The following is a 72,089-nucleotide window of genomic DNA, read 5'->3' as shown; positions in this document are numbered from 1 at the left end:
CAGTTGTGCGAATGGATGCATGATTTATTATCAGAAAGTCCATAGTTCGTAGCAACTGTCGGAAACTTACCGAGTAACAGAAGTGATATCTGGCATTCCCCGGTGCAGTGTCATAGCTTCTTTGCTGTTCCTAATTTAAACGATTAGGAAACAATCTGAGCGGCAGTCTTCGATTTTTTTCAGTATCTGCTGTCACTTAAGCACTTGCAAAGTCTTCGGAAAATCAAATTCAACCACAAAATGACTATATATAAATAGGATGTCCCACATAACTCCACCATCTCATATGTTTCAGAAACGGAACAAAATTTGAAAAGTAAAGTTGGCTACATTGTCAGAGGTGCACAGAAAGGGCAGAAAGGCACAATCCATAAATGTGAACAAACATCACTTCCGACAAAAGAAACGTGATTTTAATTGGCATGTATATGTGTTTCCTACGGACATGAAAATTGGAGGCACATTTAGTGACGAAAGACCTTATTTCACTGTTCTGAACCTCATACCGTTTGAAATATGCGTACTTGAAAGGATGGCAACAGCGCTACAGTTTCTGCCGTAATGCGCAGAGCAAGTGTTGCCTGCAACTGGCTTCAGGGCAGTGTTGGCAACCCGCGTTACAACATTACAGTGAAAACTGTGGATTCGTTTCCATTTGAAGTCGAAACCATTCCAAAAGTTTTTTACATTTACACCAGGGAAGCGAAGTTTACCATCACTAATTGTAACTCCGTTTTTCATTTCGGTATAAAAAATATACCTGTACCATTTAAAGAAATGTAGTTTTGTGTTGAAAGTGACGTTTCATTAATTGCTGTGACTGTGAATTCCTCCCCATTGTGTGAGCCGCTGACGTAGGTACAATCCTGCTCAGCTGCATTTGTCCTATCTTGTATCATATCGGAAATATATGAGGTGGCAGGGATAGGTGGGACATGATGCGGATAGTGGCACTTGAACCCAAATAATTAAAAGGAATCCATTACATTTCGGTTACACGATAAATCACGCAAATCTAAAAGCTGTCAGATCAAGTAAATACTTAAGAAATACAATTAAGGATACCTTAAATCTGAACGATCACACAGATAACGTTGTGAGGAAAGTGAGAAAACTTAGAAGCTACAGCAGGTGTACTAAAGAGACTGCTTACGCTACGGTTGTGTGTCATTTCTGAAGTATTTCTGTGCGGTGTGGAATCCGTATGGGATAGGACTGAAGGACGTCGAAATAGTTAAAAAAAGGCTGTTGCAAGTGACGTCTAGTGGCAATCATTAAAATAAAGGCGCTTTTCGTTGCAGTTTTTTCGTTAAATTTCAGCATTTACCAGTAGAATTACTAACTTTTTCATTCAAATGCGAGAATATTTCGTCGGCGCCCACGTTCAGAGGGCGAAATTGACGTCGCTGCAAGAGAAATAAGAGCTCGCATGCAAAGATTTATGTGTCTGTTTCTCCCATACGTGGCTCGAGAGTAAAGCGGTAGAGAGAGAGGCTGAAGGTGGTTCGATGCACGCTATGCCAGGTACTTGAGCTCGAACTGCAAAGTAATCACGTGGATGTAGATTGTTAGTAGTCAGCCGTTCGCTATCAGAACTGCTATTAATTCGAGTGGTTATTTCGTCACAATTTCTCCAGTGATGCTTAACGTCGGGTACATATGCCGAATAGGATAGTAAAAGTGCACTTTGCCCGTGCTTGAAATTTAGTTTTTGGCTTGAGAATCTTACATCCGGTAGAGATGCCTCGGCAGGCCCGTCTAATATAACCGCCTTTTCGGCTGCAGCGTTGTCTTGCTGACACAGTACAGGTGAAACCCGAAAGTGTTGCTACAGAAGAAAAATCGTTGGATTGTGTAACATTGTTCTGTAAATGAAAACGTTCACTTTAACAACCATCAAATCTACTGCAGTTAGTAAAACTAGAACAAGCTGCTACAAAGTTGTTACACAATATTCACCGAATTTCACGGTCGCCACAACGCACTCGCATGCACATGAGATCCATATTCGCCTGCTTTACGTCACGTGCCGTAATTCATATCACCATAAATCGTACGACAACATATGAAATAAATGCGTAGTGTCCACCACTAATGATAATTACCGTTGCACGTTATTACTAGTGACTCCTGGGAAGCCTTATAATCGAAAAAACTCTGTCTTCTCGGGGTTCACAAACTTTTTCTCTGACGGAACACTGAGAAACCTCGTAATTTGATGGAATAAATTTTTTATTTTGAAGATTAATAAATACCTTTAAAATGAAAAAAACATGTTTTATTCGGTCGTTACCTCAGTAAAAAATCATAAGTAGTAATAATATAACAAATCTAAAAAGAAATAATTTAATCTCATCAAAATGTCAACAAAACGCCACATTATAGTTTTCCTCGGAGCACTTGCTCACTTCCCAAGGAACACCAGTGTTCCGCAGGACACAGTTGGGAAACCGTGCCCCAGACGGACTGAGATCTATTGTACTGTCGCAGGTACACCATTCTCCCGTCGGTGTTTCATTATTCCACGACAAGCAGTCACATTCCGTTGAGCAGACAAGGCGAAGAGCTTACCTCGATCCGTCAGTCACAATGTCTCATTGACAAACATCACTGTCCTTGTCACTGCAGTTACTTTGAGCTTCAGTATAACACTCAGACCGCTCAGACCGTACTGAGATCTAGTACTACAATAATCAGTTTGCCCAAGAAAAAGGTGCATTCGTATGTAGGTGTTTAATGTTACCTGCCAGTTAGGGACCGATGACGTCAGCAGGTTGGTCCCTTAGGAATTCACACACACACACACACACACACACACACGTCAGTGTTTGTACTATTCCCTTGGAAAAAATTCTTCTAGCATTACTAGAGCAGAAGAGTATCCGCATGTCGTACTGAACCGGGAAACAAAAATAAATAATACAGTATGTTGATTCTGCCTATTTATGGTTTCGTCGAGCAAAGAGCTGTTACCCTTCCCTGCGACATCAGGTATTTAAGTCCATAGGAAAGATGTGCAAATAAAGTGGAACAGCAATTAAAACAAGAGTATACGAAAATCTTGCGAAGGAAGAGTGATGTTGAGTGTCTCAGTTAATTACGTATCATGCTGGAACTGAAAAGTGGTATGATATCGTGTTACAATTCTGTAAGGAGTATCAGAGGGCTATAAATATCACACTGGCGTTCATCTCTACTTTCACCGGGACGGGGAAAGTAACCAGGAATGTCTTTCAACCAAGTACTATCAAGGATTTGCCACGTAAATTGAATGCCTCACTGTCGAACTGGGCAATGCCACGTGTGGTATATGCAGACGGCAGCATTCCTTATTTTTCGTAGTCAGGATAATGTCGGGTAATATCTCTGAGATATAAGGGGAGATTTTCAGTTGGAAGATATAGCCTCGACAGGGGTAAGTTATGGAAATATATGTACTGAAATATACAGGGTGTTTCCATAAGGGCGTGCAGAAATGTAACAGGACATAGAGAATGCACCACTGAACAATTTGAGATAGGGAACCTGGGGTCGAAGAAGACACCTAAAGGAGATATGGAAGTAAATTTGTCTATCTCTTTATGTAGCATTACTGTTTTCCAGCTTATTTACAACAAACATGCGTACAACTTTACACATACTATGCTTTTTATTTACATGTGCATTCTTTATTTACTGCAAGGAAACAAGGAGGACGAGCCTGATAACAGAAAATCATGAAGCAGTTTTGGTTTTCTTTATTCGTCGACAAGGTGCGTCTGTTGAATCGTATTTACATTGTCCCATGAGAGAATGTGCTATGAATCAACGTTAGACGCATTCATTACTCAGTGCTATTCAGAGACGTACAGCACAATGCGATGGAGCAGTACCGGTATTGTTACTGGTACTGGTACAGTACCGATACAGTACTGGTCACTGGATTGGAAGAGGAGGTCCTATTCCATGGCCCGCGAGATCATCTGCCCTGGATATCCTTGACTATCCCTGAGGGGATATCTAAAATCACTTGTGTATGAGAACACATTGGATTACACGGAATTAGTTGCCACAATTGTAGCTGCCTATGACGTGATTCGAAATACACCATTGATATTTATCAGGGTGGGTCAGAATATTGTTCGTCGATGTCATGCTTGAATTTAGGTTGATGGCCGTCAGTTTCAGCACATTTTGTAAGATATAGTGCTACTGGTACGTTTATTGTGTCAATGATGGTATTTGCAGTTAAATGTAACTAATGCAAATGAAAACGTGCACAGTAACGTTACTTTATTCTTATTATCTCCTTAAGCTGGTTTCTACTACCCCATGTTCCTTACCTCAAATTGTTCAGTGCAGCATCGTCTACCTCCTGTTACATTTTCGCTCTCTCTTACGGGAACACCCTATATACACTTCATCTCTTTCCCCTAGACGACCATTTCTCTTCATAAATGACTTTAAGGATCTCCATAAACGTTCAGTGTTTTTGCCTGTAGACAGATGAAACGTAGGATGAAACGAACTCTCCAGAGTGGTTGTCGTATTCAACACCTTCTTCTCGCAAATTGCGATAACACTTACACCCATCTAATACGACTCCCGTGCCAGGTAAAATAAAATGTTTTATCACAGGTGCAAAAGTTACCTCACCAGGAGAGTACACACGAAGGACAGGGCACCTCGTCGATACTCTCTCTATCCCATCAAATACCCAAACGAGTTCGATTTCGTTTTTCGGGAGACGTCGTATGCAATACTCGCAGTCGCGAGTGGCAACTCGTCAGTTCCTACGTTGTTGTTGTGACCACCGGTGAGGTCATTTCCCGTTGGTAACAGTGACATAATACACTTCTCTGTACAGTATTCGCACACAGCCGTGATGAATACTTCACTTTCAGAAGCACTGGCTTCTAATGTACAGCTTCTCTCCCAGCGGGTAACAGTAAAACAGCTACTCATAGCTCAATTTTGACGTATCAAACCGAGTATTCATCCTTATTCACTTCCTTTCTTTAGATTTTGTACAACACAGCTCGAGGGGAACACGTCATGGCTTTTCTTATAAAGTTTAATACATGTCTGACCATGAAGTTATTATTTCGCATTTGGCTGCAAGCTCTACTTCCAACAAAACTTCAAGCACTTTTCTACTGTACGTACTCGAGTAATTAATTTTCGCTACGAAAGTGTGCTTTCCCTAGATGTTACGACAGATACTGTTTACACCATTACTGGGTAATTCCAGTCAACATTCAAATTCTCCACCTCGACATTCGATATATGTATCCCTCGTGTTGCACACGCGACTACGAGACACAAGACTTCTTCCAAAGTACAGTCCACTTACACCAGGATGGGGAACCTAATTAAATATGTTCTTCAACCAAGTAGTATCACGGCATCTGCCATACCTGATTTAAGGAAATCACTAAAAACGTGAGTCTGAGAGACTTTAAGGGTTGTTGGAGTGCAACCCTCTCGGATGAAAGTCCATTGCGTTACCCACACTGAAATTCCGCTCAGATTGTGTTCAAAGATTAGCTTCGATTCAGAATATCAGATTAAAATGTTCAACTTAGTCAGAGAAGACGGAATAGTTATCAATAGGATTGACTTACTACATACATGTATCCACCTTTTTTTGACAGCCTGTGATGAAATATGTTCCAGATCCTCGACTAATCTGTCCAAGTGAAAGGTAGCAGGTGTGCAGGTGCAAGATGAGCGCCACTCATGTCATATAAACTTTCAAACACATACATCGCCCTCATTGCTGAAATACCATCCCGTTGAAGGATTTTACAGTATCTTCGAATAGGCTAAGTCTTGGGACACACATAATGATGATTTCAGGTTTTATGATCACGTTACACATGTTCTTAAGTGAGGTATAGCAGTTAATTGAAAGTAGATTTTTCATTGTGAGAATAGGACTAACTACGCACAAGACGTGCGAGACAAAGAATAGTCTACACTTGCAATAAAAGTGTAGTACCTGAAACTTTTCATTTACCTTAGAGATGCCATCGCTATCAAAAATTCGACGGTAAATATTCAGAGAGGATAAATTACTCTCTCAGCTATTTTCCACGTGTGAAAAATTACTAAAGATTTTATTACAACCTGGCGCATCTTGTGAAAGACTCTAGAAATTTAATGGCCTGAGCAGACGTTGACAAAACCTGGTAGGGAGCTAAAAGCATGAGGTATTTTTGTGGATCTTAGCTCGGGATGTTGGGAGTTGCAAGCAATTGGCAGTGTGTCCTTCCCTCAGTAAATCTTGCTGGACACGCCCACAGCAGTACAGGGCTGACAGGGCAGCCCCTTGTCGAGACAGTTCTCCAACAGAACAATGCCGAGCTACCTGCCATAGTGGCAGCAGAAGGCTGGGCTGGGGGTGACAGTCTGAAGGAATGTGTCTACACACTGGAGTCATAAGCCAGGCATTGTGTGCAGACCCACATTTAATAAAAATTCACCTGCTTTCGTCTTCGCCGATAGTGCAAGTAGGGCAGCGACCACTTCCCCAGCTGTCTCGGTTGTATACGAAAAATCCGGCGTCTGAGAAACATTTGGAGACAGAATCTTTATTACACTTCATAGCTAGGATTAACAAACTTCAAGGCATATGTGTTTTAGATAAAGATCTTTAAGATTGTATCTGTTCGCTTGTTGCCATGGGAAGTGACACGACTTTGGAGAAAATCATCTTCCCCCTCCGTGAAACTTAAGAAAGCCAGTAATTGACGGTTTTATTTTTTCCCAGAGATGCAGGTTTCTTAACTCTTGCCCTGGTTTGACAGGAGTTCGTGCTATCATGTGGGAGGGGAAATTTAGCGCCTCTAGATCTCTATGATAGGCTCAAGATTGTGTGAAGGCAGTGTCATCCATGCTCTTTGTGGGAAATCGGATTTTATTCTGAGGAGGTACGAAGCACTTGCGTACAGAACTTTGGTAAGCGCTTGTGGCTGATGCTCTGGCATGTGTGGTTGCTACTTTGGACCTGTCCTCATACTGACTTCACTTGCGAGTAGGTTAGACTGGGGAGCCTGTGGTGAAGTTCTTACTGTACCGATAGTGTGACTTCAAACGTCTCAGACCACTTGTTTGCCGAGAGGACACTTATTCGTTTTTGGTTTAGCAGTCCTGAAGTTTGGTATCCTTGTGCACTCTGTCGTATAAGTGAGCCAGATTGGTTCTTGGTATGACCAGCGAACAGGTGTGTCACACACTGAAATCTATGTTGATTTCGGGGCTCTGGTAGAGAGTAAATTGCGATCCATCTGCCTGATCTGTAGACAGTGAGATTCTTACATTTCTTTCGTGGCCGCGACCGATTCACAGGTGCCGCTTCACACCTCGCCTCCATCGCACACATCTCGCCATCTGCAAGTTACATCGCTGCACGAAGAAAACAAGGTAATTTACTGCCGCTCCGACACTGTCAGGGCGCACAGATCTCAATCGCCACTTGCTCTCAGCTGCACCTATGTAGTGAAAGTACAGTGGAGTTGATCAGTCAAAGTCTGCTCAGTGTCAGATCAATTAAGATTGCATTATTCACATTTTTAGGGCCAGCGTACTTCACTCACTTCTGCCACCCAGGATCCTTGTGCATCGTGGTTTAAACCACCTGTTAGTTGTTTATGGTATTCAATCAATAACTTTTTTAGCGTAGTTCATGTCTAGTTTAATAAATTTTACTTCACTCTCAATCATTTTATGTAGCCCCCCCCCCCCCGGCCGCGGTGGCCGAGCGGTTCTAGGCGTTTCAGTTCGGAACCGTGCGGCTGCTACGGTCGCAGGTTCGAATCCTGCCTCGGGCATGGATGTGTGTGATGTCCTTAGGTTAGTTAGATTTAAGTAGTTCTAAGTTTAGGAGACTGATGACCTCACATGTTAAGTCCCATAGTGCTTAGAGCCATTTGAACCATGTAGCCTCATAGGGTTAACTTTCAATAAAAAAATAAATAAAAAAATATTGCCAGACCATGATTCGAACCAAATTATGATGCTTCTAAAGAGCTGAACTCTTAAGAGTTACGCTCTCTCCAAGTTTTACGGTCACTAATGGTTCCACATTTTTCTCAGAAATTATCCTCTAATTGTTTTGATGCATCTCACACCAAGTGTCTCACATGTGCCAACCTCTTCATCTCAGAGTAGCAGTTACATGGAATGCACTCAATAATAGTTTGGTTGTATTCCAATATCTGTCGTCCCTTACAGTTTTTGCTTCTACAGCTCCGTCTAAAGCCATGGAACTTACTTCCTAGATCCTTAACATATTTCCTGTCATTCTGTCCTTTCTTCATGTTAATTTTTTTTCTAAATGGGATGGGTGTAAAAAGCAGCAACCGTGGAACACATGTGAAGGATTGTGGCTTCCTAAGTCACAGTGGAGATGTATTACACGAATAAAATTGATATAAATTTTAGTGTATGTAATTGAACTGAAAAAAAGTGGCATTACAAGCAATATTTGATACACTTTATTGTGAAATAGTAGCACAGAAAGCATCCACTATCAGTATAACTGTTGTGGTACGTCACACGGTCTTGTATACAGTACATGGACACAAACTAAAATGATCGCACTTAATGTTTGTATTTCAACTTGTAGTCCTGGAATAAATTCGTATTTAGAATCAAGTTTCAAACCACATTAGAAAGACAGAAGTTACTTCTCCCCCAAGTTACATAATGAGCCGTGGAGGCTCATTCCACTTTCCGACTTCAGTGCGGGCAGTTTACGTGCAGTCTTCGCACAGTGTGGAATTGGAGCCAGCGGCACTGCTTGGAGCAGCGGACACTGGGTGCGGATCGACACGACGTCGTTTCCGGGTCGTCGTTCACTCTTCTTCGCCATGACTCGGTAGAAGGCAAAGAGTATGGTTGGCCTGTACCATGCGTATCTGTTTGTTCAGATCTGTGCAACGTTTTGTCGCTCTGCAAGCTGTTTGAGTAGATGTTCACGGTTATATTCATTGACTCGTCATTCACGCCTATGTCATTTGAATGTGGATTTGGTTCTAGGAAAATCTTATGTCCTGTCTACTCTGTGTGTTTCTGAAGTGATTTGTGTCTGGCCAGTATTAGAGTTTACTGTGGTTAATATTGTTATGGGGATTTTTGTCACTATGTGACGTGTGTAGCTCTTTCGCATAGTTATTTTGGAGCGTATGAGTTATCTAGTTGTTTTATGGCAGAGAAGAAACTGAATTTTGATATTTGTTTTTACTGTGTTTTAGAAGCTGATGTGCTCTCTCATATTATTACTATCCGGTCCTTTAATTTGAGTGTGTTATGGCCTCCAGTCAAGACCTTAGCGAGTTGTTATTTATATTTCGTCTCGGAAGAATTTACGGATCTCTTTGACTAGTTCTCTTTCACGCAATACATTTTTAACAAGGCTTAATTCCTAGGTCGTATAACCTTACTGGAAAGGTTCTTTAAGTCTAGTGGTGGTGAAACGATAACTTTCAGTTGTAGTGTAATCAGTAAGACACTTACGTTCGGTGTTTGTTGACAGCACCAGATAAGCTACCGGTAGAGCATTCCGTGTCGGCTGCTTCTTGCTTGGGCCTGAATCACTTGCGGCTACGTGGACGGCTCTCGAGTATTTCCTAACGCGACTTGCTATTTGTTTGCAGTCGCGTGTCAAGAGTGTCTGTGCTCAAATTGAGTACCTTATGTTATCTGACTCGCACAGTGTGGAACTGGAGCCAGCGGCACTGCTTGGAGCAGCGGACACTGGGTGCGGATCGACACGACGTCGTTTCCGGGTCGTCGTTCACTCTTCTTCGCCATGACTCGGTAGAAGGCAAAGAGTATGGTTGGCCTGTACCATGCGTATCTGTTTGTTCAGATCTGTGCAACGTTTTGTCGCTCTGCAAGCTGTTTGAGTAGATGTTCACGGTTATATTCATTGACTCGTCATTCACGCCTATGTCATTTGAATGTGGATTTGGTTCTAGGAAAATCTTATGTCCTGTCTACTCTGTGTGTTTCTGAAGTGATTTGTGTCTGGCCAGTATTAGAGTTTACTGTGGTTAATATTGTTATGGCCTCCAGTCAAGACCTTAGCGAGTTGTTATTTATATTTCGTCTGGCCATTAAAATTGCTACACCAAGAAGAACTGCAGATGATAAGCGGGTATACATTGGACAAATATATTATACTAGAACTGACATGTGATTACATTTTCACGCAATTTGGATGCATAAATCCTGAGAAATTAGTTCCCAGAACAACCACCTCTGACCGTAATAACGGCCTTGATACGTCTGGGCATTGAGTCAATCAGAGCTTGGATGGCGTGTACAGGTACAGCTGCCAATGCAGCTTCAACACGATACCACAATTAATCAAGAGTAGTGACTGGCGTATTATGACGAGCCAGTTGCTCGACTACCATTGAACAGATGTTTCCAATTGGTGAGAGATCTGGAGAATGTGCTGGGTAGGGTAGCAGTCGAACAGTTTCTGTATCTAGAAAGGCCCGTTCAGGACTGCAACATGCAGTCGTGCATTATCCTGCTGAAATGTAGGGTTTCGCAGGGATCGAATGAAGGGTAGAGCCACGGGTCGTAACACATCTGCAATGTAACGTCCACTGTTCAAAGTGCCGTCAATGCGAACAAGAGGTGATCGAGGCGTGTAACCAATGGCACCCCATACCATCACGCCGGGTGATACGCCAGTATGGTGATGACGAATACACGTTTCCAATGTGTGTTCAACGCGATGTCGCCAAACACGGATGCGACCCTCAAGATGCTGTAAACAGAACCTGGACTCATCCGAAGAAATGACGTTATCTCATTCGTGCACCCAGGTTCGTCGTTGAGTACACCATCGCAGGCGCTCCCATATTCTGCTAACAGTCATTAGATCTCGACGAACACCAGCAGCAATGTCGCGATGCGATAAAGCCTAATCGCGATGGGCAACAATCCGACCTTTATCAAAGTCGGAAACGTGATGGTACGCATTTCTCCTCCTTACACGAGGCATCACAGCGACGTTTCACCAGGCAACGCCGGTCAACTGCTGTTTGTGTATGAGAAATCGGTTGGAAAATTTCCTGATGTCAGCACGTTGGAGGTGTCGCCACCGGCGCCAACCTTGTGTGGATGCTCTGAGAAGCTAATCATTTGCATATCACAGCATCTTCTTCCTGTCGGTTAAATTTCGCGTCTGTAGCACGTCTTCTTCGTGGTGTAGCAATTCTAATGGCCAGTAGTGTAAATATAATTTTGCCGGTGGTCAAGATACCTTTATTCGATCAATCTGTCTTCTCACAGCAAATTTTCCCCTTAATGTTGTTGTTCTGTTTAATACATATTGTAACCTTGTTCTAAACTTCGTTTTAAATTAATTAATGTAAAACCTTTGGGTAAGCCTTAAAGGCGCACTGTTATGTTCTGTTAACTAATTGATATTTATGTTTTGGGAGTCAGCTTGATGTTTCTGTTCTGAACTCCCTTGCAAAAAATTATCTAGAACTCAGTTTTAACTGTTTGCTGGTTTATTTAAATTTTTTAAATTTGAAGTTTTTTAAACCCAGTATTATTAAAGTAAAAGCCGTAAATTCGACTAAATACCTAGGTATTACAATTACGAACAATTTAAATTGCAAGGAACACACAGAAAATATTGTGGGGAAGGCTAACCTAAGACTGTTTTATTGGCAGGACACTTAGAAAATGTAACAGACCTACTAAGGAGACTGCCTACACTCCGCTTGTTCGTCCTCTGTTAAAATACTGTTGCGCGGTAAGGGATCCTTACCAGATAGGACTGACTGAGTACATCGAAAAAGTTCGAAGAGAGGCACCACGTTTTTTACTATCGCAAAATATGGGAAAGAGTGTCACAGAAATGATACAGGATTTGGGATGGACAGCATTAAGACAAAGGCGTTTTTCGTTGCGACGGAATCTTCTCACAAAATTCCAATCACCAGCTTTCTCCTCCGAATGCGAAAATATTTTGTTGACACCGACTTATATAGGGAGGAACGGTCACCAAGATAAAGTAAGCGAAATCAGAGCTCGTACCGAAAGATATAGGTGTCCATTATTCCCGCGCTATACGAGATTGCAATAATAGAGAATTGTGAAGGTGATTCGATGAACCCTCTGCCAGGCACTTAAATGTGATTTTCAGAGTATCCATGTAGATGTAGCTGTACATGTAGAAAGTGATATATTCTTGCATCTTGTTTATGGCCATTAAAAGAGTAACTGTGTTATTTTACCATTTTGAACGCTTTTCAGGTGTTTAAATTTAACATGGCAAAATAGCTTGGAATAGACCTGTCTGCTTTTTCTAAAGGTGACAATTTGTTGGTTAGAAAAATAAGTGTTTCTTATCAAATGCGTAAGTGGTGTTAGTTAAAGGGGCATAGTCCTTTCATGTCATTTCCTTGATCCCGTCAATTACCGTTTACCCTTAAGCTAAGTAGTTGCTTCGTTCGTAATTGAGGGAGGCGAATGCTTGCACCACAACCGTCCAAAGGACATCGAGCTCACTTAAGAATGGCTTCAAAGTGAACTGAATGCTGAGTTCTCTATTTCACGAACGTTACTGCTTTCGCATTTAGAATGAATCTCATAAACAAAACTGTAAATGACGGAATGTGTTCCGGAACAATTTTCGAGTACCTAGTATGTGTAGTTTTGGATGGATGGCATATCAATGTGTTTCTGGCAGGCGTACCTATTGGATCGAAATCGAACTAGTACAAGCTCTTTTTGCTATGCGGTTAAGTGAACATTAAATTTGTTCTAAGATTTATTTCACGTTCAAAGGCTTTCGAGGCAGCCAAAGTATGATAATGAACACAACTTTATTTATGTTACATTCCATGAATTAGCACTTGTTAATATCGTAATATTAGTCTTCCACAATTCTAAGTAGTGATTGTTGTCATGGACAGAGTGTTTGTAACAGAAAGAGACGAGATCGACAGAAAACATTGTACGATTCCCAATCGTAACGTACTACGGGATAGGAACAGGAAGTTTAAGAAACTTAAGCTGTTTCTCAGAAGTTCTGAGACATGGCACCTACTCAGACATACTTTATTTGTAAATACCTTGATCGCTTATAACTCGTTAGTCACAATAGCTTATTCACAATGGACAGCTTCGGTTCACTACCACCATCAGATCTGTTCTAAAAATAGAAAAAACACTTATGTGGCAATAATGCAGTTCATTATATACGGCGCCTAAGAACTTATAAAAATATGAAATTAATAACACGTAAAAAAGGATAACTTTCCACTAAAAGTATTGTGGTGAGTTTGTTTTAATTAATGATTGTGAGTATTTTAATCTATTAAATTTATGATGCTGATTACTTATGTGCCTCAGAATTAGCTTCCTCTGCTGATTAGAGTTCCCAATCGTAACGTACTACGGGATAGGAACAGGAAGTTTAAGAAACTTAAGCTGTTTCTCAGAAGTTCTGAGAAATATAGGACGCTGTCAGGCCATCACTAGCACTTAACATTGATGCTTGTATCTAAAGACTTTCAATGGCACGTTATCCTTTCTTATGCATTCTATATGCTCTTACACATTTCTTTTTTACAGACACTTATATTTTCTGTAAATTAGGTTTCAATCTGTTTGAACTTATTATTGTCACTTTAGTATCTTTCCCTAATTTTCGTAACAGATCTGATGATGGCAACAAGCAGGAACCGATCACTATTAATTATTTGTACTGTTATATGCAATCAAGAGGCAAATTTATGAATGAAGTGTCAGATATAAATGTGGACCCTTTTACAGACAGACGAAGTGGCTTGTCACGAACTTTTAACTTTCAGAAAAATTCATGCAGCGATATCGTCTTTCAGTTTGTCACACTACGTCAGAGACGATGACAATTGAAGAAGATTTTAAGGTGGAAATATCTCACTGAGACATTATTCATAAAGCTATCTTTGACGTGTGATATTAGAGCTCGAGGAACTACGTCGTATAGCTGCCGAAAAGACAACCATTGTTATTGGACACACATTGGGAAATATTTGAGGATAAATCTGTTGACTCCACACACGGTGAGGATAATACTTGACATCGTTACCAAATGGATTCGTTTTGGAACCATAGAAATTTATATTCTGTCAGTTTTCGTGACATGATCACAAGGTTGCCTATTCAAACAGTGAGTAGAGCCTACGAATTTATCTCTACTGTGCCTTCGCCTGATCGCATCTCCTTCCAGGATTTGTGTCAGTCTCATAACATCTGCAGGAAGCCTTCATTTGTACAAGTGTTCTTTACACACTATCTCAGAAGGACAGAAGATGCGTTTTCGGCATGTGGTACGTCGTATATTGGTAAGAACTGCTGGGTCCTCTAGCGGCCGATGAGCGACAGTTTGGCTTTGGGGCTGAGGAGGACTTGCTTCTCCAGCTTGGGCGGCTCCACCGTCTCGTCGACGGCCTCCAGCTTGGACTGGTAGCCGTCCTTGTCGGCGACGTAGTTGACGGAGTACTTCTGGCCGCTGGGCGACTTCCATAAGTAGCTCCCGACCGTCTTCAGGAAGCCGTCCACTATCCCACCAACCTCCTGTCGCTGGCTGCCGTCACTCGACTTGTAGCTGCAAGAGAAGATCTTGAATGAGAATTGTATGTTAGGTACGTGTCTGGAAGCTCCTCCCTTATCATCTACTCGTTCAGATGAAATTCTAATCCTCCTAACGTGCGAGGTAACAATCTTTAATTGATGGTACATTCCTGTAATGGAAGGTTTAGGACAAGGCTGTAACGGTGACGGGTTAACACAGAAATGGAGAACAAAGACTATGTTTCTCATCTCATTTACCCCAAACATCCAATTTGAAAGTTATTTATATCTTTAAAGACTACGTGCCACAAACATACTAACAACCGTACGCTTAATACAAATCAAACTACAACAGTGGTTTTCAGACTTTTTTGGTCCACGCCGCTCTTTATCCAAACGTTAATGTTCACTGCTCCTTTTTAATAAGAATCAGACTCGAAAAGTAGGATAAATAGACGAAAGTTTACAAAAATTTAATAAGAATAGCAGCTTCTTCATTAACGCCGAACATTTTAATGAACTTTTAATGTTAATGTACCTTATTCGTGCATCGAACTATTTCTTCATCACAAATTCATCAAATCAAGGCACGAGATTGGAAACTGTGACGCTTTGTCCACACTCATTCCTGAACTACATATCGCGTTTTTGGCTTGAAATTCTGAAAAATCCGCCTTAGATAACGAGATTATTACAAAAAGTATCAAAACTCCTTTCACTCTGTTGTTAGATAGGGCGATTTAAAAGTTTCCTCTCGGATGCCGCCGATACAGAATTTTTTTGCCTGCAAAATTAACGTATTCACTGTGGCCATCTCCTCGTCCGATAGTAATGTTCGATGCTTAGAGGCCTATTTTTCAGGCACTGAAGACCTGGTAATTGCTGGGTTCAAATGGTTCAAATGGCTCTGAGCACTATGGGACTTAACATCTGAGGTCATCAGTCCCCTAGAACTTAGAACTACTTAAACCTAACTAAACTAAGGACATCACACACATCCATGCCCGAGGCAGGATTCGAACCTGCGACCGCAGCGGTCGCGCGGTTCGTAATGGCAGGGGAAGAGGACTGTAGGGCGAGTGCTATATCTCATTTGAGTTGACGTAACTTAAGCGTTACCACAGTTGCGATAGGACGAGGTGCGTTCGAACAATTGGCGCACCATTCCACAACAGTTTTCGAAAGATATCCTTCCCCATACACATACTTCATTCACTGATAAATTCTGCCGGTATCTGTTCTTCCACAGGCAAAGAAAGAATGAAAACACCGTGGTCCTATTTGGATGCATTTGGTAATAACGTAGCCACAATATACGTTAGCGCATTCAAAGTCGCAGGTCGGAAAGACAAGAACGCCACACTTATCTCTGACCTCCATATCGCTGCTTATATACGCGCTTCGGAGTCGCGCTACGTTGCAGGATCATGGAACTATGTTTCAAAAGGATTTGAAGATGACTGGCGATGACCGAAATCGTTAATATCTTATTGAAAGCGTATTTGATCGTGTCGGAAAACGAACGAATTTGAAAATAAGTATTTGAACAGTCACTGACGTCCACAATATGACGCAAAAGTCGTTATAGCCGAAATCAAATAACCATATGGTTCCATTTTTTTACTGAAGTCGGATTACTCACTTACAGTCTCTAAAATCCTCAAAATTTTGACTCAAAACACTCCAGATTTTGAGAAAAATCTGTATCGCTGTCTTAGGTCAGTCAGTCGTAATGGACAGTTGTAATTACACACCGTCAACTCACATTAATACGAGGGAGGACCGGGAAATAACGCACAATAATTTTTCCCTTTGTATTGTAGCTGGAGTGTTCAAATTTCACGACGATGCAGTTTTAAGCTGGCGCTGCAGAGGTTATTTTGTTTTCATGTACAGTTCTACTCAGAGAAGCCTGAACTACGAAACGAATAAGGTGCGCATGTTACTATCGTCAACTTGTGATGAGCAGCGAAGTTTAGTTCGACATTTGTGAGCCAAAGCGCATAAACCCAGCGAAATTCATGGGAACATGCTTGGTGTGTATGGAGACGACTGTATGGACCGTAGCGATCTCTCCAAGTGACTTGCATTCCTCTAAGAGGGCCGTCTGAACCGTAGTGATTCGTCATGCTTCGGACGGTCGGATACAGCTGGAACCCCGCAGACTACCGTATCCATTGAGGCAGCATTAACGACTGCAGTGAGCTACTGCGAACAGTATTCAACGTTTCGTATAGTGCGGCGTACGTTTGTTAATCATACGTTGACATTTCGTAAAGTTAATGTTCGCAGGGTGCCTAAGAACCTGACAGAGAATCACAAGGGTCAGCGAATGATGACAAACTTGAATCACTTAACGCACCACGCCGCAGAAAAAGGTATGACCTTCTGAACGGAATTGCCACTGGTGATGAGTCGTGGGAGTACCACAACACGCCTGACACCATGCAGGCCTCTATGAAGTGAAAACACGCTGATTCCCCGCTAGGAAAAAAATTCAAAGTTAGTCAGTCTGCTAGTAAAGTGCTTGTGAATGTCTTCTTTGATATGAGTGGTGTATTATTGGTGGACTTTATTGAAAACGGGACCACTGTAAATGCTGCAGCCTACATTAAAACTGCTGTTCAGTTCCGTCGTGTCCTTCGTGTCAAACATAAATGCTGACGGTGTCAAAGGTTTTCATGACGATGCTCATACACATGTCGCTGCTCTTGTTCGTGAGAAAATTTGGATAGGAGATGCTTCAGCATCCACCATCCTGCCGGTACCACGCACCGTCGGACTTTCATCTGTTTGGTCCCATGAAGAAATTCCTGGCCGGCCAACGCTTTGCGGCAGGTATGGAAGTGAAATCAACAGTCGACAGGTGACTGCAGCTAAACGGACTTCTACGAGCAGGGAACATTGAAAGTGTCTTGAGAACGTTGGTAACTATGTAGAAGGGTAGATGAAAGATGTAAGTACGTTAGTGATTTTTTTGTGTTTTGATGCCTGTTAAACTTTTTGGTAAGAAAAGTATTGTGTGTCACTTTTCGATTATTAATGTGATCGTCTGTAGAAAGCCTGAATAACCACATTTTGCAGAGTGGAATGCTTCGAGACGTGCGGGAAGAGTCAATGAGTTTCTGAACAGTACCGACAGGGATGCTGAGCCATGCCAACTCCACTGCCGTAGCAAGCTGTGCTAGGTTTCTCGGTTGAGGATCTATGGCGTGAACAGCCCGATCCAGGTGGTCCCGTATATTCTGGATTGGGTTTGAAATCTGCTAGTTTGTTGACTAGGGTAATACGGTCATCTCATCCCGGTGCTCTTCGAACCACACATTTTCTCCACCAATTGTGTGACAAATTCCATTTTCCTCCTGATAGAGGCCATCGTGCCGAGGATACATGGACTGCAGGAAAGAATGAACGTGGTCCCTAATGACAGACACACTACATCCCCTGGACTTCTCCCTTCCGATGATTAGTGCAGGGTGTTTGCTTTTAGTCGTTTGATGCCGTACACGCCAGCTGCTATTCGGTCACCTCAAAACTCCACCTGTCGCTATTCAGTGGACTTCCAACTGCGATATCTACATTCAAATTCCAGCCTCCGTCGCCAATGAGCAGCAGTCAGCATGGTTGCATTAAAAAGGCGCCTGCTGTGGATGCCCATACGCAACAGCTTCCGCTCTGCAGCCGTTGAGGAGAAAGTGTTGCTAGCCCCTTGTATCACTGGGCGGTCAGTTGCTCAACAGTTGCTCGTTTACTTGCCCGTACTTATCGCCGCAGCCGTTGTTCACCGCTGTCATCTAAGGCTTCTGGTATACCGCAGTTGCCTGGGCGCCAGTTTTGATTAGCGTCATTTTGCCATGCACGGTTCACTTTAACCACGGAGGCTCGGTAACAGCTTACAATCTTAGCAGTTGCTTCCACCCTTGTCATGAAAGCTAATAATCATGCCATTTTGGACGTCAGTTAAATCTATCTGCTTCCTAACGGCGACTGCACCGTGCGGACGCGTTTTATAGCTCTTCCTCTTCTACGGCATGCTGATGTGACTGGGCAGTGCAGCTCCCTCCCTGAATGGTGAAAACATTTGTCTTTTACTGACTTTTTTGTATCTCAGTACTCTCCTTGGTTGTTTTTATCAGCATACAAACCCCCGGTGTAATATATACCCCGTCAGCTCATTCTGAAAGAACAAAAAGTAGTGCTACCATATTGGAAATACACACACCATACAAACTCGGACCATTCCTACGTACACCTAAGTCGGCGACCCCACCGTTACAGGCAATGGATATTGCGTTCCTACGTGGCCAGCCACCGCAGCTCTCAGCAGACCCATCGGATCTACATCTACATTTATACTCCGCAAGCCACCCAACGGTGTGTGGCGTCACATAACACATAACTGTAAACGGTAATGTACGAGGGTCATTCAATAATTAAAAAGAAACTGGTCAGCAGAAAAAACGTTTATTTTTACAAAACAGTACTTTCTCTACTTTTCAACATAATTCCCTGGACATTTAAGCACTTGTTCCAAGGGGCTACAAGCTTTTTATTCCGCCTACAAAGAACTCATTATATTGATGTTTGAACCAATTTCCCACAAACTTTCATGTCCTCGTTGTCTTGGAACCTCTTCCCACGTAATGCCTCCTTCAGTGCACCAAACAAATGGAAATCACTGAGTGCTAAATCAGGACTGTAAGGGGGATGAGGCAGTACTTCCAAGCCCATTTTGTCGATGTTTTCACGGGTTTCATCAGCAATATGAGGACGTGAGTTGTTTTGCTAGAGAATCACACCTTTCGTCTGCGATGCATGACGTCCTCCTCTCATGGTTGGCTTCACCATGTTTAAAAGCAAAGCCGAGCAGTATTGGCTGTTCACTGTACGCTGCCCTTCGAGGTAATCACAAAAAACTGGACCTTCAGCATCCCAACACACATTCAACATGACTTTTCCTGCTGATGCTTGGGTTTTGAAATTTTTCTTGACAGGTGAGTTGGTGTACTTCCATTCCATGCTTTGTCATTTTAATTGTGGCTCACAATAGTGAACCCAAGTTTCATCACATGTTAAAATTTTGTTGAGGAAGTGCCCACCTTCTCTTTCATATAGTTCCTTTAGCTCTATGCACACTCTCAAAGTTGTTTCCTTGTGTAGCCGCGTAAACTCCTTTCGGACCTATCTTGCACAGGTTTTGGGGTACTTCAGCTTGTTACAGATAATGTAATGAACTGTACCAGTACTAACTTGGACCTTATAAACTATCATTTCCACAGTCACACGGCGGTCCGCATGAATAGTGTCATCAGTCCGACTTTCAAGTGAGGGAGTTGAAACCGCAACTGGTCGGCCAGAACGGTGTTCGTCAGTCACTGAGCAGCGACCATTTTTTAACATCTCTACCCAATTGGAAAAATTTTCACGGCTCATACAACCTTCACCATAAACTTTAGACATCCTGCAATATATATTCACTTGTTCCTCGCCTTCAGCAAGTAAAAAGCGAATAACAGAACTTTGTTGAACTAATGTGGACGTTTCAAGCGGGCTCGCCATCTTGAAATGTATTTTTGAGATTATAAACAAAAAAATGTTGATACATCAGCTGATCAGGGCTCATCCGAGCTATGCGAGCTTAAAGCCATGAAAGTACCAAATTGGCCCTACTAACAGCTTTATCCCCAGACCAATTTGTCTCTTTAATTATTGGATGACCCTCATAAATAGATGAAATGTTGACAATGAAATTGATAACGAGACTAAAATTTAGTAGTCTGGAGAACAATTAGAAATGTTTCACTTAAAAAAAGCGAGAAAGAGACACAATCAGGTGGTCAAAAATATGGTAACACCAAACGCACTTCACATCATAGTGCCTAATACGCTATTGGCACTCTCAAAACAACTTCCAGTCGTCTCGGAATGGATAAATATATGTCTTTTGTCGTTTTCAAGAAGCTCTTATACCGTTCTTCCTGCAAAACAGTAGGAAATTCATTTAAGGAGTCGACATAAAAGTTTTCTGGGTTTGGTACCGCGTCATAGTGTAAAAAACTACTGCTGCTATAGAAAAGTTTTTTACATTATGACGCGGTACCAAACCCAGAAAACTTTTATGTCGACTGACTCTGGCCGCGGAAGCCTACGCAATTATATTCATTTAAGGAGGTTGGGGTTGGATAGTGATCACGCACCCTTGTCTCCAAACTGGACAAGAAAGTCTCAACTGTACTGAGATCTGAATAACTCTCACGGTCGAGGTTCAGCAGTCACGAAGAATATTTTTAGAGGAATAGCGAATTGTTGTAGTTGTGGTCTTCAGTCGTGAGACTGGTTTGATGCAGCTCTCCATGCTACTCTATCCTGTGCAAGCTTCTTCATCTCCCAGTACCTACTGCAACCTACATCCTTCTGAATCTGTTTAGTGTATTCATCTCTTGATCTCCCTCTACGATTTTTACCCTCCACGCTGCCCTCCAATACTATATTGGTGATCCCTTGATGCCTCAGAACATGTCCTACCAACCGATCCCTTCTTCTAGTCAAGTTGTGCCACAAACTCCTCTTCTCCAAAATCCTATTCAATACCTCCTCATTAGTTATATGATCTACCCATGTAATCTTCAGCATTCTTCTGTAGCATCACATTTCGAAAGCTCCTATTCTCTTCTTGTCGAAACTAGTTATCGTCCATGTTTCACTTCCATACATGGCTACGCTCCATACAAATACTTTCAGAAACGACTTCCTGACACTTATATCTATACTCGATGTTAACAAATATCTCTTCTTCAGAAACGCTTTCCTTGCCATTGCCAGTCTACATTTTATATCCTCTCTACCTCGACCATCATCAGTTATTTTGCTCCCCAAATAGCAAAACTCCTTTACTACTTTAAGTGTCTCATTTCCTACTCTAATTCCCTCCGCATCACCCGAATAGCGAATAAGAGATTCATTAAAAAAATATTCAGATATGGGGACCGTTGTGGCCAAGGAGATGTGACAATTATTCCCCGTGCTCTTAAAACCAGACCTGGATGTTGCGAGCTTTGCGAACAGGGTCTCAGTCACCTAACAACAGCATCGCTACTGTATAATGGAATGGATCTCATCATCAAAAATGGTCACATGTTTCCTTGGCAGTAAAGCGACCTTGCAGAGTAACGACAGGGCACACGATAAGGTTGCCCAAAGCATCACTGAATCCCCACCGTGTTTCACTCGTGGGACATAAACTCGGCCAGAAGTTGGATAAATCTGAAGTAACGTTCGTCTGACCATATGAATTTCTTACGTTGCGACATGGCCCAATTGTCATAATGATCTTACCACTGCAGTTTCGTTTAACGCGGATTTATACGACTAAAGAGTGGTTTTGTAATTCCAGATCGCTCTTACGGAACCCGCTTCGCATTCTGTTGGCGCTGACAGGGTTCGCGCGTGCGACATTCAGTTCTGCAATGACTCGTAAATGTCTTCCTCTTATTTTTCTGCACAATCTTTTTCAATGGTACGATAACTCATAGCATACTTCCCACCTCATTGTGACTTAGCGGAAATGTTTTTGCGTTTTCCCTGATGAGGTACGAACGTACAGCTCGTTGCCTTTTGAAACACCCAACACTTCAGCTACCTTGTTTACGGAAGATCCCACCATTTGAGCACCAACAATTTTCACACGTTCCAGTTCACTTAGCTTCGACGTAATGCACTCAGAACTGCACAGAACACTGTTCTGGTCACGACTAACATTTGCCTGAGGACAAGGCGCAGGTGCCGTTTATTGTCACACGCGCAGAGGAACCAGCAGGTTTCTCTAGCTTATATGTTCATACATGAATTTCTCGCGGTGTTTCCAAACTTTTATCCAACCGATGGATATTACTGATTAAAACCTTGCAGGTTTCCAGCGGTGTGGCACTGTCAAGACACCGCGACATCTCGACGGAATACTTAACAAATAACATGTTGGTATACGTTCATAACAACGATAATCCTGAAAAACCGACGAAAAAGTTCTACGAAAGTTAACACTGCGTATATGTTACTCAGAACATGGAACAATGCTTTAGTAATGTTGCTGTCAAAACGAAGACGACGATAACAGTTTTGAAAATAACCCTTTTTTTCTTGGGTCATCAGTCCTTTGACTGATGCGGAGCGCCACGAACTGCTTTCCTGTGCCAACCTGTTCATTTCAGAGAAGCAATTGCAATCAATGTCTTCAATTATTTCCTGGACGTATTCCAAATGTTCAAATATGTGTGAATTCCTAATAGACCAAACAGCTGAGGTCATCGGTCCCTAGACTTACGCAATACTTAAAGTGACTTATGCTAAGAACAACACACCCATACCCGAGGGAGGACTCTAAACCCCGGCGGGAGGGGCCAGGCAATCCAAGACATGGCGCCTCAAACCACGCGGCCATTCCGCGCGGCGGATGTATTCCAATCTCTGTCTTCCTCCATAGTTTTTGACAGCTACAGCTCCCTCTAGTACGATGGGAGTTATTCCCTGCTGTCTTAACAGATGTCCTATTATCCTGTCCATTTACCTTTCAGTGTTTTCACATATTCATTTCCTTTACGATTCTGGGCAGAACTTCTTCATTCCTTACCTCACCAGTCCATATAATTTTCAACATCCGCTTCTGTTCCGGTTTCCCCACAGTCCATGTTTCTCTACCATACAATGCTGTGCTCCAAATGTACATTCTCAGAAATTTCTTCCTCAGTTCAATATCTCCTCCTTGCTCCGTCCATCATAGGTTATTTTCCTGCGTACGTAGCAGAATTTCTTAACTTCATCTACTTACGGACCACCAATTAAGTTTCTCGTTGTTCTCATACATGCTGTTGCTCATTAGTATCGTCTTTATTCGATGTACTCTCAATCCATAATCTATACACATTAGATTGTTCATTCCATTCTGCGTATCATGTAATTCTTCTTCACTTTCACTCAGGATAGCAATGTCATCATTGCTTCTTCGATGTACAGATTCAACAGTAGGGAGGAAAGACTACATCCCAGTCTTACACCCCTTTCAATCCGAACTCTTCGTTCTTGTTTGGCCACTCTTATTATTCCCCCTAGGCTCTTGCGCCTATTGTATATTACCCGTCTGTCCCTATAACTTACCCTTATTATTCTCAGAATTTCGAACATGTAATTTTACATTGTCTAACGCTTTTTTCAGGTCCACAAACCCTATGAACTAGTCTTGATTTCTCTTTATTCTTGCTTCCATTATCAACTGCAACGTCAGAATTGCCTCTCTGACGCCTTTACCTTTCCTAAAGCCAAACTGGTTGCCATCCAACACATCCTCAATTTCCTTTTCAGTTCTTCCGTATACTACTCATGTCAGCAATTTGGATGCATCAGCTGTTAGACTGATTCTGCGATAAGTCTCGCATTTGTCATCTCTAACTGGCTTCGGAACTGTGCGGATAGTATTTTTCCGAAAGTCAGACTGTATGTCGCTCGACTCATACATTCTGCACACCGATGTGAATAGTCGTTTTAATCCCACTTCTCCCACTGATTTTAGAAATTCTGATGAAACATTGTCTATCCCTTGTCCCTCATTTGATCTTAAATCCTCCAAAGCTTTCTTAAACAGAGTCCCCTAGCTCTTCTAAATCGACTCCTGCATCTTCTTCTATTACGTCAGACAAATCTTCTCCCTCGTAGAGACCTTCAGTGTACCGTTCCATCTATCCGCGCTCTCTGCATCTAACAGTGGAATTTCCATTGCACTCTTAATGTTAGCACTCTTGCTCTTAATGTCGCCGAAAGCTGTTTTGACTTTCCTGTATGCTCAGACAGTCCTTCTGACAATCATCTCTATTTCGATTCCTCCACATTTTTCATGCAGCCATATCGTCTAAGCTTCCCTGCACTTGCCATTTATTCCATCCCTCTGTGACTTGTATTTTTGTATTTCATTGAACATTTTTGTGCTTCCTACTTTCATCGATCAACTGAATTATTTCTTCTGTTAACCATAGTTTCTTCACAGTTACCTTCTTTTTAACTATGCTTTTCCTTCCAAATTCGGTGATTCCCGTTTTTAGAGATGTCCATTCCTCTTCAACTGTGCTGCCTATTAAGCTATTCCTTATTGAAGTATCTATACCCATAGAGACCTTGAAGCGTATTTCGTCATCCCTTAGTACTTCTGTGTCCCATTTCGTTTCTTATTGGTTCGTCCTGATTAATTTCTTGCACTTCAGCCTCCTGTTCATCAATACTACATTGTGATCTGATTATATATGTACTCCTGGGTACGCCTTTAAATTCATATATGATTTTGAAATCTCTGTCTGACCACGATGTGATATAACTTAAATATTCCCATATCACCCAACCTTTTGCAAATATATCTCCACCTCTTGTGATTCTTGAACAGAGTATTCGCTATTACTAGCTGAAATTTAATAGAACTCAATTAGTCTTTCTCCTCTTTCATTCCTTGTCCCAAGCCCGTACTCTACTGTAACCATTTCTTCTACTTCTTCCCCTACAACTGCATTCCACTCTCCATGACTATTAGATTTTCATCTCTCTTTATCTACTCTATTAGCCTTTCAAATTCCTCATATACTTTTTCTATATCTTCATCTTCAGCTTGCGATGTCAGCATGTTCGCCTAAACCACCGTTGTTGGTGTTGGTCTGCTGTCGATTCCAACAAGAACAACCCTATTACTGAATTGTTCTCTGTAACACACCCTTTGCCCTAGCTTTCTACTCATAACGAATCCAACTCCCAGTATACCATTTTCTGCTACTGTTGATATTACCCTATACTCATCTGAAGAGAAATCCTCAACTTATCTTCAATTTCCATGGAAATTGTGCCTTCAAAAGGAGGTGTTCCTGTCGAAATATTGGCTGTTGTCGTGGTGAGTGTGCGTGTGTGTGTGTGTGTGTGTGTGTGTGTGTTGGGGGGGGGGGGGTATTCTCAATACTCTCTGGTTTCCTCACTCCACCGCCTTGGTCGGCTGTTTCGTGAAAAATTATTAAATTAATGTTTCCCGTAAGGCTAATGGAAGAAAAACTTTTGTAAACGGTATGCAAAAAATAATTACGTTGATAATTCAGTCTGAACTTAATCTTTGGAAGCACGGTAGTTTCGTAGCAAGAAGGCCAAGAAAGCCAAAAGTTTGTTTTATATTTGGATGCTGTCAAAATTGACGATATTTTGGGGAAAAATTTGCACAGACGTTAATTTTGCATTTCGCAAGTGCAAGAACATGTGGTTTTCCATACTTAAGGATGATTTTAGCCAAAACCGCTAGTGACGCACATGTGCCGTAGCTTAGGTGAATTTTGTAGGACAATTTTTAGATTGTTTCCCGGTTTGATAGATCAGAAGTATCCTACATCATTCTGATAGTGTTCACTTCCCCTACGTCACTACGATATGTGGTAAACTGTTATCGTATACACACTGTATACCACTCTACAAAAACTGCAGTTATTTATCTCCTGTATTGAAGCAGAATACACGATGGTGTTTTTGGTTTTTGTAGAAGAAGCATAACTTTAACGTAGTTGTGTAATTGATGTTGGTGCAATATTGATACTAAATAACGACCCAGTGTAGGTAAATTGAAGGGGGTTCCCTGCTATCAGCTACAGCGGGGCATCAAACGGAACCTGCGGCGACGAGTGAAAATGTGTACGAGACCGGGATTCGAATGCGGGATCTGCTGCTTACTATACAGTTGCGGTAACCACTGCACCAACCGGGACACAGTATATTCGCCACTGCACGGATTATCTCAGTGTGCCTCATTGCTGATTCACACTCCAGTCGAGCGGAACCTGTACTGTCTACTACCATCAAGTGTTGCAAAAGATTTGGAGATCTTGTTGCCCTTATAACAATGTTCAGGGTCGTTCAAATGCTCCTACTTATGGGCTTTATGCTACCCACAACACCTTCATCTTTGTATCTCGCTTGCTGCATCAGTAGTGCAGAATAAATGAACCTTTTTGTAGGAAATTTAATGTAGCTAAATTTTGAACTGGGATACATTTTCGCTAGAGGCCATTGTTTTCAAATTAATCAATAAAAACGTACTACAGTGACCTTCTGACGCATTTTTCTTGAATAACTCGAAAACTGCGGCCTCCAGTCAGAACACATTCCAGTCCAAAATTTAACTACATTAAATTTGCTGCAAAAAGGTTCTACTCACTTTTCTGAAGCACTAATATTTGCGTGTAGTGAGGGAAAGAATATGGAAATCTCCAACATTGTTTTTGAAGGTGTTTCAGGTTGCATAAAACCTATATTAGGGGCAGCTTAGTCATCCTAATTGTACACAGTGTCCCAAAAACTTTGTGATAAACTTTGAGGGTTTGTAGAGTATGTCCTTAGGAACAAATCGAGGACAGGAACCCAAGACTGGACACGTCACTCAGTGGCGCTACAGAGCTTTACAGGTGCCAGCGCCTGCCACGAAGCCACTCCTTCGACAGTAAACGTGACTTTGCACGCGGATGGATCGTAGGAGGAGCAACCAGCAACGTTGTTTATTATTTCAGTGATCGTGAGTGTCACGATCGAAAGTGAAGGAGCTAGCTGCTGTGTAGACACACCTGGTCTCCTATGAAAGCGACGTTCTACTGCGTTGGTGGATAATGGGGTCGGACAAGAGGTTTCCATCTGCAGTTCCCTTTCTCTCTGTAAACTAAAAACAAAGAAAATTTTAGAGGCTTCCGAGAAAACCACAAGCAGTCGATGGAAACCCGTACAAAGCTGTAATCCACCAAGGCGCCAGAACATCACAATCACAGGAGACCAGGCCTTTTTATGCAGCAGGTAGCTCCATCGTCACGAATAGTGACAGTGGCAATCAGACTCGATCACTGAATAACAAACAACTGTGACGCTCCTTCTACAGGCACACAGCTTAAAATGTCACGTATGCTGCCGCAGCGGTGGCATAGTGAAAGCCGTTGAGTGATGTTATCCGACACGCGTTTCTGTCACCGGTTTGTTCGTCGTAAGACGTTCTACAACCCCTCTAATTTTCTTGAAAAACTTCGGGGACGTCTTCTATATTCCTTTCAGTGCTGACCTGAATATTAAGCTCATGCAGGTGTCGCACTAACAACTCTGATGAAATGTCCGCTCGTATGCTTTCCAGGACCTGGTACGAATACTGTAAAACTAAGATCACTCTTTATAATTTTTTGCGGCAGTTTCATTCACTTAATATCTGGAAACATGAGCTTTACAATAACCGTGTGAGACTGAAATTAAATTTACCATCATCCGATACACCCAGAATGCCAGGCAATTCCAATTTTAGTACTCTAAAGTCGAATGTTCTTACGATTGTACTGTATAACGCATCATAAATTACCGAATTGATACAATAGATTCTTGTTTCGTAGACCACTGCTAACCAGACACTGGATCAGAGTTGGTTCATATGACTTAGCGATACATCCCTGTTCGGGAGAGAAATTGCTTATGACCACACTTTTTTTCAATACGTTCTTTGACAAATCTGGAGCGAAGGTTATCAAACCGAAAACTAGTGTCATGCGCTTTATAGTCCAAAATTTCTCTTTCGTAGTGGGATTTATGGCTCATGAACATAACATGAAGAACAAAAACCAACAAGCGGAGCACCAGAGTATAAGTTCTCTCATTTTGGATTTGACGAAAAGTCCTTTCTTTCCCATACAGTATTAATACACGGAGCAGAAAACATTGAGAAAATGAGATACTGCATTTCTGTTCGAAAGCAACTACGTGTATGGTTACTCTTCTGTAACTACATGGCCGGCCTCCGTGGCCGAGCGGTTCTAGGCTCTTCAGTACGGAACAGCGCGACTGCTACGGTCGCAGGTTCGAATCCTGCTTCGGGCATGGATGTGTGTGATGTCCTTAGGTTAGTTAGCTTTAAGTAGTTCTAAGTTCTAGGGGACTGATGACCTCAGATGTTAAGTCCCATAGTGCTCAGAGCCATTTGAAACATTTTTTGTAATTACGTCGTACTGAGCAGAAGTGCTCTAAACGTCTTTAGAAAGGTTGTTTCCACTGAGTGCTTCCCAGTGTTTCTATGACATTCAGTCAAGTTACTTGTATTTTAAATATGACTCTATACCTCCAGCGCCAGTTGTCGACGCCATTGAAGTCGTTCTCCTGCTCCAGAATAGTAGCGTCTTTCGGATTGTCACCTTGGGGTGCTGCCAACATAGCAGTCACCAACGTCGCTAGGAGAAACAGCTGAAAGCAAAAAGCAGAAAAATAAATAAAATACAAGTGCTGCCCGTCGCCAAATGAGGCTCTATTTCAATAATAAAGAACGATTTTGTAGCCCTGATTTGAACGATGGCTAACAACCGGCTGGTTATTTATTACTTTGGATGTACCATGTTAGTTGAAATGTAGTTACTTCAAGTTCATTGTGAAAGGAATACCAGTCAAAAATGAATAGGAATGTTGTACTCGCAACACAAAAGTTGTTACTGGGAATGGTAAATAAAGATGTCGAAGAAAGAAATGGCGTACATACGACGGTGAGTCAAATGAAGACCTTAAATATTTTTTAAAATATTATTTATTGTGCAGAAGTGGCACAAAGCTGTTATCACTTTTCAACATAATCTCCCCCACGCTCAGTACAAGTACTCCAGCACTTACAAAGTGCATAAATCCCCGTAGAAAAAATTCTTTTGGTAGTCCGCGCAACCACACATGCACCGCGTGGCGTACCTCTTCATCAGAAAGGAACTTCTTTCCTCCCATTGCGTCTTTGAGTGATCAAAACATATGGTAATCATTTGGGACAAGGCCTAGTTGGTATGGTAGATGAGGAAGACACCCAAAATGCAGGCCTGTGATTGTTGCAGCTGTTGTACGGGCAGTGTGGGGCCTTGCATTGTCATGCTGCAAAAGGAAGCCTGCTGACAGCAATCCACGTCGTTTCAATTTGATTGCAGGCCGCAGATGATTTTTTAGGAGATCTGTGTATGATGCACTGGTGACAGTTGTCCCTCTAGGCATGTAATGCTCGAAAATGACGCCTTTTTCGTCCCAAAAGAGAGCATAATCATCCCTGCTTATGGTTCTGTTCGAAACTTCTTTGGATTTGGTGATGAGGGATGGCGTCATTCCTTGCTCGCTCTCTTCGTTTCCGGTTGGTGGAAGTGAACCCAGGGTTCCTCCGCAATTACGATTCTTGAAAGAAAATCATCACCTTTTCGTTCACAGCACCGAAGAAGTTCTTCACAAACATCAACACGTCGCTCTCTCATTGCAGGAGTAAGCTGCCGTGGCACTCATCTTGCAGACACATTGTGAAACTGGAGCACATCATGCACAATGTGGTGTGCTGACCCATGACTAATCTGTGAACATGCTGCAATGTCATTCAGTGTCACTCTGCGGTTTTCCTTCACTGTGGCTTCAACTGCTGCAATGTTCTGTGCAGTCACAACTCGTTGTACCTGACCTGGACGAGGAGCATCTTCCACTGAAGTCACACCATTTGCGAACTACCTACTCCATTCGTAGACTTACTGCTGTGACAAACATGCATCACCGTACTGAACCTTAATTTGTCGATGAATTTCAGTAGGTTTCACACCTTTAATATGCAAAAACCAAATAACAGAACGCTGTTCTTCCCTGGTGCAAGTCGCAAGTGGGGCGGCCATCTTTATACTGATACTGCGACGTATGCTGCCACCTACAGGCCATTCTGGACGCTGTTTGTAGCACGCTTCACCGAGCGAGGTGGCGCAGTGGTTAGCACACTGGACTCGCATTCGGGAGGACGACGGTTCAATCCCGTCTCCGGCCATCCTGATTTAGGTTTTCCGTGATTTCCCTAAATCGCTTCAGGCAAATGCCGGGATGGTTCCTTTGAAAGGGCACGGCCGATTTCCTTCCCCATCCTTCCCTCACCCGAGCTTGCGCTCCGTCTCTAATGACCTCGTTGTCGACGGGACGTTAAACACTAATCTCCTCCTCCTCCCCTGTAGCACGCTTGCCAACTTTCAGGATACCGGCGCGAAATTTCGGTTTGTTATTACAAATTTAAGGTTTTCATTTGACTCACCCTCGCATTTATACAGATTTTATAGTTTGAGCTCAATTTTTAAATGAAATAAACGTGTTATAGAAAAACGAATAGACACCAAACATAAAGGATTATTCAACGTGCAACTGAACATTATCTACGGCATGGGATTTGTGGGTCCACCCTGATATGCGGTGATCATACAGGTCCCATATAGTCTTTTATAAACACAGAATGACAGGGAGGAGAGCATTATTAAGTGCTCAGTTGAGAATGCTTCTGGGACATCTAAAACCGATAGAAGTATTCGCCCCGGTGGTGATATGGAAGGACGATGTACTTGTATTGAAAACGAATAACGGTGATTGATTCTATTATAAGACAGTGATGTTGGCCATATTCCGGTTGTCACAGAAGGCTATTTTAAATAACATTCAGTTTAACAAAGTAGAATTTGGTTACCCGCACAGATTGACGATACTAATTGTAAGCAAATACTGTTTGTAATATATTGGGTAAATCCCATTGTCATGAAGAGAGAGAGAGCAGCTACAACCATAAAAGGAGACAAATACAAAACTAGTTTGCTATGTATATCAAATGATACGTTAATTGGTAGATTGCAGCTATGGAATCAAGTTATGTTTAGCTAAAGTATCTTGTAATGTATCTAGAATTTTATCGATATTTTAATTAATTATCATCGTATAAAATATAATAGTCAGCTATCCGGTTGGCTGACTATTACATTTTATATAATAGCATACACGATTGCTGAGCTCGTAGCCACAAAATGTTTAAAATATCATAATTAACATCGTCTTTTTGACCTAACAAGTTACTTATGTAGGGGTATAAAGTTATTTTGATATTGTACACAGAGTGAGGTACCTCAACTGTTTCAGTATAAAAGGTAAAAAAACTGGTTGAGCTATGCGCTCTGATCAGACTTAGTGGGATTACTTAACGTATGCTACCTGTAGCAATACCTATTACGTCATTGCGAAAATAGAAGTGGTGGTGGTAAGTTCCTATGGGAGAAAACTGCTGAGGTCATCGGTCCCTAGGCTTATACACTACTAATCTAACTTAACTTACGCTAAGGACAACACACACACCCATGTGTGAGGGAGGACAGGAACCTCCAACGGGGATAGCAGCGCGAACCGTTGCAAGGTTCCCTAGACCACGCAGCTACTCCGCGCGGCAAAAATAAAGGTAATTCTAACTAATAATAAATGTTAGTATTATTGGGCATAATTTCTATAGAGGAAAGCAAAAGTGAAAACTTAATTGTCACGATGAGGGGTGATAAATGTGACAACAGTTATGAATAAGAGATGGATAATTATTTGAAATTTTATATTATGGACGACAGTGTTTGCAAAGTTTCATAAGAACCAACTTTTATTACGCCAAAATTTAGGTTACGTTGAAAAACACCCTTCCGCCTGAAGAAATCGATTTTATGCATTAGGAGTGCTTTCCATCGACAGACTGGCAACTGAATTGCACCATATAGGCACAAAAGGAGACGTTGGTGAATCAACTATGATGGAGATATAGGACACTTAAGTTGGTGGAAACTTGGTCGCGATAAAATCTGCAAACGATTTGAGTGCCTCTTGAAGCAAAAATTGTGAATCAAAACTCACAGAATGAAAACTGTTCATTCAACATGCCAATTTTTGTAGCTTTACAACTGTCAATGTTCTGGAGTCAAGCAAGAGGCTTGTATGCAGCAAACACAGCAAGACTATTATCCATACGGACAGCGCGACGGAGGCACCACGAATTGTCACCGCGGCTAACTGTTGTAGATTCTCTTCACGCGACAGCAGAGACATCCGTGCTGTGAGTGTGACCCAGCGAAAGCAGTGGTCTGGGGAATGCCACCTCGCCGTCTTTTCTGCATCTACATCTCCTTGCAATTCAAAGTGAAGTACCTGGCTGAGGGTTTATCGAACCATATCCAAGCTGTTTCTCTACCATTCTTCTCTCGAACAGCGCGCAGGAAAACAAACGATTAAATATTTCCTTCGAGCTCTATTTCTCTTATTCATTATTATGATCCTTTTCCCCAGTTTACGTGGACACAAGCGAAATGTTTTCGCATTCGATGGAGAATCGTGGTGACTGAGATTTCATGAGAAGATTCTGTCGCAAGATAAGACGCTTTTGTTTTAATGATTGCCGTCCCAATTAGCGTGTCACACCTGTGGCACTCTCTGTGCTTTATCACGATAATCCAAACAAACTAGTCTTTGAAATATTTCGATGTAGAAAAATTTCAATCTCAAGAGTAGCGCACACCGGGCAGCGCAGGAAGGACAAGTTTAGTGTAAGCATTTTCCGTAGTAGATATGTAGCATTTTATAAGCGTTCTGCCAATAAAAATTAGTGTTTGGTTGGCCTTCGCCGCTTCATTATCTATGTGATTGTTTAGGTTAGGTTGTTCATAATTTTAATTTCTATGTATTTAGTTGAAATGAGAGCTTTTAGATCTGTGTGATTTATTGCCTAACAGAAATTTTGCAGATTCGTTTTAGTAGTCATGTGGATGATTTCACACGTTACAATATGTAGAGTCAGTTACCAGTTTTCGCAATGTACAGATATCCTGTCTAAATAATTTTACAATTTCGTTTTGGACACCTGATGACTTTACAAGAAGGTAAATGGCAGCATCATCTGAAAACAATCTAAGAGGGCTGCTCATTTTGTCTCCTAAATCGCTTACACAGATCTGGAGCAGAAGAAAGCCGGCAATATCTCCTTGGGAACGCCAGCTGTTGCTTCTGTTTTGCTCGATGACCTGCCGTCAAGTAGTAGGAACTGCAATCTTTCTGACAGCAAATCCCGAATCTTGTCCCACAACTGGGAAGATATTTCGTAGTAACATAATTTCATTGCAAGTCGCTTATGAGGAACGGTGTAAAAAGCCATCTTGAAATTTAGAAATTCAGAATCAGGACTGTACCCGTGTTTAGGTTCTCTGAGGAGACCCAAATTTTTCGACATTACATTCGTCATCCCTATACTGGTTTAATGACATGCGCTGGCATTGGGTGCAAAACACGCATAACTTGCAATCACCCTTATTACACTTCTGACGTTATAAAGCCGAGGTCTTGGTCCTATGCTCGATGTCTCCTTGACACTATCTGGCTAGTAAAAGATAACGCCGATCCACATGTTGCCTTTGCTGCCATGATCTACTTGAAACAGGTGTTCGTCTGTTTCCTTAGCCAACCCCTTCTAGTGGAGCGAAGAGGGTTAATTTTCTGACTGTTTTGATCGAGAATTATCCTCAGTTAACGAGTGACGCCTTTACGTTGCTCACGCCATCCGTTGATAAGACGAAATTCGACTTACCGATGAAACGAGTACCCACACGCAAGTTCATTTCTTTGTTGATTGGTTTGGCGTATACACCTTTGCCTCAATATACTGAAAGCGTAACAGATTCGTTATTTAATAAACCTATCTTTCTGGACAATAGTGTGTCAGTATCGTAAATTTTCGGATGACCGTGGCTGAAGGGAAAACCGAATCACAGTGTAATACTCCGCGTAGCCGTCTCCCCGAAAACAGTGCTGAGTTACTTAAGGTCGGCTGGCTAGAAGTAATTTTCATTCTTACTTGAAATAAAACGCTGTTACTTAATACAAGCAATCCCTAGTTCTAACGAGCATGTGTTTAGCGCGTCTGCATCACAATTTTTCTTATTGCTTGAGCCTGTACCTTTAAAAAGTTGCACTTTGTCTCTAGTATTGTGAATACTAATGTTAAAGCAAATATTGTATTCTTTGGAATCCTGTTATAATTTTAAGTACGTAAGAGTCTTCACCAGTGGGCGTATACATTTCTGCTCTTATTCTGACGTACTCTGAATGTAATCTGGCTGCTGTCAGCCTTGGCATCTGATGTTACTGGTTTTTAATATGAATTTTATATATTACATGAGCCGCTCCAGTTAGCTAACGTAATTTAGCACCATGTGATGTTACAAGTGAGTATCAGTATCAGTAATTTGTTATCTATGTTTATATACAATTTTGGGGCCCACTCCTTGTGAAGAAGATGTTTTTATAAATATCGAAACCTAGGTCAAGACTAAATAAGCTTTTGGTTGCAAATGGTTGGCTGATTTTTTCAACCTCTTCAAAAAAACAGCAAATGGGAAAAATAATCTACGAAGTTTTGAAACTTCGGTGAAATATACATTTGAGGTGTCGTGGTAAGAAACAGGAAAGTTCTCCCCAGTAAGGACAGCGCGTCCCCCTTTTCTTCCCCTCCAAAACTCAGTCTTAATTTTTTTAAATTTTTGCACAAAATCGCTTATTTTCAGGAGAGAAATATAACTACAACCGAGATTTAACGTAAATTCTACACAATAAGAGATTTTGTCATATTTTATGTCAGACGAATAGTTTTCGAAATATAAGGGTTGGAATTGGATTCTGTCAATCCATAATGTCTGCTGTCTTTGTTACTTGATCAGGTGTGCAAATGAAAAGAGTCATCAGGTATGTGGAAATATTTCTGTGATTTTCAACTTGACAAAATTTCTTGTGCGTTCAGTACTGATCGGGTCAGGATAAGGAGCCCAACAATGAAAACGGCGAGTTCCCCTTCCCATTCTCTCACCCGTCCTCCGGAGCTGTCGCTGTCGTATTTCGCAACAAGCATCAAGTTTAGTTGACTTTATGTCGTGAACTTATTAGAGCCGTGCGAAATAAGTTTGTTGCGTTATGTAATGCTGCTTCTTACGCTTTTGTTTTGTGGACTGAGAGATGACTCATGCCAGACCCTCCCATCTGTTTTAGTTAAGTTAAATCTATTTCGAAATGAAATGAGTCAAAAGTGACGAAGGCGCTAGAAACTTTGGTACGTGTCACCAAGGAACGGAAGCATGAAGCTCGTACTCTTCTACAAAACGTTGAAATGAGCGAATTGCGTAAGCTATGTCGACGAGACTATACTAAAAAACGTAAGATAAAGAAATTAGTTAACCAGACATTGGTACAAGCAGTTTAAGATCGTCTTCGTCTTATCAAATTGAATTTCAAGATAGGTTCTTTGATAAGTAGTGAGAACTGTGACATTGAATCTGAAATAAAAAAGCTTCCAGTCCTAAGGCCACTGCGAAAGCGGGAGAACAATACATTCTCTCTCTCTCTCTCTCTCTCTCTCTACCTCTCCCTCCCTCTCTGTCTCTGTCTGTACATAAAACACGAAATAGTCATGATGATGCCACCTTAATTCATAAAAACTGTCACTGTATTAACATGTTCGTGGGTCAAGCAAGCAATGCTGTCATACTCTCTCGTTCGCCACCCACCACTGACGCAGGACGCCTCAGCTCCTACCGAGCGTGTCCACAAGTCCAGGTAGGGTTGGGTCACAGCTGGGATCCCAGAAGCTATAATTGAAGGGAATAAAACTCATCATTCTTTCCAGTTCAAATGAAATGACTACCATCTACAGACAAGATAATACTAGTAATTTCATGCGGCTGCACTCAAGGTTACGGAAGGAAATGCATGTATATGAAGGCTGACTTACTCTGCACAACAGCGTGTAAAATCCGTCGAGCATGAAGATGAACTAGCATGACTCGCACTGCTTTGACGTAAGTTTCAGAGAAGAGTTTTCTGGAAATAATGATGCACAGCGGCTTATTTGTTCAACAGGTATTGCAGTATTTTAGTTGTATAGGTGATGTGCATACAACAAAGCGACAAATGTCGTCGAATAGCGATATGAACATTTGCAGATGGCAGGTATAAAAGGACAGTGCATTGGCGGAGCAGTCATTTTCATTCGAGTGATTTATGTGTAAAGATTTCCGACGTGATTAGCGGTGCACGACGGGAATTTTGGAAACGTTTTGGAAACGTTTAGGGAATGCAATATATTCCTAGATCCACAGTGCCAAAAGTTTGCCGATGATCCCAACTTTCAGACATTACCTCTTACTATTGACGGCGCAATGGCCGACGGCCTTCACTTAACGACCGAGAGTAGCGGCATTTGCATTCTGTTGTCAGTGCTAACAGACAAGCAACAATTCATGAAATAACCATAGAAATCTATGACGACAAATGTCGTCAGCAATCGGACCGTACTTTCTAGTCTTCGTATTAAGAGCATACGAGAATGTGGATAATGTGCTTAGAAGTGTTCTGCCGAATTGCTGTTTCCATTTTCTGCACAATATTTCGACGATCTAGCCAGTCATCTTCTTCAGGTGCTGAGAGTGTTGTTGTTATGTGTGCTCATGGCCTGGACTCCAACCAGGCTCTGGCTGCAGCAATGGCTGTATCCGAGCTGGAAATCGAGAGAAAAGTTCATCAGTCGTACTGGCCGGCGTGAGCCGGTGTGTCAGCCTCCCAGCATCCTATGGATGGCATGTAACCGCTAGGGCAGTGAGACGAAATCTGGCGTTAATGGACTGGGTCCCCTGGTCCAGCTCAACTGATCGTTGCCTGTAAATGCTAGTGTTTGGCTGCTTGGAGACATTTTGCAGTCATATACCATTTGCAGTCATTCATGGACTTCATGTTCCCACACGCTTCATTTCACGTGGCCACAGCTGTTGGCGATTGGTCTGAAAAACATTTGGACAATATGAGCGAATAATTTGACCACCAGAATGCCCGGCATGAATCCAGTCAAACGCTCTTGTGACATAATCGAGAGATCAGTTTGTGTACAAAATCCCGTGCCTAACACTTCCGCAATTACGGACGGCTATGGAGGTAGCAGTTGTTCAGAGTACTTCCAACAATTTCTTGATTCCATGCCATGTCAAGTTGCTTCACTATGCCGGGCAAAATGAGGTCCGACATGGTATTACGAGCCATCACGTGACTTTCGTCACGGCAATGGATGATCATTGTAGATATATGATAAAGACAGTAGCTGTTACATAATTCTAGAACTGTTATTAATTTTATTGAAAAATAATTTAGGTCCAATATAAATATTAAGGTGCATAACACTGAATAAAAATCTGTATTGCAGAATTGTTAAGAATCAATAAATGTCAGTTTTAAAAGCAATTTCTCTCTCCCCCTCTTTTTTCTTTAACCCACTTGTTTTAGTACAAACATTTATGTGATACGTATATGTTTCTAGATGTAGATATATGTTTCTAGTTGCATAAAAAGCAAACAGGTCAGAATAAATAGAGGAAATATTTAAATGAATTAAAATCGAAGTTGAAAACTATGCTCAACACTTAGGCTAATGTATTTTTACTCTTCCAGCTAGAATGTCTCGAAAATTGGTTATCTTCGAACGAGGATATAACCTTCTGTGAACAGAATCTCACTATGAATATTTTTGTCATGGTAAATGTCTGTGAAGAATGAACCGTTTCTCGTAAAAACCGAAGAAAGGTACAAAAAATAGTCTTTCACCTCTGGGGAAGGACATCTTTTGTTCTTAAGACTACATCTCCTATGAGTATTTTCCCAAAGTTCCAGAACTTTATAAATTACTTCCCCGAGTTTTCGTTTTTCGTCTGGGGTAGCGGACGAGGCTCCATATTGCTGCCGTGCTCAACAGACAAGGCTGTCAACAGCAGTTACCGACAGGCTGGACCACGGCTTACGGGGAAATGTCTCTCGCCCACTGGAAAATTCGATCCATGGGTTGCTGGGACGCTGACACACCGGCACACACCAGCCAGTACGACTGATGAAATTTTCTCTCGATGTCCAGCTCAGATACAGCCATTGCTGCAGCCAGAACCTGGTTGGGGTCCAGGCCGTGAGCACACATAACAACAACACTCTCAGCACCCGAAGAAGATTACTGGCTAAGTCGTCGAAATATTGTGCAGAAAATGGAAACGGCAAGTCGGCAGAACGCTCCAAAGCACATTATGTACATTTTCGTATGCTCTTTATACGAAGACTGGAAACTACGGTCCGACATTTGTCGTAGCGTTATACCAACTTTCCAATACTATCGTCATAGAAGGCGGGCGCCTGTGCGATCCGAAAATTCTCAATGCTGGTGTATAGCTAGTTATCTTCATATTCAGTGTTTTATGTGAATAGAGATGATAATCAGGACAAGCCAATTAGGGCTATGTTGTGGGTGATCTAACACTTCCCGTCGAAAAGGCTGCAGAAGCGTCTTCACTGCCCCTGCAGACTGCAGCTGAGAATTGCCATGAAGAACGAAGTGCCTGGCAGTTGTGTTATGTGGGCTGCATACTTTGAGGGGAAACCTCACAGCGGGCCCTCATACTTGGCGGGAGACACTATTGTTCTAGGCACCTTTACTCGCTCACAGTGCCCTCAGAACTGAAACGAGCGATTTTATGCGATCGTCGGGCATGTTAGAGACACTCCCAAAACGTCTGTCCAAAGCCTCTTAGGATTTGCACAGTGGCTTCCATTTCGCACCCGATCAGATCACACTTTCCGAATAGCCCTTGTAATACTGTTAAAGGGTACTAGTTTTTATTTTGTTTCAATTATCGAGCGCATGTCGATCTGCATCTCAGATGTCGTTTCTCACCACCAGCCTGATCGAAGAGATGTTAAATTTTATTTTTCATATGTGTGAACGACCTCATCGCCAGGCCGCTCAAGCCCAAAGGTGTCTACGGGGCGCTTTACATCGTCAGGGTGATGTAGTGGGAGGGGCATGTAGTCACCATACAGCTCTTCCTGCTGTTTTGCATACTGTGCAGACAGTGGAGCCGCTGCTCCGTGGGAAAATAGGCCCACAGTGGAAATTAGGAGGCTGAGTGCACCCCACCTGTCCTCCAACCATGGAGTAAAAGTCCTTGATGATATCGGGAATCAAACCAAACTCTGCATGGCAGGCATCTACGCTGACCACTCAGTTATGGAGGTGGACGTTCTTGCGTATGTTCGCTGTCAAACTAATTGTGCTATAGTTTTGGCATTTATCTATCCATGCAATGTTCCGTATTGTGTGCATCATACTCTTCCTAACGTTTTATGGTATGTCACTAGTTTCTTAGACCGTACACGCTATTGCACACAGGTATCACTGGCAGTAGCAGCTACACTCTGATGACTTTGCCAAGCTGTAGAGCCACGTGGAATTGAACTTTAACAGATTAAAAAAAGAAAAAAATCCTGACAAGTAATAACGTTAATACAGACCCAAGGCTGTCAACAACTACTAATTATGTGGCAGTAGAGTCCAGCTGTAACATGAGCTCCTCTACATCTTATATACTTAGGTACCTCTGGCTTGATATTTGAATTGGAAGCGTCGGTCTAGTAGATCCGACTTCTTCAGGAGGCAGGTTAGTTGGCAGGTACCCACACGCCACATGGTTCTAGAAGGTGACACGTTAGTACAGCGTTAAAGTAATCAAGTAGATTATCAGTGGAGACATATTTAAAGAGTTCTTTCGATCGACTTGCTGGGTTAGAATTGTTCATGCACTTTCAGAAATTTGCTGTAGAATATTCATGACCTCGTGCTGCACAACTTCCGATATACACTCCTGGAAATGGAAAAAAGAACACATTGACACCGGTGTGTCAGACCCACCATACTTGCTCCGGACACTGCGAGAGGGCTGCACAAGCAATGATCACACGCACGGCACAGCGGACACACCAGGAACCGCGGTGTTGGCCGTCGAATGGCGCTAGCTGCGCAGCATTTGTGCACCGCCGCCGTCAGTGTCAGCCAGTTTGCCGTGGCATACGGAGCTCCATCGCAGTCTTTAACACTGGTAGCATGCCGCGACAGCGTGGACGTGAACCGTATGTGCAGTTGACGGACTTTGAGCGAGGGCGTATAGTGGGCATGCGGGAGGCCGGGTGGACGTACCGCCGAATTGCTCAACACGTGGGGCGTGAGGTCTCCACAGTACATCGATGTTGTCGCCAGTGGTCGGCGGAAGGTGCACGTGCCCGTCGACCTGGGACCGGACCGCAGCGACGCAAGGATGCACGCCAAGACCGTAGGATCCTACGCAGAGCCGTAGGGGACCGCACCGCCACTTCCCAGCAAATTAAGGACACTGTTGCTCCTGGGGTATCGGCGAGGACCATTCGCAACCGTCTCCATGAAGCTGGGCTACGGTCCCGCACACCGTTAGGCCGTCTTCCGCTCACGCCCCAACATCGTGCAGCCCGCCTCCAGTGGTGTCGCGACAGGCGTGAATGGAGGGACGAATGGAGACGTGTCGTCTTCAGCGATGAGAGTCGCTTCTGCCGTGGTGCCGTGGTGGTGTCGCGACAGGCGTGAATGGAGGGACGAATGGAGACGTGTCGTCTTCAGCGATGAGAGTCGCTTCTGCCGTGGTGCCAATGATGGTCGTATGCGTGTTTGGCGCCATGCAGGTGAGCGCCACAATCAGGACTGCATACGACCGAGGCACACAGGGCCAACACCCGGCATCATGGTGTGGGGAGCGATCTCCTACACTGGCCGTACACCACTGGTGATCGTCGAGGGGACACTGAATAGTGCACGGTACATCCAAACCGTCATCGAACCCATCGTTCTACCATTCCTAGACCGGCAAGGGAACTTGCTGTTCCAACAGGACAATGCACGTCCGCATGTATCCCGTGCCACCCAACGTGCTCTAGAAGGTGTAAGTCAACTACCCTGGCCAGCAAGATCTCCGGATCTGTCCCCCATTGAGCATGTTTGGGACTGGATGAAGCGTCGTCTCGCGCGGTCTGCACGTCCAGCACGAACGCTGGTCCAACTGAGGCGCCAGGTGGAAATGGCATAGCAAGCCGTTCCACAGGACTACATCCAGCATCTCTACGATCGTCTCCATGGGAGAATAGCAGCCTGCATTGCTGCGAAAGGTGGATATACACTGTACTAGTGCCGACATTGTGCATGCTCTGTTGCCTGTGTCTATGTGCCTGTGGTTCTGTCAGTGTGATCATGTGATGTATCTGACCCCAGGAATGTGTCAATAAAGTTTCCCCTTCCTGAGACAATGAATTCACGGTGTTTTTATTTCAATTTCCAGGAGTGTATAACTGATGGAAACGTAAACGAAAAATTATACTCGGATCTCCCGATGATCTCGAAGGTATATGAGATTCCCTTGCTGTTTCGTCTCCAAGGAAAAGTTGCAGGTAGCGCGCATTTTTCTAGAGAATGACTGCACATTCGTTTGACGCCGTAGAAACAGAATTATCTTGATCCGTAACCATTTGATGTGGTACATATTCCGAACATGCTATCTGTGTGGCACTAGCTGCAAAATTGAAAGATACAGTACTATAAGTCAATCGATGTACATTAGTATTTACATTTAAGTTCCATTGTAATTTAACACTTCTGGTGTTACGTGGTAGAAGCAGATTATGAAACTTTTCTTCACTGAGAGATAAAGCCAGTAGTTATACGTTATTTTCTCCCACCCAACCGGGACACGATATTAGGTCAAATGAAGATAAACTACTACCCATTAAAAATGCTACACCAAGAAGAAATGCAGATGATAAACGGGTATTCATCGGACAAAGATATTATACTAGAACTTTTTACGCAGTTTGGGTGCATAGATCCAGAGACATCAGTACCCAGGAACACTCTCCTCTGGTCGTAATAACGGCCTTGATACGCCTGGGTATTGACTCAAACAGAGCTTGGATGGCGTGTACAGGTACAGCTGCCCATGCAGCTTGGACACGATACCACACTTCATCGAGAGCAGTGTCTGGCGTATTGTGACGAGCCAGTTGCCCGGCCAGCATTGACCAGACGTTTTCAGTTGGTGAGAGATCTGGAGAATGTGCTGGCCAGAGCAGCAGTCGAACATTGTTTGTATCCAGAAAAGCCCGTACAGGACTTGCAACATGCGGTCGTGCATTATCCTGCTGAAATGTAGGGTTTCACAGGGATCGAATGAAGGGTAGAGCCACGGGCCGTAACACATCTGAAGTGTTACGTCCACTTTTCAAAGTGCAGTCAATGCGAACAAGAGATGACCGAGTCGTGTAACCATCATGATGCTGTAAAGAGAACCTGGATTCATCCGAAAAAATGACGTTTTGCCATTCGTGCACCCAGGTTCGTCGTTGAGTACACCATCGCAGGCGCTCCTGTCTGTGTAGCAGCGTCAAGGGTAACCACAGCCATGGTCTCCGAGCTGATAGTCCATGCTGTTGCAAACGTCATCGAACTGTTCGTGCAGATGGTTGTTGTCTAGCAAACGTCCCCAACTGTTGACTCAGGGATCGAGACGTGGCTGTACGATCCGTTACAGCCATGCGGATAATATGCCTGTCATCTCGACTGATAGTGATACGACGCCGTTGGGATCCAGCACAGCGATCCGCATTACTGTCCTGAACACACCGATTCCATATTCTGCTAACAGTCATTGGATCTCGACCAACGCGAGCAGCAATGTTGCGGTACGATAAACCGCAATCGCGATAGGCTACAATCCGACTTTTATCAAAGTCGGAAACGTGATGGTACGCATTTCTCCTCCTTACACGAGGCATCACAACGTTTCACCAGGCAATGCCGGTCAGCCGCTGTTTGCGTATGAAAAATCGGTTAGAAACGTTCCTCATGTCAGCACGTTGTAGGTGTCGCCACCGGCGCCAACCTTGTGTGAATGCTCTGAAAAGCTAATCATTTGCATATCACAGCATCTTCTTCCTGTCGGTTAAATTTCGCGTCTATAACTCGTCATCTTCATGGTGTAGCAATTTTAATGACCAGTAGTGTAGTTGCTGCCACGTTTTCCTGCAACAAGGTGAATAATTATATTCCACGAGGGCGTGCCGGAAAGGTATAGCTCCGAATTTTTTTATGTGAAAAAGCTTAAAGGTTTTTCAATAAGACAATATTACAGTCCAACGTCTTTATTCTTTATGTCTACGTAGTTATTTGTCAACATAGTCATCCAGACGATGAACACACGCAACGAGTTACATTTGTTGATACGGTTGCTGTAGAACGTTTGACTTTGTTGATTGGGCCACAATCTTACCTCTCCGTACACCACTTCATCACTGTCAAAGGGAAATCCTCGCAAACTGTTCTTTACGTTTCGGAAACGGAAGAATATCGGATGGGGCTAAGTTGGGAGTATATAGAGGATGATGAATGACAGTGACCGCAAGGCGTCGGCGCTTGCGGTGTGGCATTGCTTTGCTGAAGGTGAGGCTGCTCCACGTGCGGACGAACTCTTCGAATTCGAAATTCTATCAAAGCACGCTGTTTCTAAAGTACCAGAGTAGCTACGCTGCTCACCACCATGGTACACGCTACAATTCGGAACCATCTACCTACAGAGGTCTGAAAATGTCTGAACGTGCAGAATAATGATGTAGTATGTTAAGAACGTTTGTTGTATTTAAAGAGCTTGGATAGTTTTCACATAAGAAATCCTGAGGCATTACTTTTCAGCACACTTTCGTAGATTAATTTAGTCTCTTGGCTGACTGTCTAAGGATTCACGCGAAAAGGTAGTGAGTGTGCTCTTCATGTGATCAATTACCTTTAGCTGGCCAAAGAAGTACTCAAAAATGGTTCAAATGGCTCTGAGCACTATGGGACTTAACTTCTAAGGTCATCAGTCCCCTAGAACTTAGAACTACTTAAACCTAACTAACCTAAGGACATCACACACATCCATGCCCGAGGCAGGATTCGAACCTGCGACCGTAGCAGTCACGCGGTTCCAGACTGTAGCGTCTTTTAACCGCTTGGCCACACCGGCCGGCAAAGAAGTACTATTGGGTGTAGTTGCACTATCGCGTACGAGCACAATGTCTGGAAATTATTTGACAGTTGCTGTGGTCTTAGGTTTTTTTTTTTTTTTTTTTTCAGCTGCCAGTCGTCTGATATCTCTCCTGTGGCAAACTCTTCATCTCAGAGCAGTATTTTCAACACATGCTCTCAATTATTTGCTGGATATATTCCAATGTCTGCCTGCCTCTACAGTTTTTACCCTCTGCGACTCCCTGCAGTACCATGGAAGTAAAACCCTGATATCCAAATACATGCCCTAACAAATTTTTGTCCCATATTCTTATCAGTGTTCTCCATATATTATTTTGTTCGTCGACGCTGCGAATTTCCTTACCTAACTACCCCACCTAATATGCAAAATCGTTTCGTATCACCACATATGAAACGCTACGAATCTCTTCTTTGCGGTGTTCTCACAGTCCCCGAGTCAGTGCCGTACAAAGCTGTGCTCCAAACGTTCATTCTCAGCCTAGTCTCCTTCATATTAAGGCCTAAGTTTGGTACTAGTAGATTTTTATTTGGACAGAGATACTGTCTTTGTCTGTGAGAGTGCTTTTTGCGTCCCCTTGCTTAATCCATCATACGTTATTTTACTTTCACGCTAGCAAAATTCTGCAACTCCTTAACTTCGTAGTTACAAGTTTTGAAATTTATCGCAAATTTTATTTCTGCTACTTCTCATTACTTACTTCATGCAGCCATATATCTCTGTGGTTCCCTTGGCATAATGACAATCTGCTATAGGCGATAGCCTATATCAAGGTAGAGTGCTGCATGACATCAAATACGTCGAAAGAATCGTCTGGTAGTTATGGTGCCACAGAAAAAAGCAAGACACTGCGCTGCAGAAAACTGAAAAGGAACTTCAAAATAACGTACTGTAAATGTGTTGGTTTGTGCACACAGCGTTTTAAACCGTACCATACATAATGAATGCTGTTGCCAAAACACGATGTAAATGACATACATGGTTTATTTTAGTTACTATCATGTATTTCACTTAAAATGTATGATCTCCCTGGCGTGACATACATGTTACACGGACTTTAGCTTAAAATATTAATTACTTTTTTGTTTAGCTTGTTGTAGTACGTTTCATTAATGACAATGAACAAATAAATATGTGATTTGTAAGAGAAGACAGAATTAATTCAGGTAGAAATGGACTAAATTGTGCAAAATTAATTCGGGTTACAAACAATATGCAAGCGAATCATAAGACAGCTACATGCTCTGAATCCGATTACAGTTTATTTAGATTGACAGATGTTAAACATTGGTTCTGCCGCCAGGGCAAGGGGAGGGGGGGGGAATGCGAAAGGGGAGGGGAGAGACATTTATATTGAATATTTTCTGTGTTGTGTGAAACTGGACTCTGCAGCGTAACTGACGGAATGTTTTCCTTAATTCTTAGACAGTAGAGTAACAATCTTGTGCCACATAACTGTCTGCTGCATAGCAAGTTTAGGCAGGATAAGTGATCTGACTAACCCTCATATTTGCAGCGCTAAATGAGTTCACAGGACAACAATCAATAATTTCCATCATCAACGGAGTAAATTCTGGAAAATTGCTCTTGGACAGGCGCACAAATTGAGATCAAAATAGTTGGGGTGAACGCGCGAGACAGTCAACCAACATTAGGATAGTTGTCGTTGCAATATAAAGTCCAATGGCTAAGGAAGGAGCGAAATACACTGATGCTTAGTTGTGACAGCGACAACAGCGTCCTCTAGGAAATCACGACGGACAGTAACTTTGAAATCACACCTGGCGAGCATACGTCTATTGTTGAGCCACTACACCGCCTTGCTGGCAAATGTAAAGGTGAAATCGATTAACACCAGCACTGCAGCACAGGCTATCACACCACCAGATGTCTCCGGTGGAACGGACTCTCCGGCTATTTTGATCGTAAAGTTTCGCAAGCGGCGGGTAGCGGTAAATCTCAACTTAACTCCAGGTCCGACGTATTCAAGGACGGCTCGGTCCTAAAGGATACAACGTGGCGGGAAATGGAGACTGAGTGAAAAGGTCGCAGGAGAAAGAAGATGCCCAAGGTCGAGTTGAATAGTCCAAAACGAGCACGTCGTCCTAGCGGCAAATTCTGAAGGTCACGTCAGAGCAGTCTGGTCTGTATGCACACGTATGCGTGGGAGGGTGACTGGGCGACCTGGGCGCGTTACTTACCGTACCGGCGGCCATTGCTGCGGCAGATGCTCCTGTCGTGGACGAACGAGGACGACTGAGCTCCCGCGCCTGCCCTGCCGCTTTTATACTGTCGTCACGTGTAGGCACCATGTCCCACTTCCACTTGTGCTGCGTCTCCAGGGTTACACAAGTATGGTATCTATGAGTTCCCTCTGCAGTAGACTACTATAAGACTAGAAACCACTGAAGAAAGTAACATAGATTATTTACGAACTTTTATTTTTATTTTTATTTTATAAACTGATATACTTTTCAGAAAAGATGAGAGAAAGAGAGAATGCGAAACATGTCACAGTAGGGGTATAGATTTGCAAAACATTAAATTAGGAACTGAAAAGTCGCAACAAGATGCAATAATAGTGTTGCTCACCCCACGCAGTTCACCATTTTACATTGGCAAACCTGCGGAATGAATCTGTAGGAATCTGACAAGTACGAGTATAAAAACTAAAGAATCACTGTTCCTTATAGAGCCTATGATTAGGTCTGCGAAGTCATTTACGCAGTGCGTCTTGGCTACACCTTCCTGGTGGGGGTGTGTAGACATCCACTACATCCACCTTCCGTTTTGTAAATTTCCAAACAATAACAAAACAAAAAGAAGAATTTTATATTTTTTTAAACTCTGGAAATCTCTAGAGAAATGTTTATCATACATTTGCATTCAGCAGTACATATGCTTAGGAAATGACAATTAACTTCAGAAGCCCATTAGTTAGCGAATCCATGGATTGTATTTCTACGATCGCGTAATGAATAAGGGTTCAAAAAAAATGGCTCTGAGCACTATGGGACTCAACATCTTAGGTCATAAGTCCCCTAGAACTTAGAACTACTTAAACATAACTAACCTAAGGACATCACACACACCCATGCCCGAGGCAGGATTCGAACCTGCGACCGTAGCAGTCCCGCGGTTCCGGACTGCAGCGCCAGAACCGCTAGACCATCGCGGCCGGCGAATAAGGGTTTTTCTTGGTTCACTAGAAAATGTAACATAAATTTACCAGCCAGGATTTAAAATTATGTTTTTCATTCCAGAGGCAATCGTTTTACGTATAGTTGCAGTGAGGGGTCTTCACTAAACGATCACTTAAGTCTATGAACTAACAAAGATTTTACATTCATCAAATAGAGAATGTAAAATATATTTAAAATGAGACATCATTTGGAGCGTTGTTCCAGTATAGTCTACTTTTTATTCATAAACGGAAAGGAGGATATCTATTCTGTTTTACTGGAAAGTATTAGGATAATTTCCTTAAAATAGCCATTTTGTTTATAATTCTGTTTTCTCTAGCTCCGGAAACAATTTTTGTATTATGGTCCTGGAATTTGCCTCAATATATTTCATGTGTGCTGTCAGTCGCTCTACATCAGAATATTACACCAGAACACACATATTATGTACATTCTCGTAATTAGTAGTGTCATTATTGAAGGAACATGACTTTCAGCCCGTATATAAACTTCCCAGTCTTTGTGTAGATCCTCTGCCAAACATAATGTGGGAATATGATGTATGTTTCTCTTACGCAACAAATTTTTTGTTACTACATTTGGGTTAACCACCCCTCTGCCTCGGTCTGTTTGCGGGAAGGACTATAATGTGAGAAGCACTACGAATGATTTGCAATAAAGTCCCAGTGTATTTTTCACGATTTTAATTCTAATCACCCAGTTTTCCACGTATCTGGTGGTAAATGCTGCATTGTCATACTGCTAAAAGAATTTTTCGTCCGAAAGAAAATCGTTTTCTTTCAACTGCACCTTTATTTACTGAAAGAAATAAAAGTCACATTGGCCAACGCCACACTTGCAGGGAATTTGTTGAGGAACTATGCAGTGCAGGTATTTGATGCGTGTGTAACGGTGACATGTCGTCTCTCCACGTGAATCAACGGATGAGTCATTTTAACAGTTCTAGACAAGAATAGTTCCACTTGTTACTCTCCAGTTGCTACTTTTTGAGATTCAGGTATTCGTTCATTTTTCTGTTACAAAGTAAAAGGTTTCCCGAAAAGGACGAAGCTACTACGTATGTCATGTAGTGTAAACATAAACGTGTGAACCGCTTGTCTAGAGCCACACACAGAGCAAAGCTTCCTTAGTAATGCCATACACAGTTTTCGATAAACACTAAGAAGTGGTAGTATGGAGTAAAGGTGAGAACAGAAATTCAAAACATCAAATTCTTTAACCAGATCAGTGGAAAAGACAGAGTTTGACATGTTGGCAACGTGTATGCACTCACCGCTTTTGCTAAACGATGAAGTGATAGACGCTAGTGGTTTGTCTGATTTAGAAAGATGGAACAGTTCAGTATTATAGTTTGTATTCCATGGTTTGGTAATACGAGTTTTTAATAGACAAAAAGTATTAAAACAAGGTATACATGAAAAATGCGGTGGAAATACGAGGACAACTATTCAAGAATAGTCAGGCGAGGTGATGCACTGGCTGAACGTTCAGTTTTGAATTCTCCTGCCTTTTTTAAAATCTATTGACCCTTCAAAGTTGCAGTTAATATAGATGTCTAATATTGCAGTAGTTTTTGCACTGTAACCTGAATTTTCTCCTATTCTTATACACGCAATGTATCGTAACCCGTTTCTGGGATTTAGTGTAAGTCAGATGATTTTGGGTCGGTAAAGAATATTTCAGCCCGTCAGAAACCTTAGCTTCTATCCAGTACAACACAGTGTGATTCCAGTCTGTCTGTCTGTCATGGCAGAACAGGCATATCATCCATCAGTCAGCAGTCCATAAGCTAGGCGCCGATTGCGTGTTCACACTCTCACCATTTCCTGAATGAGAGCCGGCGTAAAGTATTTGTAACATCATGAGTATAGCGTGTGTGACTCGTACGTCCCACTGGACTCGAGAATGAATAAATTTAGGCACCCGCTTTACGAAGAAAACTGAATCACATTTGTAAATAGGTCATTATTAAAATTTTCTGTGCTACCGCTTGTAGTCATACTTCCTCAGAAACTGCGCTAATAACTGGTTTGTTTCTAAGAGAAAAACTTGAAATGCTTATAAGCTTTTCTCCTCTTACAAGAGCACGGCAAACGACTCTTGATCCCACTGAGCACCATTATATTACAGTTGCTTATGTTGAAACTGTTTACAATTAAGGTTAATATGACAAAATAACAAAGTCGATTCCATATTTCGGGGATCTGATTTCCAAAAGGGTTTTTACACTGTACCATAGCATCGGCTTGTAGTGCCATTGCGTGTTCACGGAATATCGTCTCCGTTATGTGGCTGGATTTGTGATTTCCTGTCAGAGTGGTCACAGTTCGTAGTAAATGACGGAAAGTCATCGAGTAAAACAGAAGTGATATCTGGCGTTCCCCAAGGTAGTATTATAGGCTCTGTGGTGTTCCTTATTCATATAAATGATTTAGGAGACAATCGGAGAAGATTGTTTGAGATGATCCTGTCGTTTATCGTCTAGTAAACTCATGAGAAGATCAAAATAAATTGCAAAACGATACACAAAAAATACCTGAGCGGTGCGAAAATTGGCAATTGACCCTAAATAATGAAAAGTGTGGGTTCATTCACATGAGTGCTAAAAGGAATCCGTTAAACTTCGATTACACTATAAATCAGTCTAATGTAAAGGCCGTAAATTCAACTAAATATAATGAGTTAGTAGAGCAAATAATTTAAATTGGAAAGAACACATAGAAAATATTGTGAGATAGGTAAACCAAACACTGCGTTTCATTGGCAGAACACTTAGAAAATGTAACGGATCTACTTTGCGCTTGTCCGTTTTGCTTTTGGAGTACTGCTGCGCTGTCTGGGATCCTTACCAGACAGCATTAACGGAGTACATCGAGAAAGTTTAAAGAAGAGCTGTGCCTTTTGTACTATCGCGAAATAGGGGAGAGAGTGTCACGGACGTGACACAGGATTTGGGATGGACACCATCAAACAAAGGCATTTTCCCTGCGGCGCAATCTTGTCGCGAAATTTCAATAACCAACTTTCTCCTCCGAAAGCGAAAATATTTTGTTGATGTCGACCTACATAGGCAGAAACGATCATCATAATAAGATAAGGGAAATAAGAGCTCACACGGAAAGATATAGGTGTTCGTTCTTTCCGCGCGCTGTTCGAGAGTAGAATTATTAAGAATTATTGTGAAGCTGGTCCGATGAACCATCGGCCAGGTACTTAAATGTGATTTGCAGGATGTCCATGTGGATGTACATGCAGGTGTACCTCATACAGTACACAAGTTCATACCAGGAGAAGAAAAAATATTTCATAGAAGTACAAAAGACATATAAATATTCAGATTCAGTTACAGATACAAATACATGGCCACTATGTGATTTCCTCTTCACACTGGGTACAGGACCATCTGGACATTCGAAGGACTAATGTATCACTGAACACAGGTGCTGAATGGTATACATGTAGTAAATAACGAAATCCAAGTGCAAGTAGCGGAAAGTGCCTCTATGCAGCGCAGGTGATACTCCAATATAACAAGGAAAAAACTCATGCTACAGGTACATCCACCAACAAATAGCAACGTCACAAATATGTGTGAAATTCCAGTCCTTTGGGCAATGGGAAATAGTGATCGTACTCCTGAAGTCATTAATGATCAAGTGTGGGCAGACTAAATGAATAGTGTGTAATTAGTTCTTTCATGTTACATTATCTTGTTGAAATTATACACAAGTACAAGAAAACAGATATTACCGAATGAAGTAGTGCATTTGTAAAGATGCTGTCCTCAGATTCGGGAGTATGGAGGCTCATGCTCTGTCCGGCAATCCTGATTTATGTTTTTCGTGATTTTCCTCAATCACTTCAGACAAATGCTGGGACTGTACTTTCAACAAGGACATAGCAGACTACTCGTCGTCCCCTCATTAAACTTTCACGTCTGTATGTGTCATTCCTTTCTACTAGAATAAACTGGCAGGTCCTATATCTCTCTGAAATTATCCTTTGCCTAATAAATAGTTAACACTGGAAGTTAACTGCACAATAGCGTCGCACAGTGCATGGAAAGATATAGGTAAATACTGGGCTATACTTCTCCAAAAGGACACAGCCGCTTTCGTTCCTCATCCTTGTTCACTCAGAGTTTGTGCTAACCCAGTTGTTAAGGACACATAAGTCGTAAGGTTCCTTAGGAACATGTTGATAGGTGCCATGTATAATTTTTGGCATCTGAATCGATTGTGAGCAAGCAGCGATGTTGTTAGCTACATCTCAGAGGTTAAGTGAGTATCTTTGAGCTTCGTAAGGGCGCAAGGGAGCAGACATTAGCTTCAGAGAGACAGAGTCGAAGTTCAACTGTGTTAGAATTAAGGATGATAATGTAAAACAATGTTAAAATTGATGAAGCTATGGCAATATTATGATTCAAATTAAATGTCGCAATGTATCATTTTGTTCAATCAACTCGATTATGAAACTGATTTGTGCAGGAAGAAATATTTTTTTACTACGGTTGCGCCATCGAGCGAACTTGGTTATTGTACTTAAAGTACTTAGATTTGTGAGATAGGAAAGTGTATTGTTCGGATGTGGAGAAGTTCATTAAATTTAAAATCAGCTTTGAGCACTTTTTCTCAATATAAAAAAAGCATAGTGTTGTCATTTTTGCTCATATTTCATATTCTCACCAACCTTTCTCTTACAATTCATTTTAATGGATCGTCCAACTAAGTATGTTCGATTTGCAGTTAACAGAGAACTCATTGCACCTCTCGTGTGTCTCTGTGTAGATACAGTAATTTGCAACTTTAGCATAGCAGAGAACAAGACAGAGCAGTACAGCAACGCGTTATCCAGATTTGCGCAGAATGGAGGTAAGAAGAAAAGATTATGATTTTTTTTATTGAACCAGGGCCATCTTACGTTATTTGTGATCAAATTTTGCAAAGCTAATTACTCAAGGTTTCATGTCCAGTTTAATTACTCAGCCTGTTTATACTGTCCAAAATTCTTGCAGTCAAATTTCTAATTTTTACAGTATGAAAGACTTCCCTTTTCAATATGGATTGCTTCCGTGATGACTGGGTGTTGTGTGATGTCCTTAGGTTAGTTAGGTTTAAGTAGTTCTAAGTTCTAGAGGACTGATGACCATAGATGTTAAGTCCCATAGCTCTCAGAGCCATTTGAACCATTTAGATTGCTTCCCCCTTGTCATTTTGTCCTGAAATCAGTAGGATCTTCGTTTAGTATTTCCACACATACATCTACATGACTACTCTGCACTTTTCACTTAAGTGGTAGAGGATTCCCAGAATCACTTTCAGACTTACTCGACCATTCCACTATCGAGTAGCACATGGAAAAAATGAAAATTTAAATATTTCTCTACGAGTTCTAATTTACTTTATGTTATTACGATGACCATTTATCCCTATACAGGTTGGATACAACAAAATATTTGGCATTTAGATCAGGATGTTGAACACTAAAATTTCGTTAAAAATACCCCCGTAACGATGAAAACAGTTCGTTTAATGATTAATGACTACCATCCAGCTAACTTCTCATATTAGTAACACGTTGTACCCTATTTCATGACGGTAGAAAAAGAGCTGCTGTACTTTGATCTTCTCGATGTCCTCCAGCAATTCTATCTGATAAGGATCCCATACAGCACCACATTACTCCGTAACGGAACGGTCAGACATAGTGTGGGCATTGTCTTTAGTGCTGTAGATTCGTCTGTGTGTGCTGCCAGTGATACACATTCTCTGGTTCGCGTTTCCTGTAACACTTTCTGTGTTGTGGTTCCAATTTAAGACGCCTGTAATTATAGTTTCTAAGTTTTTATTGTAACTTGTGACCTATTAATATGTATGATTTACCGTGTAACCGAAAACCAAACTTGAACGGATTCTTTAAATCACTCGTGTCGAGGACCTCATACTTTCTAATGTTTTACGGTCAACTGACATTTTTCTCGCCGTACAGATATCTTTTCTAAAATTTTTAAAATCATTTTGATCATCTGATGACTTTAATAGACGGTAAACGACAGTATTATCTGCAAACTATCTAAGACGACTGCCGTTTCCTAAGTCGTTAGCTCATATTAGAAACAGCACATGGTCCGTAACACTTTCTTGGTAACGACAGACATCACTTCGCTTTCACTGGATGACCCGCTGTCAATTACCTTAGGCAGTGATGTTTCTGAAAAGAAAAAAAAAGTGATCATTAGTCCAGTCATGCAACTGAGGTGATACCCTGACTTCAGAGGCGTGACATGTCTGGTTAGCGGATCCAGAGACAGACCATTGCAACGATGACTGGAAACGTCGATTTTGTATTTTGAGATTTATTTTGCAAAGCGACGCGGCACGATACCGAGAAAGCGTCAATGTTAACTCATCATATATTTGCGTTGTCCGTTCAGAAAACTGATTATAGATACACTTCTTACAAAAAGGAAAGCTATGCAGATTATAATCTCACAGCTAATCATGGCGTGACTGCAGTCCTTGAATCCAAGGTTTTTTCTACTGGCTGTCACCAGAATGACCACAAATTTTGAGAGGCGAAGCCACTGTTGATTCGTCAGCCTCGTCATCGTCCCTTCTGAATAGCTCACTTAACTAAGATCACGCATTGAGATTTTAAGAATCCCAAATGCTTCATTCGCAAACAGAAAGAAATGCATGTAACTTATCACCAACAATAGAAGGTGATATAATGAAGTAGACAGTAGCAAATCACTCCTTCGACCTTTTGGTTTGATACGTCAGTATTTTAGTCCCTGACAGGAGTGGCATACGTTTTCAGCAAACAGGTCACTGTGTTTGCATTATAAATATTCATAAACGACACTTCTGTTCTGCTTGAAGACGCTATAACTGTTTTGATAAGTTCAAGGACATCGTAGCAAGCCCCTGACAGCACTTCATCATGTAACTTAATACTATTCACTGTGACACCATAGGTCTTGATTATGCACATCTTCAAACGCCTCTTGATTCTGTGTATTTGCCTTTAAAATTACGCGCATTAATGATACAGAATTAGGAAAATGAAAAACTCTTTATAAGGAGGATTTAGCTTATATAACTAAGTTAGTTCAGATGTGGAGGATAGCGTGGTCATTAGAGAGAAAGCACAAGTTCGGTTTAAGTAGGCAAGACAGGGCCGTTTTCTTTTCACATAAACCGTCCCACGACTGTGATTGAGCAATAAAGGGCAACCACAAATAACTTCTCATTAGGAATGGCAGTTCAAAGGTAAAGACTGAGTGTAACTTAGTCCTTTACCCCGAAAGTAAGGAAAGATGCAAGGAGTACACTAAAGAAACACAAACATCATGAAAAATGGTAGAATGAAAATCTACGTTCCGCTACATATAAAAACTTGGAATTGCGGTAGGATATAGAAGAAAAAACTTCTGAAACTGAACTTCAGGACTACGCTACTGCAAAGAACGTACGATCCCTGAAAAATTAGAGAAGGAACAGAAGTTCTTTAAGTTTCAGGGAGTTAAAATTTAGTTGACGAAGCAATATTTCTCCAGATAACACACAAAAAAAGACGACACACCACAAAGGAATTACCCGAGTGGGATGGAAATCAGTGGGTGTGACATACATTTACAGGCAAACAAATGTTTACAATTTCAGTAAAATTAAGTGATTTTTCGAAGGGAAAGAGCTTCAGAAATTGAGAAAGTCAATAACGCGTTGGTCCACCTCTGGTTCTAATGGAAGCAGTTACTAGGATTGGCATTCACTGACAGAGTTTTTTGAATGTCCTCGGGAGGCATATCGCTCCAAATTCTGTCCAACTGGCACGTTAGATCGACAAAATCCCCAGTTGGTCAGTGCCCATAATGCTTCACACGTACTGAAAAGTAAACCCAGGGTCGCAGAGTATCGTCGATGTACCAATTCCTTGTAAGGATGCTGCGGATGACACCAAAAGGGCCTTCCTATGAAATGAAATGGCTCCCCAGGCGTTCATTATCGGTTGTCGGGCCAAAAAGCGGGCTACAGTCACATCGGTATCCCACAGCTGTTCGGAGTGTCTCCGGGCAATTCTCCGCTGCTGATTGGAGCTCAGTTCGAAGCGGGACTCATCACTGAAGACAGTTCTCATCCACTCAATGAAATTTCAGGCCGAATGTGCACGACATCACTGCAAACCGGCTCGTTGGTGTACAAAGGCCAATCCTAGAGAGTCTCTCTGAGAAAGCGTTGGTACGCCCTTAAGTTCTCTTTATGTCGACCGCTTCCTTCTTGACTCTGTCTTCGTCCATGGTTAATCCACTCCTGTCAACATGGTTGAATAGTGACAGCACTCCTACTCGATAACTCTAAACGGCTTCTTTGAACATAGCTACACGTCCTCTCTCAAATGCTGACATCTGCGTATACTGTTCACCACATATGTACAGTCCGTTCCAGAAGAAAGTACAAGCCATAATTTTAAATGTAAAGTCTGCATCGACATCTCTGTTAGTGGTTTCCGAATATGTAATCAGTGCGCTTTTGCACAGTGTATAGATCAGCAGTGTGAGAGCTGAATGTTTTGTTTTGTCCGTTGCAGTTTAAAATTAGTGCAAAATATCTGAAGCGTCTCTTATTTAAATTCATTTAATTACCAAAAAAGCCTTCTGAGTTCCGTTCCACGATGGATTGGCCTGCAGCGTCTCCAGATGCAAATCCGATCGGAAATGTCTGGTCGTATATTAACATGAAGCTTAAAGGAAAGCCAATATACACTTTGAAGCTGCGGTCATATTAAATCAGGACGATATGGAGATCGTAACCGAGAGGGTGTGAAGAAAATCTTGTCAAAAGCACGCCAAAAAGGTGCCAAGCTATAATCTATAATGGAGGCAATTGGAATACTTATAAGGTAATTGTCCAATTAGTAATAACATGTATTTTAATGTAAATATATTTTATTTCATACTGATAACAGTGAACGCTTTCTTGTGAAACTGACTGTAAACTGAAGGTGGAGTGGGGAAGAAAAGTTATCAGGTGTATCCGGAGGTTACGCGGAATCAGCGGTGACGAGTGGAAATATGTACCAGACCGGGAATCAAGCAGGGCGATAACCACAGCACCATCCGGGACACAGCTTTATCGCAACTGCTTGGAGTACCTCAGCACGTCTCACGGCCGATTCACATTTCCATCTAGCGCCATCTAGCAGCAGTCCCTGTCTATTTCCACCACTCTGAGATTTCCACGGGAGGTCGTACGTATTTGTGCATCTGCAGTCAAGGTAGATCCATTGTCTAGCTAGGTGAATCGATTATATGAATAAAGCGGAAAAGCAGACACCACGCTGTGACGTGAGCTCATACCAGAAGGCACCCCGCAGCACAACGCCAGGACTCACGTTGCTATGTTCCTCCAAAATCTTGGAAACATGGGACCTGTCACCTGGTCACCACTATAGTCGACAACGATGGTCATGCGGGGTTGTCCAGATCCTTGATTCATCACCGAATATAATACGACGTCATTACGTCATTCATGAACAGTCTCTGCTTCGCGGTCATGGCACCGTTCCAGACGCAGCCGATTGTCTTGACGTCTCAACGGCAGTCTACACTTACGACAGTAATTCCCTTATACGACTGGTGCTGATCTCCGACCAGTGGTGCAGATAGACACATGATGTTGTAGGGAAACCCTTACTCTATCCCCCACAGTAGACGCAGATGTGAAGGGACTACTATGTACCTGGTGGTGAATACAGCGGCCCTCCCTTTCAGATATCGTAGGTCGGAGCTTTGAAGACAAGCATGCATGCCTCCATTTTGTTACATCTGGATGTCCTATCAAACTCCATACTTGATGATTCGATTATCCGTCCAAGCGGAGATCCAAACTGAGGACCGTCATGTGCTGATAACACTAGCTCATATGAGTAGCAACATTTTTGTGTCCTACACTGTGACCACATAAATCTGACACTATTCACATCCCTTATATCCACTGTCAAGTAACAACACTACGCTCGAATAATACTAATGCGCTCTAATGGCCTTTCTGCGTTTCACATAATGATATGAAATAAATTCGGGCCATTCAAATGAATTTAGCGGCGACGTGTGAAAATTTGTGCCAGACCTGGACTCAAATCCGGATTTCCCCTTTGCATGAGCCGTCACCTTTACTGTTTCGGCTAGACCAGCACGCTTTCCAGCCGACCCTAAGCCCTAACTTGTCGACACCACACATGCAGCACTTTCTGAATATCATATTTATTGTTCGTCGCATAACAATAAATTCTCGGAAGAGTTCGGGATAGAGAGTGTGTCCGCACTGAGATCATCATACTGGCAGGCATGACGTATATACAGGGAGATTATAATTAAACTTTCAAACCGCTGTAGAAATAACAGCACTGGTCAGAATGACGTCAAATTGCAACTGAATAGTATTGGAGAGGGGGGGGGGGGATATATGGCAGAAGATACATAAATAGTTCCAAATGTAGCAATAGGTGGGGCTGTAAGCATCGTAATTTACTAGTGCTCGACTACAAATGACAAATGAATCATACAAAAGTGCCTAATCTGTACGTTAGACGTTAAACAAACGGCACTACTCAGTGTGCATGGGCGTAAAGGTGTGATACCGTTAGTTGCGTAAGCCCATCCACCACAGTAAGACCATATCACATCTGATGGAAAAAAATCGGTTTTTATTTGTCCTGAGGCCAAAATCCACATAAAAATCATCACTCGGATCAGTTTTTAATACACTCCTGGAAATTGAAATAAGAACACCGTGAATTCATTGTCCCAGGAAGGGGAAACTTTATTGACCCATTTCTGGGGTCAGATATATCACATGATCACACTGACAGAACCACAGGCACATAGACACAGGCAACAGAGCATGCACAATGTCGGCACTAGTACAGTGTATATCCACCTTTCGCAGCAATTCAGGCTGCTATACTCCCATGGAGACGATCGTAGAGATGCTGGATGTAGTCCTGTGGAACGGCTTGCCATGCCATTTCCACCTGGCGCCTCAGTTGGACCAGCGTTCGTGCTGGACGTGCAGACCGCGTGCGACGACGCTTCATCCAGTCCCAAACATGCTCAATGGGCGACAGATCCGGAGATCTTGCTGGCCAGGGTAGTTGACTTACACCTTCTAGAGCACGTTGGGTGGCACGGGATACATGCGGACGTGCATTGTCCTGTTGGAACAGCAAGTTCCCTTGCCGGTCTAGGAATGGTAGAACGATGGGTTCGATGACGGTTTGGATGTACCGTGCACTATTCAGTGTCCCCTCGACGATCACCAGTGGTGTACGGCCAGTGTAGGAGATCGCTCCCCACACCATGATGCCGGGTGTTGGCCCTGTGTGCCTCGGTCGTATGCAGTCCTGATTGTGGCGCTCACCTGCACGGCGCCAAACACGCATACGACCATCATTGGCACCAAGGCAGAAGCGACTCTCATCGCTGAAGACGACACGTCTCCATTCGTCCCTCCATTCACGCCTGTCGCGACACCACTGGAGGCGGGCTGCACGATGTTGGGGCGTGAGCGGAAGACGGCCTATCGGTGTGCGGGACTGTAGCCCAGCTTCATGGAGACGGTTGCGAATGGTCCTCGCCGATACCCCAGGAGCAACAGTGTCCCTAATTTGCTGGGAAGTGGCGGTGCGGTCTCCTACGGCACTGCGTAGGATCCTACGGTCTTGGCGTGCATCCGTGCGTCGCTGCGGTCCGGTCCCAGGTCGACGGGCACGTGCACCTTCCGCCGACCACTGGCGACAACATCGATGTACTGTGGAGACCTCACGCCCCACGTGTTGAGCAATTCGGCGGTACGTCCACCCGGCCTCCCGCATGCCCACTATACGCCCTCGCTCAAAGTCCGTCAACTGCACATACGGTTCACGTCCACGCTGTCGCGGCATGCTACCAGTGTTAAAGACTGCGATGGAGCTCCGTATGCCACGGCAAACTGGCTGACACTGACGGCGGCGGTGCACAAATGCTGCGCAGCTAGCGCCATTCGACGGCCAACACCGCGGTTCCTGGTGTGTCCGCTGTGCCGTGCGTGTGATCATTGCTTGTACAACCCTCTCGCAGAGTCCGGAGCACGTATGGTGGGTCTGACACACCGATGTCAATGTGTTCTTTTTTCCATTTCCAGGAGTGTAGTTCTGAGGCCAAAAACCGCATAAAAAGCATCAATAAAAATCAAATAGCATTATTAATTTCCATGTGATTGGCGCAAAACATATTCAATATGGTGTCCACCGTTTCTGCAACAAGTTGAAAACGAGAAACAGCATGTTTGACAATTAATCGGATTTTTTCCGGGGTCACGTTCAGAATGTGTAGCGCAATATGTGCCTTCAATGCAGCGAAGTTTGCAGTCGGAACACAGAACACAACATCTTTCAGATAGCCCCACTGCCAGAAGTCACACGGATTAAGATCAGGTGATTGGGGCTGCCAGGCTGTAGGGAAATGGCGGCTGATAGTTCTAACATTTTCGAAATTGCGCATCAGCAGCTGCTTAACTCGATTTTCAATGTGTTGAGGTGTGCCATCTTGCATAAAAATGATCCAATCCACTTATCCACATTGAAGAGCTGGAATGACGTGGTTGACATGAAACACTCATAGCGCATACCAGTGACGGTACCGGTAACAGGACCGGAAGCACCTGTCTCTCCGAAAAAAATATGTCCCTATGATAAATGATGCCATAAACCCTCACCATACAGTGACCTTTCCAGGATGAAGTGGTACTCGTTGATTTGCATGTGGATTTTCTGTTGCCCATATTCGACAATTGTGTGCATTGACATATCCTGTCAGATGGAAGTGGGCTTCATCTGCCCACAAAATCTTCCACGGCCAATCATTGTCCACGTCCATGTGAGGAAGAAATTCTAAATGAAAGGTCTCTCTTGCTGGCAAGGCAACAGGAAGCAACTCGTGCACATGGGTAATTTTGAATGGATAGCGAATAAGGGTGTTTAGTAGGATTACACGCACCGTGCTCACGAGTATGTCCAATGTTCAGGCAATTCTCCGTGCACTACACGTTTGCACACCACTACTCGTCCGGCATTGCTGTGGCCACTGCTTCCACTGACGTCAAATCAGTTGATTTATTCCCTTTACGAGGTTTCACATCAAAAGAACCCGCCATTTCGAATTTCCGAATCACTTTCTCCAGACCCACGGCAGTCATCGAAACAACGCTATTTTTCAAATCCTTCAGTGTCCGGAACTTCTGCAGAGCGACGTGTGCACAGTCATCATTCTTGTAATACAGCATTACAAGCAGAGCGTGATTGTGCATTGAGACAGTCATGGCGAAAGTCGAAGACGCGAAAGAAGGAGAACCCTTGTACCCGGCGTGTTTATACTAACTCCAATGGGTAGTGGGTATGACAGGTGTTTTCATATACGTATTGTGACACACAAAGCGCCATCTACTGATCAATTTTCTCACTATTTTTTTTTCTTCTGCCATACCTTTGTTCCCTTCTCCGACAATATTCCGTTGCAATTTGACATCATTCTGACCAGTGGTGTTATTTCTACACCGGTTTGAAAGTTTTCGATTTAAAAATCGACATACTCGTTGTTGGTGAGTATGCGTTTGAAGGCAGGACTTTTCTTCTGAGTATTTCACTTCTTGACAGGCTATGTGTTTGTAAAATTTAAGGAAAATACTATGGGTATCACATTTCATAAGAGGGAAGATGGAAGCGGAACATGAGCAAAGACATTTGCGAACGAAAAGTGAAGCACGTATAGCGACGGATGCCACTAACAAAAACAGATTACCGCGGATATAGCTATACTGACATAATAAGAGACACAAGGACGAAGTGACCAATTCTTGTTTTTAGTGGAGCTTATATAAATAATTTTGTGCTTAGCCGTCGTTATCTGGGTACATTATGGGACACGTTGCTCCACCTTGTTGAAAACACTTTTCTTGTTCCCTCCAAACTAGTTTCGGCAAACGCCTACCATCATTTGTTGGTTTTACTTTATTCTATATTGTTTGAAGTATAGCATTGTTATATAATGGAACATTAAAATTGTTTTGAATTAGTTATAGATAAGGTTAAAAAATAACGATCTCTAATTTTTATTTTCCAACGTTTCATCACGTAGCCTGTCATCCGAAATATCTGCGCCCGTAATTAATAAATCTGGTGTGTATGAGACAGCATGCGTTTCTAATATGCCCTTGGTATAGGAACCATTTGCATACCCAGCAGAAGGATCTTTTTGGTGTCGCTATCGCTATCCTACAGTTCTTTTACTTTTTTAAATTATTCTGACTGGTTTAACGTGGCCCGCCCTCAGAATAGTGCTTCCAACCTACATCCTCATGTATTCCAAGCTCTGTATTCCCCTACAGTTCCTAGTTTTGCCCTCTACAGTTCCCGCTAGTACCACGAAAGCCATTCCCGGATCTCTTTACAGATGTCCTATCATCCCATCCCTTCTCCATCTCAATGTTTTTCACAAATTCCTTTCCTCTCCGGCTCTGTGCAGAACCTCCTCATTTCTTACCTTATCAGTCCATCCACTATTCAACATTCGTCTCTAGCACCACATCTGAAATTCTTAGATTCTCTTTCGTTCCGGTTTTCCCACAGTCCATGTTTCACTACCATACAATGCTTTGCTACAAACGTACATTCTCAGAAAGTTCTTGCTCAAAATAAGGCCTGTATTTCATACTAGTAGATTTCTGTTGGACAGGAATGTCCTATTTGCCAGTGCTAGTCTGTTTTTATGCCCCCCTTGTTCCATCCGTCATGGGTTATTTTGCAGCCTAGGTGGCAGAATTCCTTAACTTCGTCTACTCCTAGACCACCAGTTACGACGTTAAGTTTCTCACTGATCTCAATTATGACATGACTCATTACTTTCGTCTTTTCTTCGATTTACTCTCAATGCATATTCTCTATTCCTTAGACTGTTCATTCCATTCAGCAGATCATGTAATTCTTCTTCACTTCCTATCACGATAGCGATGTGATCAGCGAGTCGTACCAATCACTTCACCTCGTATTTTAATCGCACTCTTGATCTTTCTTCAATTTGAAGCATTGCCTCTTCGACGTTAAGATTGAATAATAATGGAAAAAGACTACAGCCCTCTCTTACACCCTTTTAAATTAGAGCACATCGTTCTTAGTCGCCCATTCTTATTATTCCATCTGGGCTCTTGCAGATGTTGTTACATGCATCTTACTATATGTTACCCCTCTTTTTCTCAGAATTTCGACTCCTTGCTTCGTTTGACATTCTAGGACGCTTTTACCAGGTCGATAGATCCTGTGAACGTGTCATAATATTTATTTAGTCTTGCTCCCATTATCAACAACATAGTCAGAATTGCTTCTCTGGCGGCTTTACCTTTTCTAAGGCCAAACTGGTCGTCATTTAACATATCCTCAATTTTCTTTTACACTCTTCTGAATATTATTCTTTTCTGCAACTTGGATGCATGAGGTATCGAGCTCATTGTGCGATCATTCTCGCGCTTGCTAGCTCTTTCAACCCTCGAAATTCTGTGGATGATCTTGAAAGTCAGATGGTATGTCGCCAGTCTACACACTAACGTGAATAGTCGTTTTGTTGCCACTTCCCCCAATTGTTGCAGAAATTCTGATGAGATGTTATTTACCCCTCCTACGTTATTTGATCTTAAGTCCTCCAAAGCTCTTTTAAAGTCTGATTCTAATACTGAATCCCCTGTCTCTTCTAAATCGACACTTGTTTCTTCTATCATATCAGACAAATCTTCCACGTCATAGAGGCCTATAATGTTCTCTCTCCACGTATCCGCTCTCTCCTCTCCGTTTAACAGTGGAGTTCTAGTTGCATCTTTACAACCCTCGATTAAATTTCACCGGAAGTTATTTTGACTCAGCATATATGCTGAGTGAGTCCTTCCAACAATCATTTGTTTTTAGATTTCTTCATATTTTTCATGTAGCCATTTCGTCTTAGTGTCCCTACACCTCCTATTTATTTCATTCCTCAGTGAGTTGAATTTCTGTAATCCCGAACTTCCCTTAACATTATTGTGCTTCCTTCTTTAACCGATCAGCTGAAGTATTTCTTCTGCTACCTGTAATTTCTTCGTAGTTACCTTCTTTGTACCTATGTTTTCCTTTCCAACTATTGTGATTGCCCTTTTTTGGGATGTCCAGTCCTCTTCAACTGTACTGCCTACTGTGTTATTCCTTATTGCTGTATCTATAGCCTTAGAGAACTTCAAGCGTATCTCGCCATTACTTAGTACATCTGTATCCATCGTCTTTGCATATTGATTCTTCCTGACTAATGTCTTGAACTTCAGCCTACTCTCATCACTACTACATTATGCTCTGAGTCTATTCTGTCCCGGGTACGCCTTACAGTCTGGTATCTGATTTTGGGATCTTTGTCTGAACCAAGATGTAATCTAATTGAAATTTTCTCACATCACTCGTCCTTTTCCAAGTATACCTCCTCCTCTTCTCTCTTCTGATTCTAGACCAGAGTATTCGCTGTTGCTAATTGAAATTTATTACAGAACTCAATTATATTAGAACAAATAAGCCCTCGGTCACAAATATTAAGTCAAAATTGACCAGGTTTCGACGCTACTATGAGCGTCGTCTTCAGAATTAGACTAACTGTTCTAAAACATATTAGGTATATAATACATTAGTAAAATTAAAGTTTGCACTGACTGGAGAAAGATGCAGTACTTACAGTAATTCTGACACGGTCATTGAACCTTAGCAGCTATGTTCAAAGAACTCAATTAGTCTTTCTCCTCGTTTCTTGTCCCAAGCCCATACTCTCCTTTAATCGTTTCATTTACTCATTCACCTGCAACTGCATTGCAATCCCCATGACTATCAGATTTTCATCTCCCTTTACGTACTATACTACGCTTCCATATCTTCATCTTCAGCTTGCGACGTCAGCATGTGTACCTGAACTATCGTTGTTGGTGTTGGTTTTCTTTCGATTCTGATAAGAACAACCCTATCACTGAAGTGCCCTTCGTTCCTATTCATAACACCCAAACCTACTCCCGTTATACCATTTTCTGCTCATCTGACCAGAAATACTAGATTCTTTCATTTCACTTCTCCGACCCCTACTATGTCGAGATTGAGCCCTTGGATTTCCCTTTTTAGATTTTCTAGTTTCCCTACCACGTTCAAGCTTCTGACATTCCACGACCCTACTAGTAGAACGTTATCCTATCTTTCATTATTGAATCTTTTTCTCGTGGTCACCTCCCCCTAAGCACTTCCGGAGACTTGAATGGTTGACTACTCCGGCATATTTTTCCATTGGAGACATCACCATGGCACTTTTTCAACTACAGGCCATGTGTTCTGCGGATACACTTAATGTGTATATCATGCAGTGGTTTCCAATGCCTTCTGCATCCTCTTACCGATTATGATTGCTGATTCTTCCGCCTGCAGTAGCAGTATCCCACCCCAAGGAGAAGAACCTCTGCCTAGGAAGGCAGAGTGTGGGTGACTTATTATACCGAGTGTTTTCGGCCACCATTGCTGATTATTAACCAAAATTTAACCTGGGACCGAAAACGTTTTGATCACTAGTCAACGACGCTATCCCTAGTCGATTCTACAATACAAGTCAAGTTATGAGAATTGCATACTTCCTTCTGCTTAGACAAACGGACCAAATCGATTGGTTCATTTCGCATTTCATGTAGGCTACGGTGGGCTTTATCGAGGAGGCATTAGTAAGTCATGGATGTTTCCTCGGGAACCCTTATAAAAGAGTTTTTTACTGTATTTTCGCCGTCCCCAGCAGACCATAACCCAGCAGAGAATTCCAAAAGTGTTATGCACAGCAAAAGACTGTAATTTTTACGTTATATTTCTAAGATTCCGATCTCGAACAACCTTGAAAATTCTCTTAATATTTTCATCAGGTTCCCAGACAAATAGGTTCAAAATTACCCTATTTCTACACCTAAAATACTCACGTAAAATCCGGTACGAGGCGAAAACGTAGTTTATAAAATGATGTAGCCCGAAGAAATGTGGTGTAACGTGTCTCCGTTATCATCTGGGAACCCCACGTCGTAGTACTGAAGCACATAAAATTTAATTTTGCACGCAAAATCCGCTTTGAGGTAAAATTAGTTTTACGTTATTCCAATTTCATAGTAGTAAATTTCTTAAGTTTTAATGACAAATGCATTGCTTTTCATAAGAGTTAAATGCCCTGCTGCAACAGGGAAAAGGAGGCAACCAGCAGAGAAATACTCGTATTGAAGCGCAGAATGTTCGAATGTATTCCTGTTTATTTAAAAGACTAATTTAATAGTGATGTACCAGCTTTCTCATTATTCCTTCAACAAGAGCTTTAAAAATTTCGCAAACTCTTTCCGCTTTTTATACTGAAAAGGAAGAAGTCAGTATCAATGAGACGGGAAAGTAATAAATACTGAAAGATAGTAGAGAGTAGTGGTGTTGTAGAAAGAGTGAAGGAGACAATGGTAGTGTGAGAGGAAGAAAGAGAGACACCGTGGCATTGGAACATAGTTGACAGGAAGAGAGCAGTGCTAGGAAAAGAGTGACGGAGCCAATGCCAGGAGGGGGCCGGAGGGGGGAGGAGAGAATAAAAAAAGAGTAACTGATAGTCAGAAACTGAATATATGAGAAATACAAGGAGGAATATGGATATAGTAATCTTGAGAAGAGACAGCACCAGTAGGAGGGAAGGAATGAGTTATTAGGAGCAAGAGCGAGCAGGAGGGAGAAAGTGAAGACTATAGTTGTAGAACAGTACGGAGGGGCCTGTAGCTGTACACAGGAGACATCCACGGAGAGACACAAAGAGATAATGACAATGATTTGGGCTGAATGAGTGAGCAAGGAAGCGCAGCTGAGAATGGGTGGGCATGATGGGAAAGAGCGACGTGCAATGATGGACTAGTGGGTGTGAGTGACTTACAATTATGAGAGCTTGTGTGAGGTGAGTTGCTGATTAAAAAATAGGAGCGGATATGTTAACATGACAAAATTTTTGGGAAAAATTTTAAAGGTGTTAAGGAAGGTAGAATGAGGCAGCCATTACCCCAGATTTCAGCCAGAGTCTTTAAAATGAACAGGAAAGTATTCCAGTCGACATACAATTCAAACCGTTTCTTTGTTTCAAACGGTCTACGGCCAACGGAGATTCATCCAGAGAAAGTGAGGTATTATAATGTATCTCCTCCTTTATATAGAATGGTTAAGAAGTGGGAGAAGATTTTCAGACGTTGCTAAACTTCTTTTAAAGGTGATCCAATGGCAATTGTCGAGGTATAATTGTTGTTTGAAATAACTGACGCACAATCAGAGAAGAACATCACGACACACTCGACACGAAGGATGAACTACGGAAAAGTCATTGCCAGAATTAGTAAGGAAATGCTGCAAAAAGGAAGCTAATTTCCCTGCAACGCTAATCCGGTTCAGAAAGATGTGAGCTCATCACTTCACGACAGAAGTGAAATGGCGTTGAAATTAGCCTGTATCGGTGCACTAAATTACGCTGGCTTCATCTGCTGGAGATGTTACCAGCATTTCTTTTCATATAAAGGGGAAACAGGAAGTAACTATTCAAAGGTTAAAACAGTAGTTAGGAACATTACCAAAATATTCTGAACCCAATAGATATAGAATATAGGAATTTTAAAAGGGAAACAGCCGTACGGAAGAACGTTTCTCTGGAAGTAAAGCTGTGAGTACCGCGCGTGAGTCGTGCTTCGGTAGCTCAGATGGTAGAGCACTTGCCCGTGAAAGGCTAAGGTCCCGAGTTCGAGTCGCGGTCGGGCACACAGTTTTAATCTGCCAGGAAGTTTCAGAACGTTTCTCTGTTGACAAAACTATGATGCTTACTAGAGTAAATAATAAGTGGACTGGACATAACAGCAAAGACAATTCATAGTTTATTACCCGTGCCAGTCGCGGTGAAACTTAGAAAGCTTATACAGGGTAGTATAGTGGGATGCACCAAAAACTTTCACCATGAAGTGGCTGTCAACAGCTTCCAGAACACGACAGATATATTGGCAGATATAGCCAAAAGTGATTGACTGAGGTTTCTGACATCGGAAACATTGACCGCAAGGGAAATTTGGGGAATTATTTATTCTTGCACTATCTCTCGAGTCTGTATCAACCACGACTACACTTCAGAATTGGCTGGGCAGTGCTGGGCACACGTCCTTTTGGACTATATGTGCTATAGAAATGTGCTATAGAAATGTGCTATAGAAAAATACGAAATAAAAAGTAGTTTAGTAAAACTTTAATTGTTGATTTAGGCAATTAACTTAATTAACTGGAGTAACTCATATTTTAAACACATGGTAATAAAATTACTTAAAGTGTAGTACTGTTCCAGTTTCAATAAATCGTTTAGTGTGGTCAGAAAAAAATTAGATTCAAGCTAATAAGGTAAAGGGTAAACTCGCCACCCACCAGAAAAAGCACTACTACTACTGAATCTAGGCTCTTCCAGAAACGTTTCAGATGCCCGAAAATTTGAGTTTTAGTCCACCAATTAGTCAGCTAACCAAAAATATAATTGTTGGGAAAATTTTATTTTCTCGCATTTTAGCCAGGATTTCTGGTCTAATACTCCTCTATATTATGATCAGGCTGCACATCATTCGAGACCCGTGACGTCTCTGTGACGCCTGTTTGGTCCCTCCACGCCACAATGGGCAAGTGTCTAAGGCTGCTTCCGTGCAGAACTCAAGTTTTTCTCGAGTTGCTGCCTGAAGACAAGGTACAGCACTTCGTCAATGGTTCATGGCTTCTGTAAAAGAAGGAGAATACTCGATTACCGGTTTTGGTCTGACGAGACACGTTTACATCTCTGTGGCTATGAAGACGCCCAGAATTCACTCGTTTTGGAAAGTACACATGAAGTGAACGAGTCCCCCTGTGAGGAGTTGGGGACTATAGGACACTGTATGGAGTGTCCGGCCGGCGCAACCGAGAGGCGGGCCATTACTTTCGAGATCACTGCCGTTACAATGTTTTCTGATGAACTATCATTTTATGCGTTGAGTTGTCTGAACAATCTAAATGCCGGACTTACATGCTCTGTGACCGGAGGTTGAGTTTTATCAAAATGTGTTTGAGATTGTGGCCGACTCCAGAGTGAAGACAGGTGAACCAAATTTGATATGAGCGATCAGCTAACCAACATGTTCCTGGGATTAGTGCAATTTTGTGATGGAGTAATAGTTTTTGAGTTATTCGTGTTAGTTTACGTTTCTGATCGTATCACTGTAGATTGGCCACAATCATGTGTTATTAATGTCATTGCGCAAGGCATTTTCGATGAATTATCTGAATCAGGTTTGATGTCCTTCTTCAGAGTGACAATAGCGGTGGTAGAGATTGTACAAGGCAGTGGCGTAAGTCCTAAAACAAAGTTATGATAGTTTTTAATGCGGTCCGCCACGAATTCCTTTCCTGTGCCTACCTCTTCATCAAGAGAGCACCATTTGCAGACTATGTCCTCAACTACGTGCTGGATGTATTTCAATCCCTGACTTCCTCTACAGTTTTTTACCATCTAAAGCTACCTCTAGTACCGTGGAAGTTATTCTGCGATGTTGCACAAATGTCCTGCCATCCTGTCCCTTCTCCTTTTCAGTATATATATTCCTTTTGATTCTACAGAGAATCTCCTCATTCCTTTCTTTGTCAGCTCACATCATTTTCAAAATATTTCTGTAGCACCACATCTCAAATTCCTCCATTCTCTTTTTTTTCGGCTTTCACATAGTCCAAGTTTGTCACGAATTTTGAAACCTACAATTCTGGATAAGGGGATGAAATGTGAAAGACTGGGGCCCATGTACCATCATGTGCCATTTCCTGTTACTGCCTTACTGACATAAATAGCTCTGAAATAGGTAGGTCCTTGGCAGTCCTAGTTTCAGTTAATTACAATACAGTTTGGGCAACATATCAGATTTCAATAATAGGGCAATAAAAACAGGTAGGCCTTGATTAAAAAATAAGAGTTTCAACTAACCAAAATTATGGACTAGCTCTTAATTTAAGTGAAAGGGAACAGGCAAGCCTTCAGTAATAACAGCTTCAGTTAAGTAAATTGACCAAACAGAGAAGTGGCAGCTCTACAATAATAACAGCTTCATTTAAGAAAAATTGTCCAAATTCCAACAGGCAGGGCAAGCCTTCTTTAACAACAGCTTCATTTAAATAAGACTACCAAATGTGAAACAGATATGCTTTCACGAATAACAGCTTCAGTTAATAAACCAATAATTTGAATCGCCTCCTCACAAGGGGTGCACCAGAAGGCTTATATGCAAGGAGTACAAGACCATACCAAATGGGAAAGCCAAGAAAGGCTACAAGAGTAGAGGACTTCCAAGGCCCTTTTCTTTGGGTAAAGACTGGCAAAGGAAATAACAATAAAACAAGGTTAATTACGTGAAAGCAACAGTAACTAGGCAAGGGGTATACCCGCGCCAGTGCAAGATAAGACCTCTACAACGACGGCGAAACGCCTGAAAGAAAACTAGGCTGAAAAACCCACTATATAGCCTCAGCACCTCCGGGACGCAGGCACCTCCTAAGCCAATATAATTAACATAGTGGTGACGTCCGTAATGTTTGAAAGTATTTCTAACCAAGCGACCGGCCGTATTACAAGAGAAAGGTGCACATCTGGTGATAGAAGGCATTCGGCAGGGAGATCGGCTAAAGGCCAATGTTCTAGGTACTGCGTGACGATTAGGGTGGCTGGAGTCCGGTCACAGTATAAGAAATATGATATCGACCGGCTCAGGAAACATCATCCGCTCGCACAATGTAAGATATCCTATTAATAAACAACGAAGGTCACTATCGACTCAGGAAAAGCAAACAACAGGCACAATTCAAGGAACCAACTGGTGGTAAAATAGGTCAGCTAAGAAATCGCTACAGACTTTTAGATATCAATAAGAAAATAACAATTAAGACCTATAAAACCAAACTTAACTGAAGCTCACGGACCGAAGATGAAGTTTTTCAGTTCCAAAGGGGTCCAGAATTCAGCATAGCGAAACTGGCTTCGACTCTCTTCTGTGTGCCACGTCCCAGAGCAAGCTGGCCGGGCTAAGCAAGAACACGACACTCGAAGTCAGCCACGGATTCAGATCGTCCCACAAATATGCCCAGTAACCATTATTGTAGACCTGCCTGTTTTCTATTTGGTAATTTACATAACTGAAGTAGTTATCATTAATGGCCTGCCTGTTTTCTGTTTGGTAATTTTACTATTAAGGCTGTTATTATTGAAGACCTAACTACTTTGCATATGGTAGTTTTGATTAACTGAAGCTGTTATCAGCTGTTATTAAAGAGGGTCTGCCTTTTTTCTGTTAGGTAAAATTAATTATCTGGAGCTGTTTTTATTGAAGGCCTGCCTGTTGCTACTTGGTAATTTTACTTAACGGATTCCGTGCCCAAGACACTTGCGCAAGTGCTTGCCTCAGTCGCCGAGCATATCTCTCACACCATCCTCCTCACTCCGTTATCACTCCCCAGCTCGCGATGCCACAACGCGCCCCGTCCCCGATCAACAACCTCGAGCATTTATCGTAGTGACCTCAAACCAGAGGGACATCACACGGCAGATCAATCCAGTGGCGCTAGGAAATCTGAAGGGGACGCCAACAGGACCGTCACGCCCCAACCTCACCCCTGTAAACCAATGGACCCTGGTCCAGCCGACAAAAGAAGAAGGGAATATTAGTTTGTGGGCTTAAGGTTCACCCTTAAGACCTTAACTGGACTCAGAACTTTAACGATAGAGCATGGACATATAGAGTGAGGAGCGAACTTCCCAAACTTGACACCACCCCCTACCCGACCGTCACAGTTCTTCATGAAAAGCTCATCTCCTAGAATGACATTTTCACTCTTCAGCGGAGTGTGAGCTGATATGAAACTTCCTGGCAGATTAAAACTGTGTTCCGGACCGAGACTCGAACTCGGGACCTGCCAGGAAGTTTCATATCAACGCACACTCCGCTGCAGAGTGAAAATCTCATTCCGTAAACATCCATCAGGCTGTGGCTAAGCCATGTCTCCGCAATATCCTTTCTTTCAGGAGTGCTAGTTCTGCAAGGTTCGCAGGAGAGCTTCTGTAAACTTTGGAAGGTAGGAGATGAGGTACTGGCAGAAGTAAAGCTGTGAGCAGGGGGCGTGAGTCGTGCTTGGGTAGCTCAGATGGTAGAGCACTTGCCCGTGAAAGGCTAGGTTCCGAGTTCTAGTCTCGGCCCAGCAGACAGTTTTAATCTGCCAGGAAGTTTCATGCTCGTCTCCTAGCTTGTCCTGAAACGGGCGTCTATTTCAATTATATCGCTGTGCTTGGCGGCGGTGGGCTAACCTAATGGTATTCCTGGTCCGTTCCCAATTTTCCCTATGATCT

At 42.4% G+C, this 72,089-nt stretch overlaps 1 protein-coding gene across 1 annotated transcript; it reads right to left on the bottom strand.

The window, feature by feature from the left end:
* Positions 1 to 13,473: 13,473 nt before the first annotated feature.
* Positions 13,474 to 46,665, bottom strand: LOC126101003 (endocuticle structural glycoprotein ABD-5-like). The gene is made up of 3 exons (XM_049911669.1): positions 46,577 to 46,665; positions 28,718 to 28,839; positions 13,474 to 14,608 (listed from the first exon to the last, which is right to left on the bottom strand). The coding sequence occupies exons 1-3, from the start codon at positions 46,589 to 46,591 to the stop codon at positions 14,365 to 14,367; spliced, it is 381 nt and encodes a 126-aa protein (XP_049767626.1). The 5' UTR covers positions 46,592 to 46,665; the 3' UTR covers positions 13,474 to 14,364.
* Positions 46,666 to 72,089: the final 25,424 nt, after the last annotated feature.

This window comes from Schistocerca cancellata, chromosome 9, assembly GCF_023864275.1.
Source record: "Schistocerca cancellata isolate TAMUIC-IGC-003103 chromosome 9, iqSchCanc2.1, whole genome shotgun sequence".
Classification (NCBI taxonomy): domain Eukaryota; kingdom Metazoa; phylum Arthropoda; class Insecta; order Orthoptera; family Acrididae; genus Schistocerca; species Schistocerca cancellata.
Note: the sequence above shows the minus strand (reverse complement) of the source record. Positions and strands in the feature narration are given on the sequence as shown.

Excerpts from the sequence above, each read along its gene's own strand:
- LOC126101003 (XM_049911669.1), bottom strand. Across the intron at positions 14,609-28,717 it reads GTCGACAACTGGCGCTGGAG|CTACAAGTCGAGTGACGGCA; the intron begins GTATAGAGTCAT and ends CTTCTCTTGCAG.